This window comes from Nyctereutes procyonoides, unplaced genomic scaffold, assembly GCF_905146905.1.
Source record: "Nyctereutes procyonoides isolate TBG_1078 unplaced genomic scaffold, NYPRO_anot_genome, whole genome shotgun sequence".
Lineage (NCBI taxonomy): Eukaryota > Metazoa > Chordata > Mammalia > Carnivora > Canidae > Nyctereutes > Nyctereutes procyonoides.
The window spans coordinates 23033633-23105721 of record NW_026575139.1 but is presented as its reverse complement, the minus strand read 5'-3'; the positions used below and the strand labels follow the sequence as shown (position 1 = coordinate 23105721).

General features: G+C 44.5%; 2 pseudogenes; both read left to right on the top strand.

The window, feature by feature from the left end:
• Positions 1–12013: 12013 nt before the first annotated feature.
• Positions 12014–33198, top strand: LOC129495927 (NADH dehydrogenase [ubiquinone] 1 alpha subcomplex subunit 5-like; annotated as a pseudogene).
• A 9934-nt stretch (positions 33199–43132) lies between these two features.
• LOC129495844 (rRNA-processing protein FCF1 homolog) lies at positions 43133–43715 on the top strand (annotated as a pseudogene).
• Positions 43716–72089: the final 28374 nt, after the last annotated feature.

Genomic DNA, 72089 nt, shown 5'->3' with positions numbered 1-72089 from the left:
ACATCAGTAATGTAGGTAAAATAATGCCTTGCTGGGACTCCTGGGTGGCTCAGCAGTTGAGCCTCTACCTTCGGCTCAAGGCGTGATCCAAGGGTCCTGGGATCGAGTTCCGCATCGGGCTCCCTGCAGGGAGCCTGCTTCTCCCTCTGCCTCTTTCTCTCTCTGTCCCATAAATAAATCTAAAAATCTTTAAAAAATAATAATAATGCCTTGCTACTCAAAGTGTGGTCCGTGGACCAGCAGCAGCTCCTGGGAGCTAGACAGAGATGCAGAAATCTCAGACTCCTCAGAACTGCTGAGTGGGAAACTCATTTTAGCAAGTACATTGCCACACTCATCCCACCAAGCTTCAGAGGGTGGTGATGACGAATCCCAAATATTTAGATGTGGTTCCAATGCTTAACAGAGAATAATAACTGACTTTGTCTGTGTGCTCATTGCATGCTCACCTTAACCTGCATTATCCCACTTCATTTGTATAATGTCTTACCAGGTGATCTCTTTTTCTCAAATGAGGAAACCAAGGCACAAAAAAGTTATGTGGTTTGAACACTATCTCCCAGCAGGTAATAGGTAGAAACGGGTGCCTCCAGAATCTTCACTATCAACCACAAGACTGGGTGTTTCCAAAGCACTGTCATTAGGTCTCCTAATAATGCTGAGATTAATATAATAATCACTTCTACTAATGGAATCCCTACTATGTGTCAGAGAGCGGCTCTGTGCATTACACATGTTACCTAACTCCTAATAGTCCCATGATGAAACAATTTCTGTGCCAATCATAGAACCAAACCACTGAGACCAGAGATGTTGAGTAATATGCCCCTAGTTGCATAGCCAGAAAGTGGGTGAGTCAGGATTCCAAACAAGCAGCTCTGCTTCAAAGCCCAGGTACTACACCCACACATCCTGTTGCCTCCTTGGTTTCACCTGTCCTCCTTCTGGCTTCAAATTGTGCTTCCATCACAATCTCATAAGATCTGCCCTTACATCTAGACAACAGGGTCCCTATCCCTCCACTGTCACTTTTCTCTAACTGTGCCTCTCCCCATGACTCCTTGGAATGAAGCCTATGACCTTTTGTAGACCATCTTCTGCATTCTCAGAAGTCACTATCCACCTGGGCCTGCGTGGCTTCCTGTGTCTACATGGGGGCCTCCTTCCTAGGTCCACCCTGGGGAGGTGAGTTGGGCCACCATCATGCTCACCCTGGCCTACTAGAAGGTCAAGAGGCAGCTGTGTGGCACAGAGCATCAAACTGTACAGTGGAGGCTGGGGTGTCTTGGGGGAAAAGGTGTAGGAGAGCTGCAAGTTGAGGATGCCCTTGGTACACACGCAGGTGAGGGGTGGGCCGGGTCTCAGACTTTGCCCTCTGCTTGTACCCTGCTGATAGGTCCTAGTTCCAAACTTCAGCCTTACGTTCCCAGTTTAGGAACACTTTGACTTAAAGTCCTCCTGGCCACAGGGACCCAGGCCCTGAACAAGGTGCTCTGCCCTCTGTAAGCATATTGAGCCAACACGGAGCCAAGGGGTCTTTTGATTTAGCTCCAGCTTCAATCCTGGTAATTAACAGGGTGGGAGACAAAAGGATCCTTGATTGGCCACAGACCCCCAGTCTTGGCAGATGGGCCAATAGGCAGAGACCCACTGAGGCTGGCTCTCAGCCCTTGGGGGGGCCCTGCCTAGGTGGGAGGGGAGGAGAGGGCATAGCTTGTCAGGATGCCTGAACAATGCAGGGTGGGCACGGCGGGGGGTGAGGGGGGCGCTCAGAAAGATTATCTCACAGTTCAAACTCGTTAATGAAAGAAATAAATTAACCAAGCTCATTTTTCAGGGAATTCTTGTGTAAACTGGAAATTTTCCAGTCTGTGAGCCTTGTGCCAGGTCCTCCCATAAATCACAGCAAGTAGGCTGTCTGCCTGGCAGACAGGGAAGGGGCCGAGGGGGAGAGCAGCCAAACAGAGGGGAAGCAAGCCGCTGGCCGGGCAGCCGTGCCGGGAGGACCATGTTCTGTGGGCACCTTCTCCCTCCGCAGAGCACTGGGAAAGGAAGAAGGAAAAGAAAGAGTGGCCACCACCGCAGGGCTTGTGCCAGCATGTCTGCAAACAGCCCCCGGGCCCCCAACCTGGGAGAAGCCCCCCAAACAGGTCATTTTTTAATTGAATACGATATTAATTACCGCGTGCACCATTAACGGTTTGTGGGATTTGACTAATTAATGTAATAGTTTTTGAGTCACGCTCATTAAATATGAAAATTACGCTGGTGAAAGGTATTGGTTTCATTATCAATCTTGTATGGACAGGATGGGGGCAGGGACCTGCAGAAGGGACGGACCCCTGCCTGTCTCTCCCTGCCTGGAAACTCTGTGAGGCTGCTCCACAATTGAGGGGTGCGTGCAAGGGGCCTCTGCAGAGGAGGGAGAGAAGGCAGGCCAGAGGGAGAGCTGCAAGCAAGCTCTCATCAGGTGCAACCCCGGTGACCACCAGGTCTCTGAAAACCAGATCCCCAAGTTCCTTTCTATCCTGGACTTGGCCAGGTGGGAACTCCGTCTCAGATCCAGCACTCATTCATTCGCTCATGGATAGGGCACCTGGCACTGGTGGCTGGCTCTCCAATAGGATGCCCAGCTCCAGCCCCTCCATTCCTAGCGGCCTCCACCTCAGAGGCTGAAAAAGGGGAAATATTTAGATTCCCAACCTTTTGTGCAGCTATGGATGGTCACGCGACACCGTTGTGGCCAATAAGATTTGGGGGGGCAAGATTGAAAAGGCAGATAGATACTGGTGATGACACTGGCAGCTGTTGGTAGGACATGAGGGGGAAAGCCAAAGGATGTGTAAAGATGCTGACACTCTTGAGCCTCTGAACCACCCCTCAGACTCCTTGTTTTTTTTTGGGGGGGGGGGAAATAACCCTTTATTTCTCTAAAACACAAATTGTTCTTTCTGTTATTTGCATCTAAACCCACTTTATTTTTTAAAATTTTTTCACTTTAAGGGTTTTTTTAAATTTAAATTCAATTTGCCTACATATAAGGTAACACCCAGTGCACCTCTAAGAGTGTCCCTAATAAATACACACGATAAAGGCACGAAGCCAGGTGTTGTAAGAAATTCAAACAAACTTGCAATTTAGTCAAGAGAAAGAACAAAAAGGTGACAAATTTAAAATACCTCCCATCCAAGGCAGCCAACAAACACCAAGCGCCAGCGGAGTGGCCTCTAGGGGTTGCTCTTCAGCTGGGGCAGGGAGAGGGGCAGGGTTGCCCATAAAGCCTTATGATTACTTACAGCTGGGGAGCATCCTGACCCATGGGTGCCCGGTGCCCATGACACACAGTTCTCAAATATTTAGACCATCACCCACGGATACAGTAGCCTGAGTTGTTCAAAGAAAGATCCGTGAGGCTGTCCAGGAAGCCTTTGTGGTCACAGGGGGTTGTGGGGTGGGGTGGGGTGAGGTGGGGTGAGTGGAGTGAGGTGGGGTAGGGAGTAGCTGATTTGAGCTTTGAAGGATGGATGAGATTTCCAAAGGCAGAAATGGGAGAGGGACGGAGAGGAAGTGCCTCCCAGGGTGGGTAAGGAAGTGTCAGCAAGCAAGGACCAAGGGCAAACAAGGGAAAGTCTGTTTCCAGAGGTGAAAGGTAGCCCCATAGGTTACAGGGGAGGCTAGAGAGTGGGATCCCTGCCATGTGGCCTGCACCCCACCTCCTCATCCCTAGTCCTGTGGATAGGCTGGCTGCACTACTGTGATTAAGTTATAGAAACTGGTTGAGGAGGATGGATAAACTGTATTCTTCTGGCTTGGCACAGGATTTGACACAAAAATAGCCTGCCCTCAATAAATGTCAATGGAAGAATCAGCCAGAAATCAGGATAGTAGAAATAGTGACAGTTACCATTTACCAAAAAGCTGTTGTGTATCAGGCACCGTTTCAGGTACTTTACCAGGTGGTTTCCTTTGACTTAACCGGAGGGATCCAAATTCCAAGTCTAAGTGCGCCTTCTTAACACTGTAGTCTCAAGCAGGTTTGTTGACCTCTTTGAACATCGGTTTCCTTATTAGCAAAATGGTGAGAGCAACACCTGTCAATATATTTACTGTGGTGAACAATTTACTTGTGGTAAACACCACCACCAAGAATAGTGATATCTATCGAGGGTGTGCTGTATGTCTGATACTGCACTCGGTATTTATGGCCCCCTAGCTCATGCATTCCTTGTACTAAGTCCACGAGGTAGGTACATTTTTTTCTTATTATAGACAAATAACATGAGACTCAAAGAGGCTAAGTAACTTGTCCAAGGCCACACAGCTGGGGAGAGGAGCATGCTAGAAAAAGTTGACTCATGCAGTGGGTGCTGGAGGGAGATATAAGGAAAAGAGAAGACATGGCTCCTTTCCCTGAAATGCTTAGCATGTGGCCGGAGAAACTCAAAGGTAGCAGCCAACAAACAGGCCAATATTCTGGAGTGCTGGTTGTAGAATCCTGCAGAGAAGGAACCTGGCAAGGGAGTAATGGGTCACCCCCAGGTGGGGTAGGCTTGGAACCCAAGACAGGCAGGACGGAGCAGGCCGAGTGCTGTGTGTAGCACCTGCTCCCCAGTCTCCTTTCCTAGAGGTGAACTGAACATCCGGGGACAAGCTGGCATTCCCAAGTGAACGATAGGGGTGCTTTGGGCTGCAAGTATCTGGTGGCTGTGTTCACTCCTATGACTGCTGTGATGAGCTACCACAAGCTTAGTGGTTTGACACATATAGATCATCTTACAGTTCTGGAGGCCAGAAGTCCCAGATGGGTCTTATCAGGTGTTACAAGGCCATGTTGCTGTCTGGACGCTCAGAAGGGAACCCATTTCTTGCCTTGTATGCCTTCCAGAGGCTGCCTACTCTCCCTGGCACATTCCTTGGAAGGTCTCAAGGGCTCCCTTCCCTGTTTTTCTTTGGCCCTCTTCCCTCTAAATGGCCAGTAATGGCCAGTCATGTCCTTATCACATGGAATCACTCTGACACTCACCCTTCCACCTCTCCTCTACAGTTTAAGGAACCTGGTGATTACTGATAGCTAATATGATGTGCCAGCTTGACCAGGTTATGAGGCCCAATTCTTTGGTCAGAGACACTAGTGTAGATGTTGCTAGGAAGGTACTTTTAGATGTGATTGGCGTTTGAATCAGTAGACTGAGTAAAGCAGATTATTCCCCGTAATGAAGGTGGGCCTCATCCAATCCATTGAAGGCCTTAAGAGCAAAGACTGAGATTTCCCAAAGAAGCAGCAATTTTGCCTCAAGACGGCAACATGGAGCCCTGCCTGGGGTTACGGCCTGTCTTTTCTGCACTCAAGACTACAAGATCTGCTCTTACCTGAATTTCCAGCTGGCTGGCCTACTCTTACACATTTCAAACTTGCCAACCCTCGCAATCCCATGAGCCAATTCCTTATATATATCCTATATGGTTCTGTTTGTCTGAAGAATCCTGACTGATACAATTACATTGGGCCCACCAGATCAGATCATCCATGATAATCTCCCTATTTTACTTAAAGGTTTTATTTATTCATGAGAGACACACAGAGAGGGGCAGAGACATAGGCAGAGGGAGAAGCAGGCTCCCTGTAGGGATCCCGGGATCACAACCTGAGCCAAAGGCAGATGCTCAACTGCTGAGCCCCGCAGCGTCCCTAATCTCCCTATTTTATTTTATTTTTTTCAGGTAATTAAATTTAATTTTTTTTCTTATTTCACCTAGTCATTTAATAAATAAGCATTTGTTGAATGTTTAATCAATGCTGGGATATTTCCAAGAGGCTGAGGATACCAGCCCCAGCATTTACCAAAACTGAGTCCCATAGTAAAAGACAAAAGCCTCATAGTAAAATGAAGTTTAGTGACAGAAGACAAATAAGTAACCATATGGGCTGACAGGACCGTTTCAGAGTGTAAGTACTAGAAAGACAGTAATCCAGAGTGATACAATAGAGAGTGTTGGGGTAGCTGTGGAGCAAGGGATGATTTGAGGTTGGGTGATCAAGGAAGGCTTCTCAGAGGTGGTGAAATTGGAGCTGAGACATTCATGATGAGGTCAATGAGCAGGAAAAGGCCTTGGGAAAGAGGATTCCAGAAATAGCTGTGGTGGGTGCCCTACAGCAGGAAACAGGATGGTGTGTTCAGGAAATGAAAGGCCACAAAACCAAGGGAAGAATAATGGTGAATGAAGTTGGGGTGGGGGGGGCAGGGCCGGATCTTTCGGGCTTTGGTTATCATTATTGTCATTCTTGGCTCCTTCCCTTTATCCCCAGTACCCTCCAGCTCTCCTCCCATCTGAAAGCATCTCCCTTGGCCTAATCTCCCTATTTTAATGTCAGCTGATTAGCAGTCTTAATTCCGTCCGCTACCTTTATTCCCTACTATTATGTAACCTAACATGTTCATAGGTCCTGGGGATTAAGACATGAACATATTTGGGGTGAGGGGCATTATTCTGCCTATGGAAGCAACATACAACATAAACAAGCGGAGGTTTATTCTCCTACTGGAATAAGAAGTCTGGAGGTGAGAGTTGGGATTTGGGGGCGGTGTTTGATGACTTGGGCTCCTTATATCCTTTGATATCTTGGCTTTGGTCCCAAAGCTTGGCACCTCACGCTCACAAAATGACTGCCTCAGCTCCCAACATGATACCCTTATACCACTGTGCCAAGCAGGAAGGAATAGGCAGAAAAAGCCCTGTTTTGTAATCCACCAAGACCACAAATCTTCCTTGGAGCTTTCTACAAACTTCTCTGTGCATGCACCCATGGGACTTGAGTCACATGGCCGTCTCTGGAGAGGACCCTGGGAATGTGGGTATGTGGCTTTCCATCCTGTATAAAGACAGGGAGTCGAAACGTGGCTACCCAGAGCCATTCCAAAGCCACGCAAGTTCACATGGCTAGGCTGGGCAGAGCCGGACCCGAACACAGTCCTGCCTCAGGCTGGTGGCCACTTCTGTCCTCCCTGGTCCTGCTGAAACAGGCAGACCGTCTGCACACGGCAGGGCGGCCTCGTGACAGGAGCCTGGCTCCCGCCGCTGTTTGAACCTGGGCACCGCCTCACCCATGAAGAGGGGTTGCTCCGAGGATGAGTAAGATGAGCTGCACCAATTTGGTGGCAGGAGGAGTTACTTTTACACAGAAATCACAGCCTCAGCGTCAGAGGAGGTGCAGGGGGAGACAGGAGACCCAGGCCTGGGCGCCAGCGCCCCCATCACACAACGGGCAGCCCTCCGTTCCCCAGATGCAGGCTCCACCCCACAAGCTCTTTATGGGTTCTATCGATTATTCTTGTTAATTGATTAGTGCTTGCTGAGCGAAGGAGAGAGGCCCATTTGGCAAACACTCTTTCAAACTGCCAGCTTAGGCCCGAGCAGGGCAGAGAGAATCGTAGCGGCCACTGGAAGGCAAAGCTCCCTCGGAGGAAACTCAAAGTCCCCTTCATTTGGGCTTTCTCCTCCCGAGCACCTGAAGGGAGCTGGGGACATGGGCCTGTGAGCCACAGTGAGTGACTGCTGGCCCTGGGGAGCGGGGCTGTGCCAGCTCTGTCACGTGTATGGCTCGAGCTTGGCGGCCAGGGCCCTGGGCCTGCTCCCCAGGTGAGCTCAGGGGGTGGCTGTGTGCCAGGTGGAGGCTGGGGGGGGGGCACTGGGGCTGTGGTGGGATGAGGGGAGAGGGGAGGGAGTGGGGCAGGGCGAGTGTATAAAACCTAAATCTTGGGTGCAGGACCCTTTCTTTTATTTTAAAGAAAGGATTAAGGACAATTTGAAAGAAAGGGTGTTGTTTGAGCAAGACAGAAGGGGAGGACAGAAATGGGGGGGGAGAACAATGGAAAGAGGGACAGGGGAGGGCAGGCAGGACAGGATAGGGGACCAGCTAGTGACAAGGTTGGGCATGCGATACGGAGGGGCAAGGAGCCTCAGAGGTGGTGGAGGTCGCTCAGATCTCTAAGTGCTGCTTCAGATTTGGCCTCTCTGACCCCAAAGGCCAGGCTTTTGCATCAGGCAACAGGCTGTGGAGACAGGGTTTCTGGGGACCTGAAATAAAGCAAGGTCATACTGATCGGCTCCTACTGAGGGCAAAGAGGCCCAGGTGGAGAACAGCTGAGTGAGGAGGAGCCTGGTGCCCCGTTCTCTCTGAATTGGCGGCAGCACCTGCCATCTCTCGGGGAACTGGGCTGTCTCCCCTGCTTCCTTGAATCTAATGGTTAACCTCTTACTTAAATTCTTATGCCTCAGTTTCCCCTTTCTGGAAAATAAGAGTAATGATGGTTTTTATCTTACGGAGTTGTTATGAGTATTCAATGAAGTAATATGTAAAGTGTTTAGAACCAGTATGAAATAAGTGCCCAATAAAGGTTAGGTGTCAGATCATTCTTTACTGACAAAATCCTCATGTTGTGGAGGATGGCAAGATGTCCAGCTTAAACACTACATTTCCTAGCTTCCCTTGAGTTGGGATAGCCCATGAGATAGATGTTAGAGGAAGTCATTGTGTGGGCTTTCCAGGAAATCCCTTTAACATGGGCTGACTCCTCCTGAAAAGTTATCCTTTCCCCCACTTCTTTAAGCCAGAAAGGTGGATAGGACAACCTGAGCTGCAGCAGCCATTTTGCAGCCTTGAGGTCCCTTGAGGTTGGAAATCATGCTCTGAGGGTGGTGGAGCAGAAAGTTAAAGGTGCCAGGTCCATTGGCCACATCCAGGGGCTGGACCTACTATTTCTACTGTTTCTAGTCCTTTGTCTGAGAGAGAAACAAACCCCTAACTTGTTTAAACTATTGTCATTTGGGGTTTCTGTTAATTGCTGCTAAACCAATCCTACCTGACATAGATTGAAAGTGAAATAGAGGGACACCTGAGTGGTTCGGTGATTGAGCATCTGCCTTTGGCTCAGGGCATGATCCTGGGACCCCAGGATCAACTCCCACATTAGGCTCCCGCAGGGACTCTGCTTCTCCCTCTGCCTATGTCTCTGCCTCTCTCTCTGTGGCTCTCATGAATAAATAAATAAAATCTTTTTAAAAAATAAAAAGAAAAGTGAAATAGATTCTTGGAGAGTTAGAGAAATATATACTGATAGATCCATAATGGGTGACCTGTGGAAGGTGGGGTATGGTGGGGGCATGTTTGGGAGATGTTAAGTAACCTCAGAGGTCCACTGGACTAGATTGTGAGTCCAAGTCAGGTAGTGATTGTCTTATTACTGTTCTCATCAAAACAATGAGGACAAAGGCCTTCTAGGAACCAGTGTAGGACACAGGCTCCCGGACATCCCATTGTCAGGAAAGGAAGGAAGCCCCCAGAAGATCTATTTATTAGCATGAGGTCACATGGATAGACACTGGTGTTACCCACCTGCATGGCTCAATTCATGCTTCTGAAGATAGCACAAATGTTTCTGGCCCACACAGTAGCCCACCAGAAAGCTTCAAAAAGTCACTATTAGGTTGGGATGGGGTTGAAGGAAGGCCCTGGGACAACTCCTATCTTCAGTTCTCCTCTGAGTCCGTGTCCAGTGGGGGCTCCAGCCCTGCAATGAATCATGGTCCCTGGGCTGCAGTGTGCACCACCTTGCCAGTACGGCCCAGAGCAAGACTGGGGTTCTCCACTCCTTCTGTTCTGGTCCTTCGGTTGGATAGTGGCCACTTCTTGCAGGCGACAAGGAGGGGCTCTCTACATCCCAGGGAAGTATAAGTGGGCTGCTTCCTCATGGCTCCCCTAATCCCAGCTCTTTGAAGTGGATAAGAAGAGAAGCCAAGGGGCCAAAAGGCTGTTCTCTGCTAGGACTCCCTAGAGGCTGTGCTGAAGAGAAGCTGCCATGTCCATGTGTTTGAAGGAAGGACACTGGTTAGAAAGAGGGTAGACTGAGGTTCCTGCTGATGGGCTGGGTCCTGAGGCCAAGGATATGGAGAGGTGAGCCCTAGGTGGTGAGCAGCAGTGGAGGCCTCCAGACACCAGGTCAGGGAGGTTCTGGCTCCCTTGGGTGTACATGGAGACTTGGTGGGCTTTTGGCTTCTGTGGGCCTTTTGCAGATCTCTGGTCCATGACCACACTTTCTTGTAAGTTTCTTAGTTGATACTGATTCAAGGGTAAGCAGAAAGAGTTTCTGATTCTCTAGTAGGACCTTTGCTCAAGAGCTGGGTGGAGCCCCAGAGCTAAGGGGAGAGCAGCAACCCACCCTCACAGCACCTGGGGCCCTTGGTATAAGGGCTTCGCCTCCAATGGCAAAAGGACAATGGTATAACTCAGCAGAGAGTACCAAGGAGGGATCAAAACCAAGTAGGCTCAGGAGATAGCTCTAGGCCAGACATTGTCATAGGTATAGGATTTGGGGGGACAGGGGGTCAATACCCAGAGGGACCCCCTGTGAGGCTATTTTTACACAGGAGAGCAACCTGAGAACTATAGTACCAGGATGGCTAAGCCGCATGCAGCACGTTCAAGATTTGCCTCCTCACCAACACATGCTCCCCAAGTTTTTATTCATTCATTTGGTCCTCTCTTATTCAGTTCACAATACCTGTGCTGTGCCAGGCACATAATAAATATTTCCCCATAAGCCATATCTGTCACTTCCTCCAGCGCTCAGCTCTAGATTCACTGCCTCCCTCCTAACTGCTGGGAGATCCTGCTTCAGTTTGTTGAGGATCACTGCTCTTCTACTCAATGATCTCATGCAGGAGACCCACACCAGAGCTGGCTACCCACCTGGCTTCAAAGTCACAGATGCCACCCAGCCCTGACCACTAAGTCTTCAGTGCACCAGAAGTCCATTTCTGCCATTTTTGCACAGGGTCCCAGAGTTTCTGCTACACTAGTAGGATCTATTCAAGTGTCCAAAGTTGGTCCAGTATTGTTAAGAGCCTTTGTTCATTTAATATGTACTTTTTTTCCCAATGGACACTGGTGTCCATTGAAAGATGAATGGATAAAGAAGATGTGGTCTATGGAATATTCCTCAGCTGTTAGAAACAACAAATACCCACCATTTGCTTCGACGTGGATGGAACTGGAGGGTATTATGCTGAGTGAAGTAAGTCAATCGGAGGACAAACATTATATGGTCTCATTCATTTGGGGAATATAAAAAATAGTAAAAGGCAATAAGGGGGAAAGGAGAGAAAATGAGTGATAATAGTAGTGAGGATGACTGAACATGAGAGACTCCTAACTCTGAGAAACGAACAAGGGGTAGTGGAAAGAGAGGTAGGTGGGGGGTTGGGGTGATTGGGTAACGGGCACTGAGGGGGGGCACTTGACAGGATGAGAACTGGGTGATATGCTATACGTTGGCAAATTGAACTCCTAAATAAGTAAATAAATAAAGTACTTTTTAAGTGCTTCCCATATACCAAGGACTTCACTATGTGTAGCTTTTCTTGCTGGGACACAAGCATTAGAAAACCCACAAGAATGGTTATACTTCTGAGATATACACACATGGGCAAGGTCTTCAAAATAAAAACAATGATGGTACCAAGGTCAGCATAGGTTCAAACCTCCCCGAACCCTCCCAGGTAAATAGGCAGAGGAACAAAGAAAGAGAAACAAACAAATCCATAGGCAATATCTATGACAAAATTGGTGGAGAGAAATTCTATGAACCTCCAAATATGAGTGGGTGAGGGTAAGCCTCCAATAACAGTAAGGCCTTTGTGGTATCAGCAATTGTGCCAGAGGCAGCAGTGACAAGGTGAAGCTATTCTACTGGCCATGAGAACTAGATGCCCTCTTGGGACACCTGGGTGGCTCAGTAGTTGAACGTCTGCTTTTGGCTCAGGATATGATCCCTGAGGCCCAGGATCCAGTCTCACATCGGACTTTCTGCAAGGAGCCAGCTTCTCCCTCTGTCTGTCTCTGCCTCTCTCTCTATCTCTCATGAAAAAAAAAAAAACAACAGAAACAAAATCAAACAAACAAACAAACAAAAAACTAGATACCCTCCAAGCAACTGGCAGGTACTGGCCCGAAAGCATGACGGGCCAATGGAAAAAGAACACTCAGGCTGGAGAGGATCTTGGCAGGTCCCGGAATGCAGGTGAGAGTGTGCTGGAGCAGTCTGGACCTCATAACTGTCAAAACTAACACAGAGGAGCTCTGTTTCAGTTCAGAACCCCACACAGAGGAGGGACTACTGGTCTTCCAACTGAGGAGGCCTGGGACAATAAGGCAAAGGAGAGAGAAGATCTGAAATTCTGTGCTGTCCAATGTGGAAGCCCTTAGCCACAAATGGCTTCTGACATTTAAGCTAATTAAAATTAAATTTTAGTATTCAATTATTTTGTTGCAATCATCACATTCCAAATTCTTGATAGCCACGTGTGGCTGGTGGTTTCTATTGTATGGCTACTGTATTGGACGGTGCAGCCACAGGACATTTCCATCATTCTAGAGAGTTGTACAGGAAAGGGCTGGAGGTAAAGGTGTGGGACAGAAGCAGAGAGCTCAGAAAGAAAAAGGTCATATATATATATATATATTTTTTAATCATTTTGATAAAACAACCACTGAGCAAGGTCTTGAGCAGAAAGCTAGGAAAGCTGTCTTGCCCATATCCCCTTCCTAACAGTACAGGAACACAAATCTTAAAAGAGAGCAAGGGGAAAGGATTAGAATCATATGTCCTGCAAAAAGGCCAAGTCATTTATAAAGGAGAGAAAATCAAACCGTCATCAGACTTTTCAACAGCAATGCTTTGTGCCCCCCAAAATTTAGAAAACAGATCGGAATATTAAGGCTATTCCAGGAAAGTAAAAGCAAGTGAAGGATGTTATGTCCATACAAACTGATAGCCAAGTATAGAATGCCAAGAAATCCCCAAGAGCCCCTCCTAAGGACTTCAATAAAAATGAACAAAGACAGTTAGCATGATCGCAGCAATACTGACCAAGACTAGAGATAAGCATTAAAAATGTAAATGTTTTGGGGACGCCTGGGTGGCCCAGCGGTTTAGCAACCGCTGACTGCCTTCTGCCCAGGGCATGATCCTGGAGTCCCACATGGGGCTCCCTGCATGGGGCCTGGTTCTCCCTCTGCCTGTGTCTCTGCCTCTCTCTCTGTGTCTCTCATGAATAAAATTTTTTTAAAGATCTTTTAAAAAAAGTAAATGTATTTAATACATAAACATCTATATTTAATATATAAATGTATTTTTATGTTTATGTCAACAAATATGTGTATATGTATAGATGTATATAAATTATCCAAAAAGGGGAAGAATTTATGAAGAGTATGTGTAATCTAAAAGAAGCTTTCTGACTGCCTGGTAGGTGTTAATCAGACGTAAAAGGCTACTGCAAGGAATGAATAGTGGGTCACTCTGCCTGCCTATATGTGACCTTGGCCAGGTAACTTCTCTGACGCTCCATTATTTCAGCTGGAAGATGGGGGAATAAAACCATCAAATTGCAGTATTCTGAGATCTGGTGAGAACACTCCCTTCTAGAGCTGGGGAGCTGGGGTCTTAGCCAAAGTGTGTGAGCAGAAGGAGGTGGGGACACAGTGGAGCTACTTAAGTCTTTTGCTTTTCTCTGGAGGAGGTGAGCTGTGGCCTCCCTGGAGGCTGGGCCAGGAAGCAGGAGGTAACCAGAAATTTGGGGCCACATGTTAGGGAAGTGAGCCCTCCAGGAACCTCCAAGGAAGCACGCTGCCCTGAAAGGACAGGAAACAAGGCAATGGGGGCCAGGGAGAGGGAGAAGAGAAAGGCAATGTTGGAAGGGTGGAGACCCAGCTGGCAGGCTGTGCACTAGAGGCTGGAAAAGCTTGGCTGCAAGGGGAAAAAAATCAAATAGAGGAGCAGTCGTCTGTTGAAGGGCATGCACAGGAGCCACAAGGTCAAGTAGCCCACGCCGGGACAGATGAGCCAAATCAAGCATTGTGCTGATCTCAAACAGACACCCCCTCCTGCTCCCCTAGCAGGAAGGGACAGATGATCCTCTCACGCAGCAGCCAAGTCACATTCACCGAATGCACACCCAAGCCCTCCAGAGGCTGGAAGCTGGGTTCCCACCGTCAGGGATCTGGTGTATTCTGGGAACCTCTGAGGCTGAGCTGGTCTCTGACACTTGGTCAAATAAAGTTTGCCCGTGGTCCCGTCACTGCTGCTGTGTCCCTGACTCCCTCTCCAAGGAACCCTGCTCTCCATTTGTCAATTTTAAGTGATAATTTCTATTCAATCTGATACATATTATAAGAATATAAACAAATGCCTCTCCCCCTATCGGCGCCATAATCACTTTCTTTTATAGCTATCATTTATTACGGGACGACAGATGGCCAGTTCGCAGAATTCCAAAGAGGCTACCCGCCGGCCAGTCACCTGGGAACACGGGCGCATTTACATTTCTCCAAAACAGATGGGAAAAGGAGGGGAGAAGGAGGCAGATTCCTGTCAAAACTTTGGCGCTTTCCAAAATATGTTTCTCTCGCTTCTCCCTCCATCCCTTTGCCTTTCTCGCAGATGGCACTCATGTCCTATTGCCCCTTCCAAACCTCCTCACGCCCGTGTTCATCCTTTCCCCACCAGTGGTGACTGATACCACCCAATATGGCAGCCTGGATGGGTGGAGACTGGTGGGCCCTTGGCAGGCCACCTTCTGGAACTGTCCAAGGCCTGCAGTTCAGTTTCATTTTCAGCATCCCCTCCTGACTTGTTAGTTGGGACTAGAGCTGAGGCAGGCAGCCAGAGGATGGTGATGTGAGAGTCTGCTTCACAGAAGGCTGATGCCGGACACTGCCTTTTTCACAAAACCCCAGGGCAGGGGTTCTCAGATCTGACAGCACATGAGATCAGCTTTAAAGAAAACATTCATGCCAGGGTCCCCACCCAGAACGATTTAAGTCAGAAAGCTTAGGCGAGGGGCCTGGCAAGGTGCACAGCTATGGTTGAGAACCCAGTGCTGCAGTCAAAGAAAAAACAGGTTGCAGGAGGGCAGGAAATGAGGCATAGAGAAGAGAGGCTACTGTGTGCCCGGCACTACAAGAGCTGCCAAGTTAGAACCCAGTGATGTCAAGTCCCTGCTCACTGCCCGGCAGCGGGAAGGTAAATGAGTATCAGTGCAACAGAGAGTGGGAGAGCTGTGAAGGAGGGACAGTCAGGGTGACATAGCAGACAACCCACCAGTGAGGGCCTCAGGAATGTCTTCCCTTAAGATGGCAGCCCTAGTGAAGAAAATAAAGGAAATAGGACTATATGTCCCCCAATGTAGGACCCGATTTCTTATGACACAGGAGTGTAAACCACCATAAGGGAAATTTTTATTACATCTTGTCTACATTAAAATCAAGATTTTTCATCCACCGAAGGGTACTGTAATAAGAATGAAAAGATAAGCCACAAAGTAGAAAATATTTGTAATGCAGATAATTAACAGAGGATTAATATCTAGAATACATAAAAAGGGCATATGAATCAATGGGAAGAACACAATAAAAACTGTCAAAGGATATGAAGAAGAAATACCCGCTAAAAGAAATAGTCTATGAGCATAAGAGGGGAAAACAAACCTAAAACATTTGTAATCTGCAAAATGCAAATTATAACCATGCAAATTATAACCATTTCACATCCACTATTGGCCAAAACTTTAGTGTGACATGAAACGCTATGAGGATGCTAGTGGGTGTGAGAATTGGCACAGCCACTCGGTTATAACTATGAAGGCTGAACACATATACCCTGCGTCCTGCAGCCTTCTACTCTCGGTACGTATTGTAAGGAACTTGAACTTGTGCCCCCGAGATGCACCTAATAAGAATCTTCATACCAACACTGATCATAACAGCAAAATTTGGAAAGAATCCAAATGTCCTTTGACAGGAATAGGGATAAGTAGATGTTGGCGTAATCATGCAATGAAAACCACACAACTGTGAAATCGGACAAACAGCCACACACCGACGTGGATAAAACTCAAAAGCATAGTGTTTGTTGAACGCAGCAAATTGTGGGAGAATACACTGAGTATGGTTCTCTCTATATTTATCTGTGTGTACACAGTTTGAAACAGACACAACTAAACAACATATTGTTCAGGGACGCATACACATGTGGCAAAACTGTTAAAGAAAGGCAAGGAATGATCAACACAGACTTCTAGGAGTTGGATGCTAGGGACTGAAATTCTGTGTTGAAATTCTGACCCCCGAGTGTGATGACAGTAGGTGGCAAGGTGGTCAGGTCATGAGGGTGGAGGTCTCCTGCCTGGGATGAGGCCCTTTATAACAGGGACCCCAGAGAGTTCCCTCACCCCTTCCACCAAATCCCCCAGGGCCTTGATCTAGGACTTCCCAAATTCCAAAACTGTGGGAAAAAAAGTTTCTATTGTTTAGAAACCACCTCGTTTATTATATTTTGTTACAGCAGTCAGAATGGGCTAAGAGAGTGGGAAGGCTCAGATGGCACTGAGCATCACACGCACATACACGCGCACACACACACACACACACACACAGGGATTTCAAAGATACTAGTGATTCTATTTCTTAAGCTGAGTTGGGGGTACAGAGATGCCCAATTTATTATTATTCTTGAAACATTTTATTATTACTCTTTTATATATGAGAAAAAATTCTAATGAAAATGAAGTAGATTTCTCAATGAAAAGCTCATATTATAAAGGTTATTCCTTATCCCAAAGTTTATCCAAGAAAGTGGCCCAGTGTGGCCCATTTTTCTTCCACAGGAAATATCCATTCCTCCTTAGCTTATTGGACTAGCTTACTGGACTCATGGCAAACACTGAGTAGACAGTTTCCAGCTGAGAGGCAGGGCTCTGGGGTTTAGAAATGGCCCATGCCCTGCAGGCTCTTCAACACCATCTATGCATCAGTCAGAGAGTCAATAAGTGCCCATACTCTGAAAATCTCTGGACTAGGCCCCAACGAAGAATTGATGGCTAACCCTTGTCCCAGTGTGTATTACCATCTAACGATGAGGCTGGACAAAGGACCAGTCAAAAGAGCTATTAAAGTAAACACAAATGAGTGACAAACATATTGTACTCTGCTTGTTTTGGGGCATGCAGTGAGTGGTGGGGAGTGGAGGTGTGTGCATAGGCTGATGGTCTGGAAGTTGGAAGAAGTCCTAGAGTCCTGGGATGATGATTATGGCACTATGGACAACATTCTTATTTCCCTGGGCCTCAATTTCCTCATTTGTCAAGTAAACAGAATGCCCCTTTCAACTCTAGACTTTTTGATCCTATGTATGTTGGGGCCTAAATACTCCAGATATGTCTTAGCAAATTATTGATTTATACCTAGGCTGATAGTTTGGTTCTCAAGTTAATTACATGCTTATTTGCATGACTCTGATGCACAGAAAGTAAGGTGACAGTCCATGGGCCCCCAGCTGTTCTTGTCTGAAATGGGTATAGGCCAAGATTAGGACTCTGGCCTTGGTCAGCATCTGGGCAAAGGTGAGGTCAGGGGGTGGTCATGTCTGAGGGCATGTGGAGGGATGAAGCTTCAAAAATGATCTGTGAAGCACTGCACATGTAGGAAGTCTATAGGAAAAGTGGGATGGGGGATCCCTGGGTGGCGCAGCGGTTTGGCGCCTGCCTTTGGCCCAGGGCGCGATCCTGGAGACCCGGGATTGAATCCCACGTCAGGCTCCCGGTGCATGGAGCCTGCTTCTCCCTCTGCCTGTGTCTCTGCCTCTCTCTCTCTCTCTCTCTCTCTCTCTCTCTCTCTCTCTGTGACTATCATAAATAAATAAAAATAAAAAAAATATATTAAAAAAAAAAAGGAAAAGTGGGATGCAGGTCTCCTGGATGACAGTAGGGTACAAAGAAGGTGTAGTCAAGGCGAGGGCAGTGCAGTGTCTAGGAAACAGAAACCTCTCTGACTGCAGGTCCCTATACTGCCAAACAGGATTTCTATCCCACGGGTCCTGATCCCCGAGTGACCAGAGGAGTATTTCAAGAGAGAGGGCCAGGTCTTGAGGAAGGAGGAGATTCCTGCTGTCAAGTAGAGGACAGAGCTCGATAGAGAAGGAGAGGAGCATGGAACCCCCACAGGGCTGACAGGGGCTGGCAGGGGCAGCAGGTGGGGTGGCAGTGGAGAGGAGGTGACTGATCCGAGAGCCACCAAAAAGAGGACCTATCGGGACACAGCCTGGGTCTATTCACCACCATATTCATGGCCCAGAGCCTGGCATGTGGTCAGTGCTCAACAAATAGTGACTGAACTAAGGGAATAATGACTGTGGTGAACGTGTATGAGGAGTTTACTCTTAACACCAGGCTAAGCCCATTGCATGCTTCAACTTTCAATGGCCTAAGAGTCTGTGCTGTTCTTCTAGCCATTTCCCAGAGGAGGCGAATGAAGTATGCAGTGGGGTTAGAGGTAGAACTGGCTATGAAATGTGGTCTGACTCCAGAACCTGCTTGCTCACTCTGCTCTGTTCCTGTTGGAATCCCTGAAATGACTCTGGAGGGTCATTGTCAGATGAGAATATATTTTAATGACAATTGATAGACAAAAAAAAAAATGCTGAAGCACAAGCTGATGACAGAGGGAAGAATGACCCTCAAGATGTTTGACTCATCTTTTCCTGTCCCACCTGGTTGCTGGGGTAGGAGATATACCTAGCGAGCTTAGGCCTTTGGCTGGCATACTGGAGACACTTCACACATGGTCACTGCCCTGACAGCATCTGTAGTACTCTACAGTGAGCTCTGGGCTCTACAGTGAGCTTGGCCCTGCCCCTCTCATTTTAAACCTCCAATAGCTCCAGAATGACATAGTCTCACCTCCGTTTATAAAGGAAGAACCCAAGGCAGAGAGAGGCCTGCTGGTTGGGACATGGGCAGTGGGTCTAACTTTGGAGCTTGTATCCTTCATGGCACCAGGGCTCCTTCTTCTGCAGCTTCAGACTCAGCGTGGAAGGCGGGGCTGGTGAAGTGGTAAGCTTGCAGACCTCTTCTATATGCCTGCAATATCAGTTTGTTTTCTCTGTTTCACATGGTGCCTTTAATTATAGATGAGCATGATTTGGGGAGAGGGGAGCAGGAGGGAGGCTGAACATCTGGGTGCATGCATCCCAGTCCAGTGGTGGAGACTTGAGGAAAACTTGGCTGTGTACCTTCCTGGTCCACACCCGCAGACAGTGCCTAGAGGGTGGAAGGTAAAGGATGAGGCCATTGCTCCAGGAGCCACTCGATGTCAGGAACAGAGGCTGGGAGGTAGCATGGCTCAGTGAAACTGAGTTCTCTGAGATCTTTCCTCTGATTTTTCTATCCTGATTTCTAGGCCCACTTTCTTCCTCTGGCCTCTTCTCCCTCATCCCTTCCTGCCAACCTCAGGTCTGTCCTGCTTTCGTGGTCTCAGTCCCATTCCCGGAGACGACAAGCATTAATCTCCACATTGGTATGATGAGGGTGTCAGGCCCTGCCGGGCTCTGACACAACATGCTCTAGGGGCCCAGGAACTGTGCAGTGGAGCCAGAGAATTGGATCCAAACACCCACTTTGGCCCTGACTGGCTACATGGCCCAGGATGACTTGCACTCTCAACCTCCAGCTTTCTAGGTGTAAGATGCAAATAATAATGGCACTCTCCCCCGTGAGGGTGAGGGCCAATGACATACAGGACACCACCTGCTTGGCCAGAGCCTAAGTGCTCTCTAAATGCTGGTCAGTGTTAAGTATCAGCCTTCCCACTAAAGGATGAAGGCTAAAGAGTGACTTCTCCCAGAGCTAGTTAGTCCCAAAGACTGAATTTCTATCTCTGGGAACTGCAGGCATCAGTAAGCAAGCAGGCAAGTGAGAGAGGCAAGAAGAGCTTTTTGGGGACACAAAAAGGACACTTTTTGGGTTCACATTACTGAGCAATCCTGGCCGGGAGACTCATAGTATAAATACTAACAATGGTTAGCACTTTTGAAGCATATCCTCTATGCCCAGACAGGGCTCAGTAAACTTCAGTCCGTGGGCAAATGCGGCTCACCAACTGCTTTTGTGACTCAGGCTTTACTAGAACACAGTGGCCCTCACTGGTGTCCATATTGCCTGTGGCTGCTTTCCCATGACGCCGGCAGAGCGGAGTCACTATGACACAGGCCATCTGGGCTACAAAGCCTAAATATTTACGATATGGCCCGTCACAGAAAAAGTCTGCTGATCCCTGTTCTAAATACTTGGTGCATTAAATCTAATCCTTATCCTATTCCAAGGTATAGGTAATGTTGCTGTCCTAATGTAATAGATGAAGAAATTGATGTCAGAGAAGCAAAATTAATAGCAATTAGATTCTGAATGCAGGTGATGCAGAACCAGGATTTGGGATCATAACCCAATGATGATTTTATGATTTTGGGATCATAACCATAACTGAGGTAGGGATTCTTTCCTGGTCAGGTTGCCACACTTAACAAATAAAAATACAGGAAACCAGATAAATTTGAATTTTAGATAAACAACAAATACTTTTTAAAGTATAAATATGTCCCATGAGATATTTGGAAGATACTTATACTTTTAAAAGTTTCATTGTTTACCTAAAATTCAAAATAACTGGATGTGAGGGCACCTGGATGGCTCAGTTGGTTAAGTGTCTGCCTTTGGCTCAGGTTGTGATCTCAAGGTCCTGGGTTCAAGCCCCACATTGGGCTCCTTGCTCAGCAGGGAATCTGTTTCTCCCTCTCCCTCTGCCTCTGCCCCTGACTTGTGCCCTGTCTCTGGTGCTCACTTTCTCTCTCAATCAAATAAATAAATAAAATCTTTAAACAAAACAAAATAATTGGATGCTCTGTATTTCAATTGGTAATCCTACTGAGGACACTAGGAAGAAAGAGAGCTCAGTCAGGCAAGTGGTCACAGCAAGTCATAGAAGAAGTTAGTGTGCCTGGAGCCTGTTCCTGGGAAGATTTCTTCCCACAACCAAATCTCTTCCTGGGAGGCTCAGGATGGGTCCTCCCATATATCTATCTCAAGCCCTTCATTTCACTAAGGTGACTTTCAAGAGGTTCTCTGGGGATTTTGGGGGGGATTTCCATGTGGCATCAGACCTAAGCAGTCAGAAACAGAGAGAAAGGCTCTGGGGGAAGCATGAAGCTCCTATCTCCAGTCCAAAGCTAAGTATCCACCTCCTTACCCCCTAGCAACCTCAGCATCTTCCTCTCTTCCTTCTCTCTCCTGTTCTCCTGGGCAAAGGCCCAGCCAGGTCCTCTCTGAAGACTGCATAGGAGTTTAAGAAACAGGGGAAAATAGGGCAAGCCAGAATGACAGCAATCCAGGGCCAGAGTGGGGCAGAGGAATGGGAGCAGAGAGAGACAGAGAGACAGAGAGAGGAGAGGTGGGGGATGGGAGAGGGCCGTCTATTTTTTAATAGACTGAGACATAAATGCAACATGATTCACTTTGAACAGACCACCTGGATTAGATGGAAGTTAATTAAAACAATCCCTCATTTCTCAGCGTTTAAAACTTCTTAAGTCTCACTTGGGGAAGGGTGCGGCAGGACTTTTTATTACTCTTAGATGGTGTTCAGAAGGCCCATAAATACATCTCCTCTTCCTGTGATCCCATTAATCTTGCCGCCTCTCCTGCTCCTCTCTGCCAACAATCAGATCCCAGTAAACAACCTCAAGTGAAATTTGCAACTGTCAGATAAACATTAAAAATGCTTCTCTTGTCCTTTCCTATTGAGAGTCCCATTAATATTGTAATGGAACAAAAAGTTATGAAAATGAATGCATGCTGGTTTTGGAAATGAATGATGCCGGCCGCTGCTGGGATACAGACACACATGCATATGGATGGGCTGGGAAGATCACGGATGCTGCCCGCATCGACAGCAGGGCTGCGTGCCCATGGCCAGGCAACACACACTCCCGGAACCAAGGACAGCGGCGTGTGATGCTGGTACACGTGTGTTCATACGTGTCAGGGCGGGGAGGACTCGTAAATGGAATAAAGGATTTCCGCCTCCGAAACTATTGTAGACACACACTCAACAGAGTAAAATATTACAATGTTTTCTATTTTATCATTGTTTCCTTCCTGCCTTATCTGTTTGCAGTCAGTGGTTGGGATTCTCTCTAAAAGATACTAAGATAATCCACTTGATAAGGCCCTCTTGACATTTCTTCCTCATTTGTTTTCCATGCAGTGGCCTTTTTAATACACATGCATGCTCTGTGTGTGTGTTTATCTACCTGACGAATGAGGCCTTAAAATCTGAAGTATAATGCATGGGAACTTTCTAAGAAGAAACTTCGTAAGGAATATTTTAGGTAAAAGAACCACATCTGATGTAGGAAATGGGCTCAGGCTTCACGTACGTTTAAGTTCACCGGGAGAGGACACACAATAAAACAACAAAACAAGCAACAAAACTCCTGCACTGAAATCTTTTGTAGAGGGATAGGAAAAACCATCGCATCAAGGCCTCGTCATGGTGGACAGGGACCACTTTTGTTTTTGCTCAAGTCACCCAGCCCCTAGCATAGGACCTGGAACTTAGTAGAAGCTCAAGCAAGATGAGGGAGAAAAGAGAGAAAAGAGAAAGGAAAGAAGAGAGGAAAAATGGCCACTGTGCTCTTCCCCTGTAGGGAAGTCAAGCCAACCAGAGGCAGGAAGTGGGTTTTAGCATTTTAACATCTGAGGTCAACCCCACAGGTGGGGTTAAGGGCATTAGGACCTGACCTGTCTCTGGCATGGGAATGAGCACAGAAAAAAGGACTTACCATTTGACTGGCCTCTCTCTGTGTCTTTGGTTTTCATATTCTTTCTTCTAACCTTTCTTTTCCATGATCTTAACTGTGGTATCAATATATTTCCTAAAAACTAGAAACATGTCATTGAGCACAAAACTTCCACGATCATTTCAGTGATCCTTCACACTTTGACCTGGGGAATGTTCACCCTCCTTCAGGTCCACTCTGGGAAGTCCCCATGACCCCTCAGAGTGGGTTAAGTCACCCTTTATGACCTCCCAGACCGCCCTTCCTTACTCTTTGCCAGCAGCCAACATGGGTTTCCTCCAGGCTATGAGTTCCATGGTGGCAAAAGCCTGGCTCACATCATGAGCTCAATATTGTTGATTGACTGATTGAATAATTATTTTGAAAGAAGCTATATAAACTCTCTAACCTGTAAATGCCTGAATTATACCATTTGCAATGTGGCAGTAGAAAGACCACTAGCCCCTGAGTCCACAGACCAAACCCTGGCTATGTCCCTGATTCACAGTGAGACCCAAAGAAGTTCATTTAAGCTTTCCGTGCTTCAGTTTCTTCACCTGGGTCAGTAAAATGATCTCACATGATATAATTGCAAAGCAGACAAAACCAAGAGAGATATCCAAAATACCCAACATTCAATCTGATATTAATATAAGTGAGTTATACATATATTAAAAAGATAGGAAGGATATAATAAGAATGCAGAATTTCATTCAGTTTTTACCCAGGAAAGAAGGCATATATAAAATTTGGGAGGGAGAAAGAAAAAGGAAGATGCAATCCTCTAACACCTAATTGGAAGTTGCTGGCTTTCTGGAATGCATATAATGTGGATATATGGTTAGTGAACTTCACAACTACCCACTTTGAGTTGTGGAGGCATCAACATTATAGCAACTATAAATAAGATTTAGTGCATCCCAAAAGAGGCATGGACTAGAATCCAGGCAGCACCCTGGTAAAATCTCAATCATCAGTAACCTCAGCTAACTGGTGTCACTGCTTTCCAAGGACCATACATTGTTCAACCCCAGGAAGATTTATAATCTAGGAAATATAATTAAAGAAATCAAAGTTACATTTTAATATTTTTGCATTAGGGAATCTTTAAAAATTGGATATCCTCTATACTTGGATTTTGGCCTTTAGAGTAACAGGTTCCTATTCCAGTTTAAAATGTGTCATTATATCATTGATTTAAGACTTGAGAGTTTGCATTGTACATGCCAGAACATTTAAAGAACTTATACGTACTTTATTGGTTTAATTTTATAGATTTTTGAAAATTATTTGAGTACTTGGGAAGGCTCTGTTAAGTAAGGAAATGGAAGTACTTAAGAAGGAAATAAACTATATTTACAAATGAAGTTTTAAGTTCTCAAAAATATTTGAACTAGGTTTTAAAATGGGGCAAAATTAGAATTCAGGGGCCGCTCAAAATGATTGCTAAAGTAAGAATAACAAGATTTGTAAACCAATTTATAAATAGAATAATAAGATGCATAAGGTGATCTTAAAAACCTGCAGAGAAATCCTGCCACCTACTACAACATGCATGAACCTTGAGGAATTAAGGTAAGTGACATAAGCCATTTGCAAAAAAGACAAAAATTGTATGATTCCTCTTCTATGAGGCCCTTGGAGTAGTCAAATCCCTAGAACCAGAAAGCAGAATGGTGGTGGCCCAGGGCTGGTTTCAGATTTGCAACACAAGAAAGTCTGGAACCCCATTTTACAACAATGTGAATATACTTAACACTAATGAATTATACCCTTTAATACGGTTCAGAGGGTAAATTTTATGTTACACGAGAATTTTTTTTTAAATCACAATAAAAACAATGGGGGGAAAAGCCTATGGTGGCATTGGGGCTTTTTAATGTATAATTTTGGTTTATTGCCCATTAATGTTTAAAACCCTAAATAACTACTTCCTTCATACAAAAGCCACCCTCAAAGGCATAAAAAACCGCCCATCAACAATTATATAATGGGGATAATCATGCATGGCAAAACTGCTGTGAGGCCTAACGGAGGCACTATTCAGAACACAAGACAAGAGAGGTTCTTTTTTAGAGGTTCCTACAAACCAAACTTAACAGAAATGAGTCTCCTGGATGAACTTGAGTCACATGACTATCTATCCCCAAACCTGTCGCCATGGTCAGCAAGATGCATGATGCTGATTACCTACTATGAGTCATTCGCCTCTCCCTCCACTGGAGCTGAGGTGGGGAAGGGTGGTTCCCCAGAGGAAAATCAGGGTGCTGTCACTAGAATAGAGGAGGCCTGCAGGTGACCCTATGGCAATGCCCTTCCCTATCCCTCTTGTACTCAGCCTTTATAACACAGAATTTCTTGGACCTCCCAGAGCAACCTCCCTCATATCTTTTAGTAATTCCTGCTTTTCTTCCCCACTGGAACCCTCTCCCACTTCACACATGAAAGAGTAACTGAAAAGATGTGTTTGCCCAGGAGTGAACACCTACAAAACACCTCCAGGATTAGCAACACCCAGACCTCAGCAGGAAGGCTATAGATTTACCACCTTCACTGTCCATGTAAAAAAAAACCAGTATTTGGAGCATATGGGAGCTTCCAAATCCAAGGGAACAAATATTTCCATATCCATAGATTTTTTGTTTACAAATATATATTTATTGCCTCTTTGAACAATTGGCCAAATGAAAGATGGGAGCCCAGGGAAAGGAAATCCTTTTTATTGGAGCATGTTGGGCCATGGAGGCAATTTAGCAGGCAATTGTAGCATGAATTAGGGGATTACAACTGACTGACTGGCTAACACTTGTTATAGGCCAGTTATTATTCCAAGTGGATCACATGTAGTAATCTACTTCATCCTCACAATCATTCTCTGAGTTTTATTATCCCCATTTTACAGATGATAAAAGCCAGTCTCAGAGTGGTTAAGAGATTTGTCCAGTTACATGGCTTGTCAGTGGCAAAGCAGCCTTGCCTCGGGATTTGCACATGCTCTCACCTACTAGTCTAGACAACTATCATGACCCTCTGTTTGCCGCTGAAAGTACAGCTAAGTGAGTTGACCGGGCTACACAGCTGACACATGAAAAGGCTGAGACTTGAGCCTGGGTCCCCTCGTGCTAAGCTCTTGGCAAGAAGGCAAACCTTGTCATGTGTCAGTTTCCTCAGAGAGGACTAGCCATAAAAACGCCTTCTTTCCACTCATTCTTGAGTGACAAGACACTCTGCTCCATTCATGAGGCCACATTTTGCCACTAGGGTTCAGCCATGGCTGGTTTTCAGATCCCCACAGTGACAAAAAGAAAACCACACTACTATTTCATGCAGTGGTTCTTAGAAATGGCTACAATTAGAATCACCTGGGGTGCCTTATAAACCATTGATGCTGAGGCTCCATCTCAGACCAATAAATCAGAATATCCAGGGAGCATCAGTTTTTTCATAAAAGCCATCCAGGTGAATTTAATGTATAGTCAGTGCTGGGAACTCCTGACTTAGTCAACCCCAAACACATAGGAGACCCAGAGGATTTCTTGACTTTCTCCATCAGCTTGCCTTTCCTCCCACACAAACTCTGTCCTAGATGGGCCTGTGGGAGTCCCTTATTTCTGGCTTTTGTCTTTGCTCTCTTCTTTACCCACCTCACCTCCATCACTTCCCACCAGAGTTCCTGGCTTCTGGGTGGCTAAAATGGGTCCTCACAGAAGGAGATGAATTCACCTTTTAAAGTCTTCAGTGGTGGCACCTGGGTGCCTCAGTGGTTGAGGGTCTGCCTTTGGCTCAGGTCGTGATCCTGGGGTCCTGGGATTGAGTTCCACATCAGGCTCCTCACAGGGAGCCTGCCTCTCCCTCTGTCTATGTCTCTGCCTCTCCCTCTGTGTCTCTCATGAATAAATAAATAAAATCTTATTTTTTTAAAGAGTCTTCAGTATGAAGTTCTGGAAGTCAGAAAAGCCTTTCCCTTGCTAATCCTAGCAGTGAAGATGGGCAGAGAAGGAGAGGGTAATAGAGGCAGAGAACACCATTCTACTACAAGTACAAACTGAGAAGGGCTGTGATGGAAAAGTGGAGAACATCATGAGCAATGACAACAGAGCAAAGGTCTTCAGCTCTCCTCTTAGCTCTTATTTCTACCTATTAAACCAGACTGCAGCACCCAGTCACATATCATAACTTCATGGCATCACCAAAGTCACTGAAAATTTCATCAGTTTCTTTCCGCTGCCCCATCTGTTCACAACCTCATCACTGCATGTTGGTGCTGGCTTCTTCCCCAACTGTGGAGAATTCTCCACACTATCTGTAAAAGGTTATGATTTAGGGGAAAGGTTTTAGAAAACAGTCATCTTTAAGATAATGTAGGAAAGAAGTACACCACAAGGGAGAAATGTAGAAAATAATTACGTACATTTTCTAAGCCTTTACTTTGGGTCAGGCCTTATGATGGAAGGAAGATGCTGGATCTGTGCCTCAAAATATATCCTACAGAGCAATAATTCTCAAATACCATCTGAGGTGCAGCCAGTGATCCAGGAGGGTCTTCCAGATAGAACAGAGCCCTGACACTGCAAGGACTATGAAATGATAGTATGTACACTTCTGTTTCTGGCAAGGATGACAACACAGCACTTCATAGGAAAGAGTGCCTTGATTCCTGTCTTTCCTTTTAAGTGCCTTTAGCAGTAACTAGAAATATGAGTAGAATAGACAGATGGACCATACAATCTCTTGTCAACTAAAGTAGTGAGGGCTTTGAAGAAATTGAGATAATTTCTACATTATATCCTCAAGCTAGGGCATTCACAGGTCCTCATGAACCTACAGTGGTTTCTGCCACATTGCCAGTCTCTTACTTCCAATCCTTCAAGAGATGAAGCTGGAGAAGATGCAGTGCTGACCTTGGACAGCTTTAGGAAGTCAGGAGGTTAGGAAAGGAGCATCCATGTTGTGATTATTCATAAAGAGGGTTCTAAGATTCACAACAACTTTCTGCCAATTTACAGATGGCAAAGGCAGGTTCAGTGACCATAATGGCCATGAGAAGTAACTTATATTTATTGTCTGCTAAGAACAACTAAAAAGATTAAAAAATAGGACACCTGGGTGGCTCAGTGGTTGAGCATCTGCCTTTGATCAGGTCGTGACCCCAGAGTCCTGGGATTGAGTCCCACATCAGGTTCCCCATGGGGAACATTGGCAGAGGGCTTCTCCCTCAAAGGTGGTGTTTCTTCAAAGAGAGAGGTGTTTCTGTCTCTCTCTGTGTGTCTCTCGTGAATAAATAAATAAATAAAATCCTCTTTAAAAAAGTATGTGAAACTGTTGATTTCAGACTTTAAACAACAGGTCTCACTGAGAAAGGAAACAATTACTCCAGTTTCCTGCCTGGAGGTATTTTCTGGATCACAGTTCAAAGAAAGAGAATCCAAATGGAGAATTTCAATCTTGTCAAATTGAGAAAGATAAGACTGGAATTAGAGGAGGCTGGAGTGGCTGGAATTTGAAGGGTAGAGCACCATAGATAGAGAACTATACACAGAAAGAGCCCCCAGATACCTGCTTGAGAGTCCTCCTTGAGACTGTTAACCACAAAGGTGCAGGGAGATGTTAACTGAACACCAGGGACATTGAGTAAAGATCCCAGGAAGGTAATACTTTAATAATAAGGCTAAGATAGCCCTAGAGTAAAGTTCCATCCTAGCAAGGATTTTTAAAAAGCCTAGAAAGCATTAAATTGATCCACAAGTAACTTGATAATCTACCAAAACAAATTTCACTTCTCTTTAAGGGAAGACAACAAAATCCAGATACTCAATAACATAAAATCCAAAATTTCCAGCACCCATTCAGAAATTAGTAGGCATTCAAAGAAGCAAGAATGAGATCCATAATCAAGACAAAGAAAAAAGCCAACATAAACAGATACAGAAATGAAGAGATGATGATGGGTGCTGAGGTGATTCAGTTGGTTGAGTGTCCAACTCCTGATCTCAGGGCAATGAGTTCAAGCTCTGCATTGGGCTCCATGCGGGGTATAGAGCCTATTTAAAAAAAAAAAAAGAAATGAAGAGATGATAGATTAACAGAAACTTTTCAATTGCTATTATAAAAATGATAAGTATCCTCAAATACTTAAAAAGATAACATGTATGTAATGGAAAGAGATATGGAAGATATGAAAAAGAACCAAGTGGAACTCCTAAAACTAAACAATATAATATTTAAAAATCCACTGGGTGGTCTATTTAGCAGAGGAGACACTTGAGGAGAAAAAAATCATTAATTAAATAATTAAAGAACTAAAGATAGAGTAATAGAAGCTATTCAAATCGAAGCACAGAAAGATTAAAGTTTCCAAATATATCTCTGTATATACAAAGCCTTAGTGGCCTGTGGGAAAATATATGTTGTAGTTTAATATGTATGTAATTGAAATCATGGAAGTGTGGAAAGGAAGAAAATATATTTGAGGAAATAATGGCCCAAAATTTTTCTAAACTTGATGGAAATTATATACCCACAAATTCAAGAAACTTGGTGTCTTAGTTAGCTTGGCTGCTATCACAAAATATCATAGACTGGGTGACCTTAATGTGACCTTAATGGTCACATTAAACAATAGACACTTAATTAAACAATAGACACTTAATTCTCCTTGTTCCACAGGCTGGGAAGACCAAAATCACGGTGCCAGCAGATTCAGTTCTTGTGAGGGCTCACTTCTTGGCTTCAAGACAGCTGTCTTCTTGCTATTTGCTCACATGCCCTTTCCTTGGTGTTTGTGTGAGGATAGAAAAGCTCTGGTGTCTCTTTCTCCTCTTAAAAGGGCACTAATTCCACCATAGAGGCTCCATCCTTATGAACTCACCTAAACTTAATTGCCTCTCAAATGCCCCATTCCCTAATAGCATCACATGGGGGGTTAAGGCTTCAACATATGGATTTGGGGGAGACACAAGCATTTGGCTCATAGCACTCAGTAAACCCTAAGCAGTATAAACACAATGAATAGCCCACGAAGACACATCATAATCAAATATCTGAAAACCCGTTACAAAGTGAAAATTTTAAAGCTCAGAAAAAAAGATTAATTACACACAGGGATATAGACATAAGAATTACAATAGACTTTTTGTAAGAAACACTGAAAGTCAGAAGGCAATGGTATGACACATTTAAGTGTTGAAACAAATAAATGTGTCAATCTAGAATTTAAATTCTACATCCAGTGAAAATATCCTTCAAAAATGAAGAAGAAATACACTTGCATCCAAATAAAAGCTGACTTGCACTACAAGAACAGCCAAAGGAATTTGTACAGGCTGAGGGAAAATGATACTACATGGAAACTCAGAACTACATAGAAAAATGAAGATTGCTAGAGATGGTGAATATTTAGGTAATATAAAACTCCGTTTTATCTAGTTTTATTTATTTATTTAATAAAGATAATTCAGACCAGAAGAACTGTAGAAGAGATCAACAAAACCAGGAGTTGGTTCTTTGAAAGAATTAATAAGATAAATAAAACATTAGCCAGCCTTATTAAAAACAAAAGGGAAAAGACTCAAATTAATAAAATCACAAATGAAAAAGGAGAGATCACAACCAATACCAAGGAAATACAAACGATTTTGAAAACATTATGAGAAGCTATACACTAATAAATTAGGCAATCTAGAAGAAATGGACAAATTTCTGGAAAACCACAAACTACCAAAACTGGAACAGGAAGAAATAGAAAAACTGAACAAGTCAATAACCAGGGAGGAAATTGAAGCAGTCATCAAATACCTCCCAAGACACAAAAGTCCAGGGCCAGATGGCTTTCCAGGGGAATTCTATCAAACGTTTAAAGAAGAGACAATACCTATTCTACTAAACCTGTTCAGAAAGATAGAAAGGGATGGAATACTTCCTAACTTGTTCTATGAGGCCAGCATCACCTTAATTCCAAAACCAGACAAAGACACCACCAAAAAGGAGATTATAGACCAATATCCCTGATGAACACAGATGCAAAAATTCTCAACAAGATACTAGCCAGGATCCCTGGATGGCTCAGTGGTTTAGTGCCTGCCTTCCACCCAGGGTGTGATCCTAGAGTCCCGGGATCAAGACCCACATCAGGCTCCCTGCATTGAGCCTGCTTCTCCCTCTGCCTGTGTCTCTGCCTCTCTCTTTCTCTCTCTTTCTCTCTCTCTCTCTCTCTCTGTGTGTGTGTGTGTGTATGTGTGTGTGTCTCATGAATACATAAATAAAATCTTTGGGAAAAAAAGGTACTAGCCAATAGGATCCAAGAGTACATTAAGAAGATCATTCACCATGATCAAGTGGGATTTATCCCTGGGATGCAACGCTGGTTCAACCCTCATAAAGCAATCAACGTGATAGATCATATCAACAAGAGAAAAAACAAGAACCATATGATCCTCTCAATAGTTGCAGAGAAAGCATTTGACAAAATACAGCATCCATTCCTGATCAAAACTCTTCAGAGTGTAGGGATAGAGGGAACATTCCTCAGCATCTTAAAAGCCATCTATGAAAAGCCCACAGCCAGTATCATTCTCAATGGGAGAACACTGGGAGCCTTTCCCCTAAGATCAGGAACAAGACAAAGATGTCCACCCTTACCACTGCTATTCAACATAGTACTAGAAGTCCTAGCCTCAGCAATCAAACAACAAAAAGAAATAAAGACATTCAAATTGGCAAAGAAGAAGTCAAACTCTCCTTCTTTTCATGATACTGCACATAGAAAACCCAAAAGACTCCACCCCAAGATTGCTAGAACTCATACAGCAATTTGGCAGTGTGGCAGGATACAAAATCAGTGCCCAGGAATCAGTGGCATTTCTATACGCTAACAATGAGACTGAAGCAAGAGAAATTAAGGAGTCAATCCCATTTATAATTTCACCCAGAAGCATAAGATACGTAGGAATAAAGCTAACCAAAGGGGTATAACCAAACCATCTATACCCTAAAAACTACAGAACACTTCTGAAGGTTATTGAGGAAGACACAAAGAGATGGAAAAATATTCCATGCTCATGGATTGGAAGAATTAATATTGTGAAAATGTCAGTGCTACCCAGGGCAATTTACATGTTAAATGCTATCCCTATTGATATACCATGGACTTTCTTCAGAGAGTTAGAACAAATCATCTTAAGATTTGTGTGGAATCAGAAAAGACCTCGAATAGCCAAGGGAATATTGAAAAAGAAAACCAGAGCCAGGGGCATCACAATGCCGGATTTCAAGTTGTACTACAAAGCTGTGATCATCAAGACAGTGTGTTACTGGCACAAAAACAGACACATAGATCAACGGAACAGAATAGCGAATCCAGAAATGGGCCCTCAACTCTATGGTCAACTAATATGCGACAAAGCAGGAAAAACTATCCACTGGAAAAAGGACAGTCTCTTCAATAAATGGTGCTGGGAACATGAGAGACACCTAACTCTGGGAAATGAACAAGGAGTAGTGGAAGGGGAAGTGGGCGGGAGGTTGGGTGACTGAGTGATGGGCGCTGAGGGGGGCACTTGGCGGAATGAGCATTTGGTGTTATGCTATATGTTGGCAAATTAAACTCCAATAAAAAAATTTTTTAAATGGTGCTGGGAAAACTGGACAGCCACGTGCAAAAGAATGAAACTAGACCATTCTCTTACACCTTACACAAAGATAAATTCAAAACGGATGAAGGGTCTAAATGTGAGACAAGAATCCATCAAAATCCTAGAGGAGAACACAGGCAACACCCTTTTTGAACTTGGCCAAGGCAACTTCTTACAAGATACATGTATAAAGACAAGGGAAACAAAAGCAAAAATGAATTATTGGGACTTAATCAACATAAAAAGCTTCTGCACAGCAAAAGAAACAGTCAACAAAACTAAAAAACAACCTACAGAATGGGAGAAGATATTTGCAAATGACATATCAGATAAAGGGCTAGTTTCCAAGATCTATAAAGAACTTACTAGGGCTCTGTCACGGTGGGTTTGCTGAAGAAGACCACCGGCCTTGTGGGATTGGCTGTATGTGAGAGTCCACACGAGAGGCTAAGACTATTGTACACAAAGATTTTTGATGTTCTCGAGCAAATTCCTAAAAACGCAGCATATAGAAAGTATACAGAACAGATTACAAATAAGAAGCTGAGTATGGTTAAAGAGGAACCAGATGTTAAGAAATTAAAAGACCAACTTCAAGGTGGCCAATTAGAAGCGGTGATTCTTCAGGCTGAAAATGAACGAAGTCTGGCAAGAAAAATGGTACAGTGAAAACCATGGGAGCCTGTAGTGGAAGAGCCTCCTGCCAACCAATGGAAATGGCCAATATAATCATCATTAAATGACTAGTGTGTTGATGGGAAATGGATGTAATTAAATGTTCTGTTATATTAAAAAATATTTCCATATTATTGACATCTTACAATCAAGAAAACTAATACAGAACATATTTAGGAGACTTGTTAAAAATAATGACTATGGTAATAGAGTCCTATGAATTCAGTTTTGACATGTAAAATATTCATTCAAATTTTAAAAAAGAACTTATTAAACTCAACAGCAAAGAAACAAACAATCTAATCGTGAAATGGGCAAAAGACATGAACAGAAATTTCACCAAAGAAGACATACAGATGGCCAACAAGCACATGAAAAAATGCTCTGCATCACTGGCCATCAGGGAAATACAAATCAAAACCACAATGAGATACCACCTCACACCGGTGAAAATGGTGAAAATGAACAAGACAGGAAACAACAAATGTTGGAGAGGATGTGGAGAAAGGAACCCTCTTGCATTGTTGGTGGGAATGTGAACTGGTGCAGCCACTCTGGAAAACTGTGTGGAGGTTCCTCAAAGAGTTAAAAATAGACCTGCCCTATGACCCAGCAATTGCACTGCTGGGGATTTACCCCAAAGATACAGATGCAGTGAAAAGCCAAGACACCTGCACCCCAATGATTATTGCAGCAATGTCCACAATAGCCAAACTGTGGAAGGAGCCTCTGTGTCCGTCGAAAGATGAATGGATAAAGAAGCTGTGGTCTATGTGTACAATGGAATATTACTCAGCCATTAGAAATGACAAATACCCACCATTTGCTTCGAGGTGGATGGAACTGGAGGGTATTATGCTGAGTGAAGTAAGTCAATCGAGAAGGACAAACATTATATGGTCTCATTCTTTGGGGAATATAAAAAACAGTGAAAGGGAATAAAGGGGAAAGGAGAGAAAATGAGTGGGAAATATCAGTGAGGATGACAGAACATGAAACACTCCTAACTCTGGGAAATGAACAAGGGGTAGTGGAAGGGAGGTGGGTGGGGGATGGGGGTGACTGGGTGACGGGCACTGAGGGGGGCACTTGACGGGATGAGCACTGGGTGATATGCTATATGGTGGCAAATCGAATTCCAATAAAAAATGTACAAAAAAGATAATTTGTTATTTACAAGAAGATAACTTATTGTTTATGAGAAGATTAATCTTTGTCTTGGGAAGTAAAGAAAATAAAGATTACAAGCATCGATGATTTAATTATGTCTTTTATTCTTGTCATATTACTTTCTGCATACCATAGCCTACTAGATAGTACACTTCTTTTTTTATATAAATTTATTTTTTATTGGTGTTTAATTTGCCAACATATAGAATAACACCCAGTGCTCATCCCATCAAGTGCCCCTCTCGGTGCCTGTCACCAAGTCACCCCCCCCCCCACCTGCCCTTCCACCACCACCCCAGTTCGTTTCCCGGAGTTAGGAGTCTCTCATGTTCTGTCTCCCTTTCTGATATTTCCCACTCATTTTTCCTCCTTTCCCCTTTATTCCCTTTCACTATTTTTTATATTCCCCAAATGAATGAGACCATATAATGTTTGTCCTCTGATTGACTTATGAAGGGTATTATGCTGAGTGAAATAAGATAGTACACTTCTTTGTTCCTACCTATCCACCATGGATGTGGCTTACAGGTTATCTTCCTGAAGCCCATCCCTAAGCATAATACTCCAACCCCAAGTACTAACCAATCTTTACTATCTCCCATTATAGTGGTAAAGTCCATGGTTCTTAACCTAGCATTCAAAACCTTCTATAATCTGGACCAAACTGTCCACGCTTGCTACTGCCTCTGCCCTACACAGAGGGAAGTGTTTCTCACCTTCCATTCACCAGATAAACTGCCCAGATTCTTTTTTTTAATTTTTATTTATTTATGATAGTCAGAGAGAGAGAGAGAGAGAGAGAGAGAGAGAGAGAGAGAGGCAGAGACACAGGCAGAGGGAGAAGCAGGCTCCATGCACCGGGAGCCTGACGTGGGATTCGATCCCGGGTCTCCAGGATCGTGCCCTGGGCCAAAAGCAGGTGCTCAACCGCTGCGCCACCCAGGGATCCCTGCCCAGATTCTTATTCCTAAGCCTCTACTTACTTTATTTTCTCCCTGCATGTTCCCTGTGTGCTTCCTCCCCAACACACACACACACACACACACACACACACACACACGCACAGTTTTTTTTCTAACCTATCCCTCCTTCAAGACCAGGCATAAGGTTGACATCCCCTTTCACCTTCTCTTAGCCTGGAAGTGATCTTTCTCTTTTGCCTATAGAAAGACCACAGGCTCTGGAGTCCTGGCTCCACCACCAAATGGGTGAGGAACCTTGGGGAATGATGCAACTTCAATTTCCCCATCTGTAAAATGAGAGGTAATTGTCTTAGACTATGGAGTTGTCAGGATGAAAATGAAATAATGGATGCTAAGTGTCAAATACTGAATTCTTAATTCATACCCACCCTTCTCTTTTAAAATGTGGGACTCCTAAATGAATATGGTATTCTAGGGGCAAAGTTGCATAGGAGATCAAATGGCCCTTGTTTCCTTCCTCCTGGATGCTATTTCTATTAGTGGAAGTAAAGATCCCAGTGGCTTCATACTGAGATGACAACAACCCACAGCCCTTAAGTCCTTTGCACATATGCTGTCTAAGCCATAGTTTCTCTAGTTCTACTTGCTCTCTTGATTTTGTTGAAACTGACTAACTCGCTGCCATGTTCATTTTGTACATGGAGCTCCCTCATGTGCCTGTCCATCATACTTGAGTACAAAGAAGGCTGCCCACTGATTCAGAGGGTTCATTCCCAGGGGGTAAAAGTGCTGTCTTGTCTGGGTGTGATAGAAGTTCTTTGCCATCTCTCTGTTCTGCAATCCCTAGATGTCCCCCATCTCTCTGCCCACATAACTGCTATCTGCTTGGAGCTCTGACCCCTGGAGATATGGGTGTTAGTTGAAACACTGGGTCTTCAGTTTGCTCTTCAGATGCAGAGTTTTGAATTTATATGGAAAGAACAACAGAAGGAATATAGCTCAACCTTCTCATTTTATACATGAGGAAACTGACGTCAGTCAAGTGCATGGTCCACGTGGTAGATTTTTGAATCCAGATGAGCGATCTCACTAGGTCAAGATAACACAGAAGTTTATTCACAAGTTATAAGACTCTCTGTGTTGTCCATCAGTGTATATCCAAGCACCAAGTTTGGCACTAACAGGCAATCTGGAAACATTTTCTGAATAAATGAATAAATATTGAAGTACCAACTCTGATCACCTGGAGTGCTGGACTCTCACAGGCTTCGCAGAAAAGTATGCTGTGACCTCTTACTGATGTCTATATGATGCAGCAGGGGAGAGGGGCAAGATCCCTGCATCACACTCTGCAGCTTCTCATAGGTAACAGGAGACTCAGGGAGCCACCAACATCCTAGCAAGAATTAGTTTACAAGCCATAAAGAGTTCATTTATATTCCAAGGGTCTGAGAGAAAAGCACATAGAACAGGTACCCTGAAATTATTGGCCAAGGAAAAGACTCAGGTTTGGGGACCAGCAATAATGGTGAGAGTCCACATTACACTAAGCACCAGAAGTACCACACATCACAACTTCCTTGCAGTTATCTGCAAAGAACAGCTGATAGTCTAATGAACATTTTCTGTAACTTACCAGGTTCAAAATCCTCAGCTAAAGAAGTATCAACCAGCAAGTAAAAGCCAGTTAAACTTTTGCAGGTGAAATTATTTCCTGGGCTGTCATAACAAATTATTACAAACTGTTTAATACATCATAAATTTATTCTCTCAGATTTCTGGAGGCTAGAAGTCCAAAGTCAAGGTATCAGCAAAGCAAAGCTCACTCTGAAGGCTCTAGGGGAAGACCTTTCCTCATCCCGTCTAGCTTTCTGTAGACCAAGTATTCATTAGCCAATGGCAGCATCACCATAATGCTTTCTTCCCATTCACACACCTTTCTTCCCTCTGTATCTGGGTCCTTTCTCTTTTTGTTGTTGTTGTACGAATACAACAATCATGTGGATTAGAGCCCACCCTAATTCAGGATGACCTCAACTTAATAACATCTGCAAAGACCCCGTCTCCAAATAAGGTCATGTTCACAGGTTCTGGGGCTGGGTCTTCAATATATCTTTCTGGAAGACTCACTTCAATCCGTAATACCAGGCCTCTTGGTCCCAGGACAACTTGGAAGACAATGAGAGGGATCCTGGCAGAAGTGTCTCAAGAGAACTCAACTTGTGTGTGTTTTCTCCAGAGGAAGGTCCTTCCCAATGGGATGTAGGATATCACAGCTCTTCCCTAGAACTGAAGTCACCATGATCAGACAGGGGTAGCCCTGATCCCAAAGCTTTCTCCCCTATAACCATAGAATTATAGTGACTATAGAATTAAACTGTAAGGAAAATGGTTCATTCTCCTTATGAACCTCACTGGCACAGGAGTCACGGGTCTGGCCTGAATCCTAGATCTGCAGTTCTCAAGCTGTGAAATCTTGGACAAGTGACTGAACATCTCTGAGCCTCAGCTTCCTCATCTGAAAAGGGGGACCTCATCATGTTATTACGAGGATTAACTGGGAAGGTGCATTTCAGTTGTTCAGCAGAGTCTGGACTAAAGTACATGAGTCTATTACTCCTAATGGCATCAGGTTGAGGCCCCAGGCCCAATGGTCTACTTCTTCATCAACAAATCAAGAGAGCCCAGAAATGCAGAAGCCCTCTGAGGTGATGTGTCCAACTTCATCCCCACCATTAGAGAAAAAAAGGAAGACAAATAAAACGGCCATTTGAACTTATATCCTCTGCATTAATTTTCACAGTTAACTGCTGAACTGAATAAATTATTTTCTTTTCTTAAGGACCTTTATAAATTCCACCATTAATAAAATCAGACATTCAATTAGCAGGAAACTCTGATTGGTAACTGATCGCTTCCTCGATGCCTTTCTCTCCCCTCTCTGTGCAGATGCCTGGCTTGTCCTGGGCTTGGCTCCGCTGACATTCCCTTCCCCATTCTCCCCTCTTCTTCCCCTATGTCTGTCAGAGCCCCAACAAAAGCCAGAGAAGAACATGGGCTGATTCCATTAACCTCTGTCATTGCTTAACTCTCTCTCTTAATTAACATGAGTTAATATGATTAATCAAAATAATGAGACAAACCTATTAAATTAGGGGGGGTTAAATGACAGAACTTGGCAGGGGAAGTAAAAGAGGAAGTATCAGAAGGGCCAGGTGAGGGGGGGCGGTGGTGAGTCCAGAGGTGAGGAGGCAGGGAGCCAGGGGCCGGCCCAGTCCTGCCCAATCTAGCCTGGGGCTAGGGGGAGAGGAAGATGGAAGATGTGGGCAGTGGCTTCTGGGGACATGTTCAATGTTTGTGCCCATCTCAGCTCATTATTACCAGTGCCCATATTTTCTGGGGCCTTTCCGGGTCCTTCATGGCCATCTCCAGCATCTTGATTTCTGGTATCCCTACTGGGGTGTTAACTCCACCTGATATCTATAACCTCTCCCTGCAGAGGCCAGGATGACCTGCAGAATGACTGACATCCCAGCTCTGAGCTTCACAGGGCATGAGTTTGAGTAAAGTCCCTTTCCTTCTCTGAGGCCCAGGGAACCCATCCATCAGGATGGGAGTAATACTCCTGAGCTAGATTAACTGCTGTAAGAATGCAGAAGAAGGCTGTGTGAAAATACCTGGTGTGCCAGGTCCAGAGCAGGCCTCCAGAGAAAGTTCTTTCCTTCCTCCTTCCCCTGGTAAGTCTATGATAACACCTTGGGATTCTACAGTGCTTTGTAATTCTTAAATATCTCCATTTATATTGTTCTAAGAAAAACCTAGGAGATAAGCAAGACAGGTATGATTTTACAGATCAGTGAAGTTTTGCCAGCAAGACTGAGCACCTCCTGGTGTCAATACCTATACAAGGCCACTCAAAGCCAACAAGGTGAAGTGACTTCTCTGGGCTTCTTCTAGAGCCAGGTCACCTAACCTATAGGCCAATGGGATTGCCATTGCCCCTCATGCAAGTGACCAGGAGCACCCACATTGCCTCCAGGAGCTCCTTTTCCTCCTTGTGATCTCTGAGCTATCCTAGAGTCTCCCACAGGCCTTTGTGTCTGTGGTCACCAGCTGCTGGGTTGCTCAGCATAGAGTTTATTCAAAGAGAACAGTGGCTCTCCAAAACAGGACATCTGACATCTGACAGATGGCTTGGGCTTATTATTAGAATTTCTCATTCCAGTGAAACTGTGCCCCTGAAGCCTCTTCTGTGCTCCCTTCAGTGGCCCACATCCCTAGACCTCTGTAGACATGCCACTCAGCAAAGTCCTTATGAAAAACCCAGAGAGAGATCCTCATTTGGGGCATGAGACACCCCTAAGGTCCCTGTGGAATGTTATTTTCTCCCTTTCTCTGGAAGTATACTTTATGGGTCTCACCAAGATCTGTAGGTATCTTCCCAGAGATGGACTGAATATTTGCAACAAAGGAGAAAATACAGTGTTGAAAAATCCCCTGCTCAAAGTCCTGCTTTCTGTAGGATTCATGTTTACTACTTTTTATATTTCTTTTTTTTTTATATAAATTAATTTTTATTGGTGTTCAATTTACCAACATACAGTATAACACCCAGTGCTCATCCCGTCAAGTGTACCCCTCAGTGCCCGTCACCCATTCACCCCCACCCCCCACCCTCCTCCCCCTCCACCACCCCCAGTTCATTTCCCAGAGTTAGGAGTCTCTATGTTCTGTCTCCCTTTCTGATATTTCTCACACATTTCTTCTCCCTTCCCTTATATTCCCTTTCGCTATTATTCATATTCCCCAAATGAATGAGAACATACACTGTTTGTCCTTCTCCGGTTACTGTGGCCAAGTTAAAAAAGGGTGTTGCCTGAGTTCTTCTCTGGGATTTTGATGGAATCTTGTCTCACATTTAGATCTTTCATCTATTTTGAGTTTATCTTTGTGTATGGTGCAAGAGAGTGGTCCAGTTTCATTCTTCTGCATGTGGATGTCCAATTTTCCCAGCACCATTTATTGAAGAGACTGTCTTTCTTCTAGTGGATCGTCTTTCCTCCTTTATCGTATATTAGTTGAGCATAAAGTTCAGGGTCCACTTCTGGGTTCTCTGTTCTGTTCCATTGATCTATATGTCTGTTTTTGTGCCAGTACCACACTGTCTTGATGAACACAGCTTTGTAGTACAACCTGAAATCTGGCATTGTGATGCCCCCAGATATGGTTTTCTTTTTTTAAAATTCCCCTGGCTGTTTGGGGTCTTTTCTGATTCCACACAAATCTTAAAATAATTTGTTCTAAGTCTCTGAAGAAAGTCCATGGTATTTTGATAGGGATTGCATTATACGTGTAAATTGCCCTGGGTAACATTGACATTTTCACAATATTAATTCTGCCAATCCATGAGCATGGAATATTTTTCCAACTCTTTGTGTCTTCCTCAATTTCTTTCAGAAGTGTTCTGTAGTTTTTAGGGTATATTTTGAGAACCATTTGAATGGTAAATGGTTCTCCAACCTTTTATTTTCAGGTTGTAGGTGTCCTTCTGTCTAAAATGAGTCTCTTGTAGACAGCAAATAGATGGGTCCTGTTTTTTTATCCAGTCTGAAACTCTGCGCCTTTTGATGGGGTCATTAAGCCCATTCATGTTCAGAGTTACTTGAACTTCTTCTTAAAGGGGAGTTTTAAGAGTCCCCCTTAAAATTTCTTGCAGAGCTGGTTTGGAGGTCACATATTCTTTCAGTTCCTGCCTGTCTTGGAAGCTCTTTATCTCTCCTTCCATTTTGAATGAGAGCCTTGCTGGATAAAGTATTCTTGGTTGCATGTTCTTCTCATTTAGGACCCTGAATATATCCTGCCAGCCCTTTCTGGCCTGCCAGGTCTCTGTGGAGAGGTCTGCTGTTACCCTAATATTCCTCCCCATGAAAGTCAGGGACTTCTTGTCTCTTGCTGCTTTAAGGATCTTCTCTTTATCTTTGGAATTTGCAAGCTTCACTATTAGATGTCGAGGTGTTGAACGGTTTTTATTGATTTTAGGGGGGGATCTCTCTATTTCCTGGATCTGAATGCCTGTTTCCCTTCCCAGATTGGGAAAGTTTTCAGCTAGGATTTGTTCAAATACATATTCTGGCCCTCTGTCCCTTTCGGCGCCCTCGGGAACCCCAATTAAACGTAGGTTTTTCTTCCTTAGAGTGTCATTTATTTGCCTTAATCTGTCTTCATGGTTCTTTAATTGTTTATCTCTTTTTTCCTCAGTTTCCCTCTTTGCCATTAACTTGTCTTCTATGTCACTCACTCGTTCTTCCACCTCGTTAACCCTCGTCGTTAGGACTTCTAGTTTGGATTGCATCTCATTCAATTGATTTTTAATTTCTGCCTGATTGGATCTAAATTCTGCAGTCATGAAGTCTCGTGAGGCCTTAATGCTTTTTATATTTCTATAAAAGAATAGATAAAGAACTGCCCCTCCACATCCCAAATGAGGTAAGAGCCATGGTCAGATGTTCCTATAAGCTCCCAACTCTGCCTTGAAAACATACACTCTCTCTCTCTCTCTCTCTCTCTCTCTCTCTCTCTCTCACACACACACACACACACACACACACACACAGACACACACACACACAAAGATCAGAACAACCATGCCTCCCCACCTCCCAGGCCTGACACATTTTAGCCTCTATTCTTGAAGGACGCAGTGGCTGTGCCTCATCTAACTCAGCACTCAGTAAGCCAGCCTAGTTCTGGGTCCAGGAGGGTTCAGACATGTGAATGACCCACCTTCAGATTCAGAGCTACAAATAGTAATTCTGAAGCAGCAGCAGTTGGCATTGCACTTCCTGGGGAATAAAAGGCAAGTAGCTATTATAGATGCAAGTGTCCCTCCAAATTTTGTAAGTTGAAACCCTAACCTTCAACGTTACTGTGATTATTTAGGGAGAACCTGTAGAGAGGGATTTCAGGTTAAGTGAAGTCATAAGGGTGAGGCCCTGATGCCATGGGATTGGTGCCCTTATAAGCAGAGGAAGAGATACCAGAGTGTTCTCTCTCACTGGCCATGCACAGAAGAAAGGCCATGTGAGGACACAGTAAGAAGGGGCCCATCTACAAGCCAGCAAGAGAAGTCTCACCAGAAACCAAACCTGATGGCACCATGGGGCACCTGGATGGCTCAGTCGGTTAAGCAACCAACTCTTGATTTTGGCTCAGATCATGATCTAAGGGTTGTAAGATCAAGCCCCATGTCAGGCTCTGCACTAAGCGTGAAGATTGCTTAAGATTCTCTCTCTCAAAAAAAAAGATTCTCTCTCTCCCTCTCCTGTGCCCCCCCACCTTACATATGTGTGTGTTTGCTCAGGCACTCTCTCTCTCTAAAAAAACAAAAAACAAAAAACAAAACAAAAAAAAAACAAGTTGCAAAAGGCACATGAGAAAATGCTCCGCATCACTGGCCATCAGGAAAATACAAATAAAAACCACAATGAGATACCACCTCACACAAGTGAGAATGGTGAAAATGAACAAGACAGGAAACAACAAACGTTGGAGAGGATGTGGAGAAGAGGGAACCCTCTTGCACTGTTGGTGGGAATGTGAACTGGTGCAGCCACTCTGGAAAACTGTGTGGAGATTCCTCAAAGAGTTAAAAATAGACCTGCCCTACGACCCAGCAATTGCACTGCTGGGGATTTACCCCAAAGATACAGATGCTGTGAAATGCCGGGACACCTGCACCCCGATGTTTCTAGCAGCCATGTCCACAATAGCCAAACTGTGGAAGGAGCCTCGGTGCCCATCGAAAGATGAATGGATAAAGAAGCTGTGGTCTATGTATACAATGGAATATTCCTCAGCCATTAGAAATGACAAATACCCACCATTTGCTTCAACGTGGATGGAACTGGAGGGTATTTTGCTGAGTGAAATAAGTCAATCGAGAAGGACAAACATTAAATGATCTCGTTCATTCGGGGAATATAAAAAATATAGTGAAAGGGATTCCGGAAGAAACAAGAGTGCGGCGTGAACATGGGAAAGCAAAAGAAAGCAAGAAAGTATGCGACCATGAAGCGAATGCTTAGTCTCCAAGATCAGAGGCTTAAAGAGAAGGATAGATTAAAACCTAAAAAGAAAGAAAAGAAAGATCCCAGTGCACTCAAGGAAAGAGAAGTTCCCCAACATCCTTCCTGCTTATTCTTCCAATATAACACACAGCTGGGCCACCTTACCACATCCTGGTTGATACCAACTTTATCAACATTTCCATTAAAGCCAAACTTGACTTAGTACAGTCAATGATGGACTGTCTGTATGCCAAGTGTATGCCTTGTATAACTGACTGTGTAATGGCTGAAATTGAGAAACTGGGGCAAAATCGAGTGGCTCTAAGGATTGCCAAGGATCCAAGATTTGAACGATTGCCACGCACACACAAAGGAACCTATGCAGATGACTGCTTAGTACAGAGAGTAACTCAGCACAAGTGTTACATTGTGGATCCGGAAGATCCCTGGAGTTCCCATCATGTACATTTCTAACCATAGGTACAACATTGAGCAATGCCAGATGATTATGGAGCCCCTTGGTTCTAATTCTTAAAAGATAGAGTTTTTCTACCGTCTTATACCAACTTTTTCTGTTGCCAGTTCATATTAGCAATATGCTATAGTATGACTTATTCTTCTTACCCATTTGCTCTGTTACGAGCTGAGTATGGTTAAATATACTAATTTTTTGATGTTTTGAAAACAGTATTTTGTATCATTTTAAGTATTGTTGCATCTTTCTATAATCAGATGATTACTTGTAAAAAATAGTGAAAGGGAATAAAGGGGAAAGGAGAGAAATGATGGGAAATATCAGTGAGAAATGAGTGGGAAATATCAAACAGAGCATGAGAGACTCCTAACTCTGGGAAACGAACAAGGGGTGGTGGAAAGGGAGGTGGGTGGGGGGTTGGGGTGACTGGTGATGGGCACTGAGGGGGGCACTTGACGGGATGAGCACTGGGTGATATGCTCTATGTTGGCAAATTGAACTCCAGCAAAAAAACAAACAAACAAACAAACAAACTAGCCTGATAGTACCTGGACTTCTATCCCCAGAACTGTGAGAAAAACATTTCTGTTGTCTAAGCTACCTGGTCAGTGGTATTTTGTCCTGGCAGCCTTAGCAAACTAATATAGTGGGTGAGACACTGGAACTGGGTTCTGTCTCCTGGTATTCCATGATAACATTTCACTATGGGTAAGAATAATAGCAATAACACATTTAAAATAATAATAACAAATACACGATCTCATGCAGGGACCATTGACAAGCCTTAAGATAATCACCAAGTTTCTATACTCTGATATGTGTTTCAGCCCTCCTCAGCCCTCCACCCACAGAGTCCACCACCTCCCCTTCACAGAGTCAAAGGAGAGCCTCTCTGTAATATACTTTCCCACCATATCTCAAGTGCCCAGTGCCACACCTGGCACAAAGGATGGACTTAATATATATTAGTTCAGTACGTGAAGATGCTGGGTGCTGCCTCCCAAATGGGCTCAGTCCTCATGGTTCGAAGACAGGAAATTACACAAAAGACACAAAAATCCTCCATGAAGAATCTAGACACTTCTAAAACCCTAGTGCAACACAGTGATGTGTTAGTAAACCCCTAGCTAAGTCCTGTGGTGTGTGTGTGTGTGTGTGTGTGTGTGTGTGCCCTCTCTGGTCTTCCTTTGCCCCAGAGCATTTACTATGTGTTCTATGATAGTAAATGCTTTCCAAACACTAGTGCCTGGAACTATGGATAGTTTCCTCAGTCAGATTCCCAAGCTTGGATCTCTGGATGCTAAGGATTCCATAGACATACCCATAGAGCTTCTACAAATTTCATTGAGATTGCCTTCATTGTCATGAAGAAGTCATTTCCATGCTTCTACTATAATCCCCTTGCTGCCTTCCATGATACAGTCTGGAAAGCCAGGCATACATTCCCCAGTCTCTCTAGTAGTTAGAGGTGGTGATGTGATCAAGTTTTGGCTACGGAAATGATGACCTGCTAGAAAAATCTTAGAAAAACTAGCTTTCTTAAGCAGAGATAGGTGGGTATGGAGCCGCCTCCTCCCACTCATTTTTGATGTGAATGACCACACAATGTGTGGAGCCACCGTAGCAGTTTTATGACCTTGAGGTAATATATTTCAGGCTAAAAAGCTAACACTCCTGGATGGATGATAAAGATAGAAGAACCTGGATCCTCTATGTTATTTTGACATTGCAGAACCATCTGTCTACCACTGGTCTTCTTAGTAAGTAAGCAGTAAATGCCTGACATTTAAGCCACTCCTGCCTAGGTGTTCAATTACCTGCAGCTGAAGCATTTCTAACAGACACAAATCCTTGAATTTGTATTTAAACTTCAGTGATTATCCAAAAGTTTATGTAAGCATAGCCTGAATCGTCTGGAAGCCCACCTTACATAAATGAATACTATCTTGATATTTCAGTACTCATGTTGACATTAATCAACAATCGTTTTCATGCCAAAGAGTACTGCAGGTCTCCTTTGCTAACTAAATATTTGCTATTTGAACTCAGGAATTGAATAAAATCCACATTAAAAAAAAATAGGGCTGATGCCCCTTGCTATCTGAACTCTTGGCATTTGTTACCCAAAACTAGGGAACCAAATAGTTTGGGATACTCTGGCACCCCTTACCATTTAACATCTTACTGTATGAAATTTGAAACTGAATAATAAATTTTGGATAGTACAGAATACTTGCATTTCATTTTAGGTTAACAAAAAAAAGAATAATGACTACTTTAACATGTACAGGATACAATAATCAAAGGAAAGATCAATTATGTTACCTCACAGTATCCAAACAAACACAGATATTATAGGAACTGGAATGGAAAGGCGGGGGGGGGGGGACAATTGAGTTAGTTCAGCATACACAGAAAAATAGGCACAGTGAGTTCAAAAGAATCTAGAAAGCAATAGTGTGCTGGAACTGGCTTGTTCTGGCTCACAAGACCTGTTTCATTTTCAGATGTTTTGAGAGCCAGTCGTGAAGCACAGCAATTATGATAGGAGCCAGGGTAAGAAATCAGTAAACACTATGAAACCGGTTTTCTTTTTTCTGGAGAGACAATTTATCAGGACATCACTCTCAGTAACAGTCAATGCCATGTTTGCCTTGTGAGTAGCAATTTCATTTCAGCAAACATCATCATTTAGTCCACTAAATTAATGTAGGATTTTATTAGTTTTATCCCATGTTGTGTTTAATTTGTAAATTAGGCTTGGTTTTATGATTCATATAAGAGATATAAGCATAAGGCATGTACATCTAGTTTTATATCCATATATATTTAGGTATTTTTATATAACAATTTCAAGTCAAAACTGGTGCTAACAAGACATTGGTTGCCCACTTAAGTTTGAGAAACACTGATCAAAGCCCATCGCAGTGAATGACCCCAGCCTAAGGACCCCTAAAGGACCCCAGGCACATCAGGTCCTTCAGGATCTGATTCCATTGTGACTTTCCCACCTTGAACTTCCTGCCGCAGCCAACCTGATCTCCCCCTGTGGTTTTGATAAGTTCCTCAGGGATGTGGCATTTAAATGAGATAAGAGAAATGGAAGCACAGCATGCCAACCTCCATGCCAAGTCTGTACATCCTTGGAGGCCTGACTCAGAACCTCGTCCTCTATGGAGATGACTCTTGGGCAAGGCAGTCCTTCTCTTCTCTGCACATACAACCTGAGGTGTCCGATTTTGTCAATTGATGCCACTCACTTCCTTGACTAGAAGGGATGCCACTCACTTCCTTGACCTTTGCAGGTAGTAAAGTTTGAAGAGTCCTCACAGATCCCTCTGTCAACTTTCCTCCACCTCCAAATTTACCCATAATTTCCTACCACTTTCTCTTCTACACTGTGAGGAAGGACTTTGCCTGTTCCTTTCCAAGCCAGCTCCACCACCAGTGGTCTTGCACACAATTACTGCCATCAACTCTCTCCCATCAGCTCTTTTCTCTGTTGTGTGTTTTTAATTTCTTTCTCTTCTCTGAACTTTCTCCCTTGACCCTGGGTATCCTCTGTTTTAGATAAAATAAAATCCATGGATATTCATTAGTGATGCCTTCAGCTGCATATAACAAAACACCCAACTAACATGGTTTAAACAATCATAAAATGTATTATTACACATTAACGAGAAACCTGGATGTAGGGCAGCCTCCAGGCACCATTCAGATCAGGGTCTAGCTCTTCAGTCCTCAGACTGGCTTCTCTCCTGGTGGTTATCTGGTTGCCAATAGCAGCCATGGTCACATTTGATTAGTCTGATTGGACCACAAGGTCAAGTGCCCATCCCTGGATAATAAATAACAGTTGCCAGGGGAATGCCCTGCACTGATAGACTTAAGCTCATGTTCTTGAGTCAATCAATGGCAAAGAAGAATGGGATTACCATGATTGACTTAGATTGATCAGTATCCATCTGTATGACTCTGAGTTAAAAGGGTTTCATTGAGGTAGGATGGAAGCCTTAACAAAATTGGGATTCTGTTAGAAAAGAGGGGACAGAGCTTGGAAGATAACCAATAAGTTCACTATTCCACTTTCCCCTCTCCCAGCTACTGCTCTCTCTCCTTTTCTCAGCCTCTAATCTCCTCTAAGTGTCCACTACATTTGCTGTCTTCACTACTTGATGTGCTGCAATCTGGTTTCCCACCCTGCTACTCTGTGAAAATCATCTTGGTAAAGTCCCTGAAGTCCTTATTTGGCTTTTCTTCAGGCTTTGACACGTCTACCAACTCTCTTCTTTACCCTCTTCCACCCATCACCCAATTCATAACCTTCAAATCAGCAATCCATCCTCTCCCACAACATGCTCATCACTCAGCAATGTTTATTCCACAAACATTTTTTGAGCACCTACCATATGCCAATTCCGTATATCCAGCACATAACACTTTGCAAATTACCCCTGAATGCATGGTTTAGTCTCATCATTTTTCACCTCCACAACTGCAATAACTTCCCAACTGGTCCTTCTGCCTCCAATCTCTCCCCATCAGCAATCTGTCTTTCTTGCTCACAAATGTAATCTTACCAAATGCAAGTCTGATCATCACATTCCCCCACTTTGGTTTCTCGTGCAAGAGAAAGCCCCAAAGCCCCAACACTGCATTCAGGGCCATGGCAACCAGGTCCTGCCAACCTCTCCTTATCTGGAGCCCATGTTTTTTCCTTTTATATTTTAAGCTCAGGGCATAATGAACTACTATTTCCCAAACACAACATGAGCTTTCTTATTTTGGAGTTTTGCTCATAGTTAACTAAAATGCCCTCTCCTGCTTTTTCTGCTAGGAAAAACCCTCCATTCTTCAAGACCTAGGATCTGTGTCACCTCCTCAGTGGAGACTTCTCCAAGGCCAAATCAAGCACATCCTCTGTGGTCCCAGAACACTTTGTCCATAGTAGCAATAAGCCATTCTCTGGGTGTATTACAGATAGGTTTATGCTTACAAATTCTTGCAGGGGGAAGATTAGATCTAAATCATCATTCTGTAGTAAGCACAAACACTGGGCGATACATGCTCAATATATGTTTGAAGAATTAAATGAAACAGTTATTTAATTTTACAGATGGGGAAACTGAGGGCTAGAAAGAAAATGACTTGCAATGATAAGTCTATGTATTTCATCAGAATTCTTTTGCAGCAAGTAGAAAAAAAAAGAATTGGGGGGGATGGGAAGCTCACCAAATTGAAATTTTTCTCTTCAAGCACAAGTTTTTGTCAAGGATTCAAAAAGTCTTAACAAGAGCTGATTTTTTTCAGCTCTGCTTCCCTCTCTGTTGGCTTCATTCTCTGGCTCTATGTCAGAACAAAGTGGCAACCAACAGCCACATGTTGCTATATGTTGCTGCAACAAGCCAAGGAATGCCTGGAGCCACCAGAAGCTGGAAGAGGCAAGGAAAGAGTCTCTCCTAGAGCCTACAGAGAACAGAGTCCTTTTGACACTTTGATTTCAGACTTCTAGCCTCCAAAACTAGGAGACTAAATTCTGTTGTTTTAAGTCACAGGGTTCACAATTTGTTCAAGCAGTCACCAGGGACTACTGCAGCAAGGGAACCAGATATATCTGACTATCAAGGTCAATACCATGGTTGTGATATTGTACTGTTGTTTTGCAAGAGGTTACTCTTGGAGGAAACTGCGTGAAGGGCACATGCAATCTCTCTATATTATTTCCTACGATTTTATATGAAACTTATCTCAAAATAAAGTTTAATCATAAAAATTTTTCTCTGAAAGATGTGTAGTAAACAGATGGGAGCATAGCTAGAAAGAAGGCTGAGAGACTTGTTGGGTGTTGCTGAAGCAGTTCATCAGAGGTGATGGCACCTGGACCAGATGGTAGCCAGGGAGATGGAGAGGAGGGGATGGGGGGGGGGGACTGGACGGTAAATGTAACAGCTGTTGGGGATTTATTGTGGATGGGAGTTGAGGAGTAGTGGTGTCCATGATGACTCTGGCTTGTTTGACCTAGAGAATGGCCAAGGTTTTACCAGGAGCCTCTTGGAAAAACAGCACATTTAGAGAAAAAAGAATGGGAAGTGAAGCATGCTCAGGACAGAACAGCTTAAAGGATCAGGTTGCCAACTTCTCAGAATTGGCAATACAGGGGCACCTGGGTGGCTCAGTCAATTAGTTAAGTGTTTACCTTTGGTTCAGGTCATGATCTTGGGGTCTTGAGTTCAAGCCCCACATTGGGCTCCCTGCTCAGTGGGGAGTCTGCTTCTCCCTCTCCCTCTGCCCTTCCTCCCTACTCATGCTTGCTCACTCTCTCTCTCCCCCCTCTCTCTCCAATAAATAAATAAATAAATAAATAAATAAATAAATAATATAAAAAAAAAAAGAAGAAGAAGAACTGGCAATCTATTGCTCCCTAACCCCACCTCTGTCTGCGTTTCACACCCTTACTCTTCAAGGGAAATTCTGATTGGGTCAGTTTGTCACAATCCAACACAGAGCATCCTTACTGAACAGTCAAGTGCCAAGCTACTCATTGGCCTTCTATGTAATCACTGTATACTGACCATCTTCTCCTTGGGTACTGATACCTGCTCATGAGGCACAATATAGCCACTTTCTCCAGACAGATTGGGACTGTGGTACAGCAAGAACTTAGGATTTTAGGTGTCTCTAGAATAGCCACTGGAGCTAAGCAGAGATGGCTGAGGATGGAAGAAGATTGCTTTCAGATATTCTTTCCAGTCATTGACCAGGCAAACAAGGAGAACCAGAACTTTCCATACCTACTCCAGCTTTGTTTCCTTATGAGAAAGAAGGAAAGTCTTTCAGAAGACAAAGGTGAAGAACTATATCTGATTTCAAGACTCACCATAAAGCTAAAGTAATCAAGACATATGATATTGGCATCAATATAGACAAATAGATCAATAAAACTGAATACAGAATCCATAAATAGGTCCACACACATGAACACCTGATTTTTGAAAAAGGTATAAATAAAATTCAGAGAACAGTTTTTTTCAACAAATGAGACTGGAACAATTGAATATGGCATATGGAAAACAATCGAACCTCAATCCATACCTCACACCATATAAAAATATTAATTCAAAATACATCATAGACTTAAACATAAAACCTAAATCTATGAAACTCCCAAAGGAAAACGTAGGGGAAAAACCTTTGGGATCTTGAGTTTGCAAAGACTTTTTAGATAAAATGCCAAAGCATAATCAATGGTAAGTTGGACTTTGTCAAAATTTACAAGTGCTAGTCTTTGAAAGATGCTGTTAAGAAAAAGAAAAAGCAAGCAACAGACTGGGAGGAAATATTTATAATCATAAATATGATAAAGGACATGTATACAGAATAAAGACCTTTAGAAACAATGAGAAAATGAGCAAAGATTTGACCAGAGACTAGTGACAAAGATGTACAAATGGCAAGCTGTTCAATTATTTTTTGTTGGAAAATAAACTATCAGTATTCATTAATGGTAATTAATGAAGCCTAAGCTCTCATCGGTCATTAGGAAAATGAAAGTTAAAAACCACACACCTATTAGAATATCTAAGTTTAAAGGAATGACTGTATCAAATGTTGGCAAAAATGTGGAACAAATGGAATTTTCAACTAGTTTGGAAAACAGCTTGGCAGTTTCCAAAAAACAAACAAACAAATAAAAAGCCATATACCTAACATATGATCCAGCCATTCTACTCCTAGATCTTTATACAAGACAAATGAAAACATATCTTCATAGGAAGGCTTGTACATGAACGTTCCTAGAAGCTGTATTTATAATACCCCCAAACTGGAAACAAACCAAATGTCACCAACTAGTGAAGGAATTAAAAAAAAATGTATATCCATACGATGGAATGCTACTTGGCAATGAAAAGGAAGGGACTTTTCATGCATACTACAGTAAACTACAAAATAATTATGCCAAGTGAAATAGTAAGACAAAAAGAATATGTACTGTATGTTACCATTTATGTAGGTTTCTAGAAAATGCAAACTAATCTATAGTGACAAAAGGGATCAGTGGTTGCCTGGATACAAGGGGAGGCAGCGAGATGCGGAAGGGGGTAATTATAAAAAGGCATAAGAAGACTCAGGTGGAGAGGACAATTGATATGTTAATTATCTTGATTGTGGTGATGGTTTTGTTGGTATATAAATATGTCAGAATATCAAATTGTATACTTTAAATATGCACCATTTTTGTATGTCGATTATACCTGAATAAAATTGTCTTTAAAAAATTGTCTTAGAAAGAAGAATCTAGGAAAGAAAACAAAACAGAACCTTTCTCCCATGTGCTCTCTGTCACTGCCCTGATCCATCACAGAACTTACATGCTACTGAAAAATGGGGCCATGTTTTCTGTCCCCACAAGCCAGTCACTTATAATTAAAGAGCAGTCTTGTCAGGGGATAAACCTGGGTGTGGAAGAAAGGAGACAGGTAAAAGATTCTTTATCAAAGTCAAGGCAGTTCCTTAGCAAAGTGCCTGGAACCAAAAAGACCTAAGTATAAATTATGGCTTTACGATTTAGCAGTTTTTAAATTCCTAACCTCTTTAAACCTCTGTTTCTCCATCTACAGAGGTGGGATCATGATACCACACAAAGGATGTTGGGAAGATTAAGTGGCATTCAATTTACAAAGATACCTACATCAGGCCTGGCATGGACTAAATGCTCCTCCATCCAGAGAGGCAGCATCTTCGAAAGGGACAGGTCTGGAGTTCAAAATGGAAAAATTTGGGTTCTAGTTCTAACTCTGCTGCCAACCCCTTATGTGACCTTGCTGCTGGTCTGAGAAGCCTTCCATAGTGGACAGAACCTACCAGCTCTCCACCCCAGTAAGTTCTCAGAGTCCCTGTTGAGGGTTTAGTTAGATCAGCAGTCAGCAAAGGATAACTCTCAGGCCAAATCCATCCCATAACTGTTTTTGTAAGGCTACAAGCTAAAGATGTTTTGAATATTCTAAATGGTTGGAAAAAAGTTTTAAGAATAATAATAATGTGAAAATTATACAAAATTCAAATTCCATTGTCCATGAATAAAGTTGATTGAAATATCCCCACTCCCATTTGTTTACATGTCTGTGGCTGCATCAGGATACAAAGTCAGAATAGAGGAGTTGCAGCTGCGACCATATGGTCCACAGATCCTAAGTCTTTACTGCCTGTCCCTGTAACAGAAAAAAATTGCAAACTCCTGAGTTAGGTCTTCAGAAACAGCACGCTTGTCTTGCTACTTTTCACCTCCCCACAGAAAAGCATTCAGTGTGTTGAGATTTAATGTTATGCCCTTAACTTTTATAGAGTTCATAAGAAACATCCATTTGAATGGAACTTCTGTGTCTTTTGCAATAAATATTTCCTTGAATTTTATGCCAAGAAAGAAGTTTGTCTGCAATTGACCTTATATATGTCATTTTATTACCCCAGCATAGCTGGTGCATTTTAAATGGCAGACAGAATAACTTCAGGTTATTTTAAATTATATTAACAGACAATTCCTTACCTAAATTATTATGCATTTATGTATGTGTTTATCCCCTATTTGTGGCTAGTGATGGTGGTTTTGCAGCTATAAAAATGTCAAGGTTTCTTTTTAATTTAACTAAATGAAATAATTGTATTTTTTTTTAGCAAGTAAGCTAAAATTTAGGTAGATCCACAGGAAAGGCAAAACAAATAAAATGTCTGTTTAAGAATGATGGAACTTTGGAAATACCATACTGGACAATAGGAACATGTTTTCCTTTTTTGCCATGGTTGCCAGGAAGCTCAGGATTCAAGGTAGTGCCAACTTGCAGAAATATCCAGGGTCCTGTATTCTATCTCATTATACTTCTTTCCATCTGACTTTATGAGAAAATTGACCACAACATATAGTTTCTGTTGGTTCAAAATGTCTGCCTTCCAAGCAAAATGGGAGCCTGGTATCCCATCACGACTGTGTACTCAATTCTGGAACATGTTAGATAGACAGAGGTGTGAGATTAACAAAGGAACAAAGGGCGCATGAATGAGTAGTGTTTACTTCCCTCTTCTTTTCATCAACTAACCAGAAGGGATTCCAAACAGTAAGTTCCAGAAAGGGTGAGATACTCAGCCAACCCTGGGCAGAAGAGTTTTGTGAAGTTCTGGTTGCTTGTCTTCCTCTGAATTCTCAGGAGTGGGTCCTCCAACTGTCTGAGAGAGGTGGGGAGGTGGGGGCAGCAAGGTGCTAATGAGTATATCCCAGACATTGTGCCTGCCTGCAGTATCTCAATCTACACAACAATCCTGTACAAGTACACACTGTTACTACCCCCTATTTGGGCTTAAAACTCAGACCTAGAAACTTGGATTTCATGAATCAATAAGATACCCAAAATCTCAGGCAGGCACCCCTATGGATATTGCAAACATCCATTTTCTTAGGTAAGGCCAGTAGAAGGAACTACTTACTGTCTACCGTTACCCTTGTTTCATAAACGAATGGACATCTTAACAATTAAATGGGAGCACCTGAGTGGCTCAGTTGGTTAAGCATCTGATGTTTGGTTTTGGCTCAGGTCATGATCTCAGGGTTGTAAGATCGAGGCCTATGTGGGGCTCCATGCTGGGTGTGGAACCTGCTTGGGATTCTCTCTGTCTTTCAAAAAACAGTAACAACAATTAAATGAAGGGAGAGAGAAATGGCCTCAAATAAAGAACAATTCTTTATATTTAAAAAAAGTTAGCATTAAAAGAAATTATGACATTGCCCTTAATGTCCTCATTTCCCCAGTGATCAAAGACAATGTAGGTGTAAGATGGGGTAGGATGCCATACTATGGAAAGAGCCCAACTATCCATTGACAGATGAATGGATAAAGAAGATGTGGAGTATATATACAATGGAATACTACTTACTACTTAGCCATCAAAAAATGAAATCTTGCCATTTGCAATGACATGAATGGAACTAGAGAATATTATGCTAGGCGAAATAACTCAATCAGAAAAAGATAATTATCATATGATCTCATTCACATGCGGAATTTAAGAAACAAAACAGAGGATCATAGGGGAAGAGAGGAAAAAATAAAACAAGACAAAATCAGAGAGGGAGACAAACCACCCAGGTGTTATATAGACTAATGAATCACTGACCTCTACCTCTGAAATCATTAACACATTATATGTTAATAAAAATTTTAAAATGCAAAAAAAAAAAAAGAAAGAAAGAAAAGAGAAAAAAGAGTACGATGAGTTTAGGGAGCCCCCGTGGCAGACAACAGGAGGATGAACTCAGGAATGAAGGGTAAAGCCTCAGGGAGGGGCAGAGGCAAGTGTGCCCAGTGTGGGGGGTGCCCCCAGTATACACCTGGGATGGCACTCAAGACAGAGCCTGGGGACACCCCCAAACAAGACGTTGGAGATGGCAGGTGTTTGTATCTACACAAGGCATTTGCCCCAGCGTTCCAGAGAAATAGAGTTCAACCCTGGGATGCACCTGTGAGGTCAATCCATCCAACTCCTGTACATTGCAGAGAGGAAGATTCAGTCTCAGAGAGGTTTAACAGTCTCACAGAACCACAAAGCTGCTGGGCACAGAGCCAGGATTCCAACTCCAGTCTCTGTCTCCCAAACCAGTAGATTTTCCATCACTCCACTAGTACCAAGCAGAGCACAGAAACTCTGCAGAAAAGATGCTAACTACGAAGTCAGCCACTCCTAAGGGTGGGATATGGTCGTTTGCTGCCTCCAAGATACCAGAAGGATGCACTTCCTAGGAAAGGACAATCCTCCCCCTTCCACACTATGCATCAACAATTACTGGATCTTAAAAGTGCTGAGGACCCACGTGGGGAGAAGAACACCACTCCTCCTACCACCACCAAGAAGCCACTAGGTGAGATGTCCCAGCACCGTGCAGTAGCCCATGGGTTTGGGGCCTTGGGCTGGGGAGACTGTACATTCCCCAAGCTCTCCCTCTGAGAAGAGCACTCACTGGGCTTGCCGGCCAGAGCATGGGGATACAGCGGGTTGACCTGTTCCATTTTTTGTTCTCCTGTTCCTCTGGAATCCACTGATGTCTGACTCCCACTTCTTTCCTAAAGTCCCACAGAGGTCATTAATGACCTTCAAATGGACAAATGCAAAGACATCCCTTTCAGCACTCAGTCCATGCGACCTGGGCTTGGCGTGAGACCACATGTACACGTTATTACATATCATAAGCTAATGACATCCCCTCCACCCAATAGCACAAGCCAACGGTTCAGTTATCCTTGATTCCTTGCTCTGCCTTACCTTTCCTGTCCAAGCTCTGGTCCCGTCTGTCCTTTACTCCAACCAAGCACCTCTTAACATTCTGGGCCCCTCTGGAAACTCTGTAGCCCTAACTCACACTCTCCTCACTCCATGGACACAGTATTGGCTTTGCTCCCCTCACTTCTGTCCCCTCCAGTCCTTGTCGACTTGGCTGGTGGGTAACAGTGTAAACCAGAAGCCAACAGACAATGCTCAGACTAAGGTAGGCCAAGTCCATCCATCACTGGAATCTGCATTCTAACACTCACTGCCCACCCAGGTTCTGCATTCTATCACTCACTGTACCACTCATGCAGGTTCTTTTTCTTTTTTCCTAAAGATTTTATTTATTTATTCATGAGAGACACAGGGAGAGAGGTAGAGACACAGGCAGAGGGAGAAGCAGGCTCCTCATGGGGAGCCTGATGCGGGACTCAATCCCAGGACCCCGGGATCATGACCTGAGCCAAAGGCAGATGCTCAACCACCCAGGTGCCCCCTCATGTAGGTTCTAATTGTAGGTCCATGTCCACACTTTATGAAATTCTACTCCACCCATAGGGACAACCAGAAGGTGCTGAAACACTCTAGGTCATCTTCATACCTTTGCTCTCACAGACATGCCTGTCCAGGAATGCCTTGGCAAGCGTCTTTCTCTTTCAAGGCCACAACTTTCCAGACCCCCACCCCTGTCTCCTACAGTCAGTGTCACCCCCTCCTCCACCTTGCTCCATAAACCACCTACCCTCTGTAACCCAGAGGATGTGCTTATGTGTTTGTCGCAGTTGCCATGTGCAGCTCTTCATGTGAGACATGACTTCCCTGTGCCCTGGCCCTCGAAGGGGAGGCATTCGATCAATATTCAATGAATCGATGAGTGGCAGATGACTTGTTCCAAATTGCCACATGATATGGGGCAAAGTAAGGACTAGAGTCTGAACACTGTCCCCCAAGCCCACCCCACCCCCAGCTCCAGTGACCTCTGTGCCCTTCCACGGACTCCTGGAGCAGACCGGTTCAGAGCAAGGGCCGGCCTGGGTGTGAATCCGGCTCCGTGCCTCGCTAGCTCTGTGACCTTGAGCAACTCATGCCAGCTCACCGAGCCTCATTACCTCATCTCTAAAATGAGAAAGATGATACTAATAGCACTGACCTCATAGAGTTGCTCTGAGGCTTCGGTGAATAATCCACGGAAAGCTCTTTGGCTCGTGGGAAGCATTCTGCGCAGGCTCACTGTGGCTCTTCTTCCATCATCTTCCTTTGTCCACACCAGGCACTGGCCCAAGGGAAGCCCGACAGGAAGCCTCAGCTTTCTCTAGGGAGGAAACAGCAGGGGCTGTTCAGAGTCAGGTCTCAGGGTCAGTTGACCCCATTGCTCTTGTCACTGAAATCCCATAGGAAATCATCATTCAGGGGAAGCGCTGACAAAGTGACCCAGAACCCTGGGAGTGTACAGAACTTGGAGCAACTAAAGCCTGGGACCCCAGCCCCCAGGCCATTTGCCCAGGGCAGTGGTCTGCGATATCACATGTTTGTTGAGCTCCATCAGTAAGTACACACCAGGGCGGAGGCTGCCAACCCCAGGGAGAAGGTTTGATGGAGGTGCTTCAGAAGCCCCAGTTGCCCACAGTGTGGACCTGCCACGCACATCCATGCAACGTGGGCCATCCTTGAGTGGCCAATCCAGGAGAGGGGCTTCCCATGCAGGGTGATCTCTGGGATGCAGAGACCAGATTACAGCCCCACCTGCAGCAGCTGACGCTGCCATGGAGCCCACAGGGCCACAGAATCAGAAAGACCTGAGCCATGTTTGCTCAAGTATGCTCTTTGGCAACCATTCTTCAGTGGCACAAACCAGAAATCTGGGAGCTGACCTTGATGCTTCTCTCTATATAACCCCCAACCTCCATCATAGCACATTGTCATTTTTACCTCCTAAAGACCTCTGCCCTCAACTATCCCCCATTCCCAATCTCACTTAGACCAATTTATTTTTCTTTTTTCCTTTGTGTATAATGTTTCCCAACATCCCAGTTTCCTTACTTACTATGTTTACTGTTGGTCTCCCCCTTCGCTAAAATGTCAGCTCTGTGAGGACAGGGTTCTTTGTCCATTTGGTACAGAGCAGGTGTTCAGAGATATTCATGGGATGATTGCCCATGACTACCATGTCCTCTCTGAACCACCACACTAACCTCCTGTGTGGCCCATGGTCGCCCACTATGGTCCATTTCCAGTCCACTCCACAGTGTGGTGTCTTCTCTAAATGCAAAGTGAGCTCATGTCTGCTCTATGTTGCTCACACCTGCACTCAAAGACTCAGATATATCTATGGTTTCCCCCAACTCTCAGGATAAAGTCCAGGTCCCCTGACATGGTCCCCTGGGTGTCCTGTTTCTGGCCTCTGTGCTCCCCAGCATCTTTGCTGTCCCTGTTCTAGCCCCTCCTCCCTTTGGCTCTACCTGTTTACCATTAGGGTCTCATACATCAACAGGGACTTCCCCTCCACTTGTCATGGTCACATTTTAATACCTCTCCATGAATTGTTTGATAACATCTCTCTTCTTGTCTATACTGTAAGCTCCAGGAGGGCAAGACTGCTTTCACTGCTCACTATTCTACCCCAGTGCCCAGTGGTGTGCCAGGCACCTAGCAGGCACTCAATAAACATTTGCCAAATGAATGAATGAAGTGAGGAATCCAAGACCCAAAGAACAGACAGACGTGATTTGCTCACACTGAAACAGCTTGGAGATGACTGTATCCAGCTGGGATCACAGATGACAATACTCTGCCCAGAAGTCATTGCACTTCTCTTCCAAGGGCAGTGACAAGGGCCCCCACAGCCAACAGGGAAGGTAACTGGCTGGCACAACTGGACAAGAGGGTGGAACTCAGGCCTGCCTTAAACCCTTTCTGGAACATCTCCAGGCAGTCAAGACAGAAGGCCAATGTTTTGGAAAATATTCCACAGTAAATTTTCCTCATGGAGATTATAATTCACATCTGCAAATGGAAAGCTCTAACAAAAATCTACAGGTCAAAAAGAAATGGTTTACAATTAGCAGAGGATTTTCTTTGTACAAAGGAAAACATTTCTGCACACAACCAGCCAACAGGTCCTGGAAGCAGGTCCTCCAAGAAGGTCAGCTCCAAACACAAGCAAGTGGATGCTCATTGTTTCTAAGAAGATTTATGAAAGCCCTACTCAGTTTTGGGCTCCGGGGCCACAGCAGAGGGAAAACAAGCAAGGTTCCCAACCTCCAGAAGCTTACATTCTAAGAGGGAAAATGTCAAACACAAAACCAATGAGATGATGGAAAAAACCAACTGGCCATGGATAGAAATCACAGGAAGCAATGAAGAAGGATGACAGGCCAAAGCTGAGTGTTGGGTGGAGCTCTGAGCAGGTGACCACACAGCTGACAGCCTGAGGTACTGGGCCATTTTGATGGGAAGGCCAGGCCCAGACACTCCACACTCCTAGAAATCCTATCCTTTTACTGTGAATCAGCTACAGACAAAGTCTGGTCCCTTCGGATGTTTTTCTACATGTCTGCCTGCCACCACCTGAGTGAGAAACCGCAGGTCTCTCCGGTTTATGACTTAGGGGCAGTGACGTGGGGACTCTGTGTTGTCACATTTCAGACACATCATTCCTGAATGAGAAACCACATACAGAAAGGAATGTGCCTCTTCCTAGGCATCATCTTGAAAACCAAGCAAGCCTGAGGTATAATATCCTACGGAATGTGCTAAAATGTTTCTGGCTAGCAAAGGAATTGCTTAAATGGAAAATAATTGTTGAGGAGCCATTACGACTAATTCAAGATGTGTCGAATGACATTGAGGTGTTCTATTTAATGTGCTGTCATTACTACCACCTTTTAGAGAATATAAAAATAAGCGTTCATTTGATGACCTGAATGCCCATACCTATTTTCCTAATAATATCTTATGACCATCCACCTGGAATTCTCCAACCTTGGGAGTCGTCAAGAACACAGCCCTCACTGCTAAGAAGGGGAATGCCGGCAGCATCCTGGTCCTAGATCGGCCTGAGGCTACTGGAATGTTAGGGAACTTTCCTGGGGGTTTGGCAGAGCCAGCTGTACAAACGGACGGACGTGAGGCCCATCACATGCTCGCCTAGCATGCAAGCCTTCTGTTTCGCGGGAGGTACTAGGGAGGGAAATTGGCTGCTGAGCCTGGGATCCCAGCCCCGTAGCCTGCCCTGGTTGACCCTCACAGTGGAGTGCAAATGTTCTCCGGCATTGAAAGGGCTCCTGGGTGCTGCAGGGAACTAGCAGCGGAAAACTAAGGCTAGCCTGACCCCTTGTGGTGCGTGCCTCAAAAAGTCCACTCTCGGCTGTCCAGAGAGGGCAGGCAAGACTGGGTTCTGTGTGAATGTGGGCATAGCGGGCCCCAGAAAGATGTGTTCTCCCAACGTGATCCTATGTCGATAAACGATCTTTGCAGGTGAATTATTTTTTTTATTTATGATAGTCACACACACACAGAGAGAGAGAGAGAGAGAGAGAGAGAGAGAGAGAGAGAGAGAGAGAGGCAGAGACACAGGCAGAGGGAGAAGCAGGTTCCATGCACCGGGAGCCCGACGTGGGATTGATCCCGGGTCTCCAGGATCGCGCCCTGGGCCAAAGGCAGGCGCTAAACCGCTGCGCCACCCAGGGATCCCTTTGCAGGTGAATTAAATTACGGATTTCAAAAATGAAATCAGAGCGCCTGGGTGGCTCAGTTGGTTAAGCGTCTGAGTCTTGATCTCAGCTCAGGTCTTGATCTCAGGGTGGTGAGTTTGCGCACCGGTTGGGCTCCACCCTGGGCATGAAGCCTACTTAAAAAAAAAAAAAAAGAAAGAAGAAAAGAAAAGAAAAAAGAAGAGAAAAGAAGAAAAGAAATCATCTTGGTTGCCTCGAGTGCCCTTGTAACAGAACATACAGACACACAGAGAAGGCCAGGTAAAGATGGGGGAAGGGACACCTGGGTGGCCCAGTAGTTGTGTCTGCCTTTGGCTCAGGTCATGATCCCGGGGTCCTGGGATCGAGTCCCACATCGGGCTCCCTGCAGGGACCTTGCTTCTCCCTCTGCCTATGTCTCTGCCTCTACCTCTGTGTCTCTCATGAATAAATAAATAAAATCTTAAAAAAAAAAGATGGAGGAAGAAGCTGGAATCATACAGTTGTAAGCCAGCAAATGTCAAGGATTGCCAGCAGCCACCAGAAGCTAGAAAAGAGGTATGAAAGGATTGTTCCCTGAGCCTCCAGAAAGGCTGACAAATGTTGATTTTGGACTTTTGGCTTCCAGAACTGTGAGACATTGAATTTCTGTTGTTTGGAGGATCCTGGTTTGGGGTGGTTTTTTAACAAATGTGTTCCTGGGAAATATATACAGTGCCTTGTAAATTCAAGACAGGGTTAAAGGACAGGAAAATTCATTTTTTTAAAAAAGATTTTATTTATTTATTGATGAGAGACACACACACAGACAGAGAGAGAGAGAGAGGCAGAGACACAGGCAGAGGGAGAAGCAGGCTCCACGCAGGGAGCCCGATGCGGGACTCGACCCTGGGACCCCAGGATCATGCCCTGGGCCAAAGGCAGGCACTAAACCACTGAGCCACCCAGGCGTCCCAAGGACAGGAAAATTCAAAGCCAGTGTTCTCCAAATGCTGACCTGTAGAGGGGGTGCATCAGGACCCCTTAAGGCACTTATTAAAACAGATTCCTGATTCTGGATTAGATCTCAGGAGGAAAGGCTCTGAAATCTGTACATTTAACAAGCTGTCCTTTATCAGTGCTCCTACACAACTAGTTCTGGGAGCTGTGGCTCCGAACAACTCAGGAATAAGCTTTGTGGTCACTATTAGTGCTGGTCACTGAATATTTATAGATCCTTACCTTGCAAGTACAGAATAGGGTTGCACTTCCTGCCCCTGTGCCCCATGGTCAGGTGGTATCAGGTGACGAGTTTGGACCAAATGATTTGTGAGTCAAAGTGGTACATCACTCCCAGAGCAAGGCCCTCCAGAGCGCTTTCCCTGCAATATTTGGGATGGAGCAACCCCATACAGCCTGGGTTCCTGAGTGATGGAGCAGAGCCCCTCACCCACCTGCAATGGCCATGTACTTTGGAGTTTTAAAGCCATTGAAATGTCATGTTGCTTACTACTGCAGCATAACTCAGCCTATCCTAACTGGTTTAAATATGAAATGTTTTATTTCAACTTCAAGTCGAGCTCCCTAAGGCAAAACTTGGATACAGATACATCTTTTTTTTTAAGATTTTATTTATTTATTCATGAGAGACACACACAGAGAGAGAGTGAGAGGCAGAGACATAGGCAGAGGGAGAAGCAGGCTCCTCACAGGGAGCCCAATGCGGGACTCGATCCCAGGACCCCGGGATCACGACCTCAACCAAAGGCAGACGCTCAACCATTGAGCCATCCAGGCACCCCTACAGATACATCTTTTTTGAGCTTTGCAAACAATTTGCTTAACATGCCTCAGGCTCATCAGAGGGGACACTTCTATTCTGGGGATCACCAAACTGAACTGAACTCAGTATGAACTTCCAAACAAATTCTACAACTTGTTTTTCTTGCTGTTTTCTTAATTCATTAAACTATTCATTTTCTAGCTAGGGGCAAACCTGACTGGGCATGTGAATCACCCCAGGATCTTGTTAAAATACACACTACTTAAGTTCTGTGGTCTATGACGAGCTACATTCTGTATTTCTAACAAACTCTCAAGTGATGCCAGTTCTGTTCATCCGTGGACCACACTCCAAGTAGCAAGGTTTCAGGGAATGCTTTTTGTACAAAATCAATTACTGAACTAACAGTTAAATTAATTTCATAACATCCATAATTATAATAGTGCATCTCTGTAAAGCTATCTATAGTTTCACGCATGTCCAGTTTCAGTCTCATCATGGTCTTTTTCTATGAGGGAGACCAAGCAGATATTCTCACATGGAGGGAGATGAAGAAAGAGACTTTCTCAGGGTCATATATAGCTGGGAAATGCCAAAGGTCAGACTAGAGCGCAAACCATGTTTATTCTCTGGCAATGCTGAAGTAGCAGTCCTTAAGATTTCACCCGTGTTTGGAATATCCAGCAAGATTCTAAACATAGCATGCGTGTGCACATCTGTGGCTGGAAACCACTTCAAATTCAGATTCTTTGGTCACTTCCAAGGAGCCTCTGGGTTACACTGTGCAGCAGCCTTGGGGTGTCCTCTTTCACGGGGAAAGCACTGCCCTCTGGTGGACTTCCAGAACATTAACGTTAGGACATTAACGGGTTCCATCCTTGCAACTTGGGCTACATGGCTCCAGTTCTTTGAAGCAGCACAAGCGCTAGACTCTGTGTAAGAGATCCAGACACGGCATAAGCCATGGTCCTTACCTTGTTGGGGCTCTTGAGGCAGGAGCAGCGATGGAACATTTTACATGAAACAATTTGCTTATCGTGCAAATTTTGTGATCAGAATATATGTGGACACTGTAACCTTTATTAGTTGGGTGGCTTTGAGCCAGGCACTTGACCTCTCCAATCCTCAGTCTCCTCATCTATGAACAGAGAACACAAATAGGATTGCCTAGCCAGGTCATTGGGGTGAAGATGAGAGATTTGTCTTAGAAACCAGCAGAACCTGGGACGCCTGGGTGGATCAGCGGGTAAGCTCAGGGGGCTCAGGTGGTGATCCCAAGGTCCTGGGATCAAGTCCCAAGTTGGGCTCCCTGCTCAGCATGGAGTCTGTTTTTCCCTCTCCTTCTGCCCCTTCTCCCTGCTTGTGCTTTCTCTCTCTCTTTCTCTCTAATAAATAAATAAAACCTTCCTTTAAAAACCCAGCAGGACTTGAGAATGAAGATGTATGGAATGCAGGAGAAAGTCATAACTGCACAGCTCCACCAACACATTAGAATGGCCCAGTTCACAGGGGTATTGGGGCCTTTTTGGGTGTGGAGGGGAGATGACATTTACCTGTGCATCTGAAAAGACACTGGAATTCTGTGTGGCGATATCCAAGACAGTGGGAAGGCGATGTGGGGTGAGGATGCAGATTTGAAAAGGCAGGAGAATGCAGGGGCAGGTGGGCAGGCCTGGAGCCCTGGTGCCTGGCCTTAACCCTCAACTCCATGGCTTCCTAACCACGACCTGAGCAAGTGATCTAACCTCTCAATGCCTCAGATCGCACCTGGGAAAGTGAAAATAACCCTGCTTAGTGTGAAATAGTGAAAATAAAATGAGTTAGAGCAGGCACATGGGTTATAACATCTACCAAGTGTTTTCTGTTGGCCAGAATATTACCTCCATCAGGGCAGGAGGATTTTGATTGTTTCTCTTTCTCCTGGTGCATGGGGGGCATTCAAGAAATAGTCATTGAACAAACGAGTGAATGAGTGAATGAATGAATGAATGAATGAATGGAGGACTTGTCACAGGACTGATGGATGGAGAGGCTTTCTGGGGGAAAGCCTACAGGGAGAGCTAGAAGACTAAGCCTCTGATGTTACCAGATTTAGGGCCCGAGGGCCATCCTCTAACCATGCTCTTTCTAGAAGCATGAAATGGAGGTTTTCCCCTGGAAAGAGCTGGGGTAGTGTCGATGGGACAGTGTCTGGAGGGAGACATTTTTGGGCTTTACAGTGGGTGGAAAGAGTGCTACTGGCATCTAGTGGGGAGAAGCCAGGGATGCCGCTCGTCATCCTACAATGCACAGGACAGGCCTCACAATGAAGAATCATCTATCCTCAAACGTCAACAGACCAAGGCTGAGAAACCCCAGACTAGACATAGGTATCCAAAGGATCCTAATCCCCGTTGTGTTTTTCACTAGCTCTGTGGCCTCAGCAGTCAAATCCTTGCTCCGAATTTCCTTCTCTATCTGTAAAATGGGAACATTAATACAGTGAGTGTTGTGGGGAGGCAGGGAATAGTGGGTTCCCAGTATCTTCCGTGTGGCAGGCTCCTGTTAAATCCTGTTAGGACTCTCGTGAAGGAGGGCATTACACAGATGAAGCCTCATCTCCTGGGCAAATTACTGAGGCTGAATCCTGCTCACAGAGCTTGATACATGTCACTCTGAAGAGGTCAAACTCATTCACTCTTAGCCGCCACCATCCCACACACAGCTGCAATCATGCTAATATTGGTCTGGCCCTCCTTTCAGCTTGATTGAGGAGGTGGAAGGTGGTACAGAGCTGGGAATGACTCTGGCCTGGCCACCAGAGCAAACACGGGCAGAGGCTCCTCTGCTTATAGTCAGCTCATGATAGCTCATAACCCCAATGCAAGCAAATATTAGCTGGCCTGAGTCCCCCACTTCAATGGCCTGGCCACCGGAGCATGCCTTGAATATTACAGATGCCACTAAAAGCTCCTTTTAAAAAAGCTGCCTCCACAGCAAAGAAGAAAAGGCATCTGGGTAAATTTTGGCTAAGGTAAAGTTTACTTCCACGTTAGTGTTAATGAGTGTGCAGATGCACGGCCTGGTGCGCATGTGACACACACTGAGTGCCCTACTTGCTGAACACACCCACCCAACCCTCCCTAGCACCTTGGGGCCAGACCTTGGCTGGCCCTTCTCTGGCCTGCTCCAGCTGCGGCTTACAGATGACTCTGACCTGTCCAATCGCCTTTATTTCATGAGGATGGAGACTCGAACACCAGTTCTTCCCTCTGCCCTGAATGTCTCCTGGAGAATGGACAGGGAAAGGGGCAGTTGGGCAGGAAACAGAAAAAGAGAAGTTGGGGGGGAGAAATAAGGAAGAGATGAGACATAAGATTCCTGAGCCCCTCAACTGGTAACATAGCTAAGTTCTCTGAGCACTTACTTGATATCAGATACTGTGCTACCTTCGTGTTCGATATTCAGTCCTTCAACACAACTTCGAGTTTAAGGATGTCCATTTTACAGAAGTTAAGTGTGCTCCAAGAATTATGTTCCCTCAGCTCAGATCCTTCTCAGCCTGATCGATAACTATGACTCTGTAGGAGAATGTGAAGTGGCCTTACAGGAGATCCTCCCCTCCCAGCACTTGTGTGAGTGCGGAGGGGGAAGGCGGACTTTCTTTTCCCGTTCAGGTCACCAATTAGTCACAACAGCTAGGGAAGAGGGGAAGCACCACTGGTATTTAGCTGGGGAAGGCAAAGATGCTAAAATTCCTCTGTTGTAAAGAATAACACTCTGGTCGACAAACACTGCAGCCTCTGGCCCCCAGCTCCCCCCAGCCGGTACTGTTGACCATCTCACCTGCATCACCAGGTTATAATGAGGGTCGAATGACATACCACCTGGAAGGCACCAGCTCCCCCAGTGCAGCAGACAGTGTCAGAGCCCCAGCTGTGGCCTCGAGGTCTGTACCATCTCTGAGCAGTCTGGCCTCATCTCTACCTAAAGACATCTGCATCTCTTTTTTCCAAGAGCTTCCATGGCTGCGAAGCCTTGCTGTGCCCTCCCATGACAAGGCAAGCTTGAGGCATGTCACGCCCTCACCCAAGATTGGTGGGAGCTGGTGTTTACGAGGCTCATGTGCCACGCTGTTTCCAGAGCTCTCCAGGAGGACTAACCTCCAGTGTCCTATGATGGTAACCAGCTCCCTTTTCTTCTCTATGTCTCTGCCCCTCTTCTCCTCATGTTCCCTGGGTTCACCTCCCAATTAAGCTATTTGCTCCCATACTCAGTCTCTGGGTTGCTTCTGGGGAAACCCAATTTAAGACACACACTAAACAGGTTAAATGTTCATCTCCTTCCCACGTGCCCTTGTTGGTTTCTTTTTTTTCCACCTAAAGCTCCTATCATGAAAAGGTGTGTGTCTTCTTGCATGGGTCCTGCTAATTTTCATGACTGTGTGTGGGTGAATTATGTTAGCTCCTTTCTCTGGCTCATTAGCAACATTATAAAAAATGGGGGGGGGTGTCCATTAAACCCCACACACTGAGAAGAATTCCTTTTTGGACAATGTGCGTACCACCATTTCCACTATAGGACTGGGAGCCCCACCGCCACCACCAAGTCAAGGAGACAAGGCCCTTGTGGGGCAACAGTGAGAGATCCGTGCAGGTCCTGGGCAGCTGAGGGGCTGTGTTGGGGAGGAATCCGCTGCCCTCAATAAGCTGCAGAGTTGCACTGACCAAACAGGGTCCCACGAGCCAGACAGCAGTGCTAGTGGAAGGTGAGCAGCCCTGCCCTTGAGAAAGGAGCCAGAGCTCTGGCTAAAGGGCCAACCAAACAACGATGCCGTCCAGAGCCCAGCAGTCTTCCATGAGCTCCAAGCAGGCGGCATGAACTGCATTAAGGAAGGGTGGGTTTTGAAGCTACCCCTGGGGACCTCTCAGCCTTCCTGGCCTGTGATGTATGATGGGCCACCGAGGGAGGTGGCTGAGGGACAAACCTGGCCATCTCACATTGATGTGTTTTGCTATGTACCCATCAGGCACTCTGGTCTGGCCCTGCACTCACCCTCTGTGCCTCCAGGAGGAAGAACTTCAAATATTCATCTCCCACTCCGAACGGCAGAGGAGGCGTGTAATCATAACAGGCGCTCCAGAGCTCTGCAGACTACATGGGATAGGGCCCGTCAAGAGCCGCGGAGTTCCCGAGGGGTAGCGTCCAACCCGTAAACCTCAGCTAGGAGTACGAAACCGTGTTCGCAGCCTCGGGACTGGCGGAGTGGTGGCAGGAATGCTTTCCCGTGTCCTCCCCAGCAGCTGGCACAAAACGTGGCACAGTTGCATGCCTGATAAATACTGACATGAAAGAACGGGTAAACCAAACCGGCCTGAAGATATCGCTGAAAGCGGCAATTTACTGCGCACTTCCCAGGTCCTGGCTCCCGAGCTGAGCATGTCGTACAGAGCCTCTGATTTTATCTATTTAGATTGTTCCCTACTTCTGAGGTTTCTCCCACATGGAGCACCTGCTGAAACACCCCAGCTCTCTTTCTTCCTCACTCCTTTAGGGACCGATTCATCTGATTGGTGAGTTGGGTGGAGACACTGAGCAGGTGCAGCAGAGCTTCTGCCCACACCTGCCTCCTTTTGGGAGTTCGCCCCTGTGCTTCCTGCCCCATGAGGGTTCTTAGGGTTGGGCAGGTCCAGGGCTGCAGGTAGCCAGGTAAGTGTGTTGTTCTAGGGCTCAGTATCAGGAAATCCTGTCAATACCAGCCATACATTATGATCTGGCCTTTATCAATAGCAAAAATGATCTGCATCAGGTATGGGTTCAGCCCTGGTGGGGAAGGGCAGTACTGTTTTTTTTACCCCCTATTTGATATTAACATAAACTCTGCACGGATCCCTTGATGTAGATATCACTCACATTATCCTTTTTTTTTTTCTTTTTTAAATGTAGAGATGCTAGGGGATTTGCCCAAGGTCACACAGGTGAGCTAGGATTCAGACTTGAGTGTTTTCAACTCCAAAGAATGGCTCTGCCCTATGCTGTATGCATCACTGGAAAGCTTCTGTCTCCACCATGCCTATAATGCATTTTAAATCTTAGGAGAAGAGAGCAAAGAAAACCCTCAGGAGTACCTGCCCAGGGGACCCTGGCCTGGGCCCGACCCTGTGCCTCCCAAGGATGGTCCTGGCAGTCATCACTTCAGGGTCCCTGTTCACCAGCCTTCGTTTCTTGCAGGAGCTCCTCCATCTCCATGTTTTCTTCTCTCCACTCTTCTTATCACTTGGCAAAAGTATCCCAATCCCTGCAGGAAATGAAACTCCAACATATCCCTCCTTGAGCTTGTTCTAGTTTCTTCTTACTGGCTCTCTTATTATTTCCGTTACACATTCTTGGATGCTCTCACGACAACTTGAATTTCAGACCCCCTTCATTTTTCAAATGATGTGTTGATGCTGCCAGTGTTGGTGGATGTTGGTGCCACACATGGTCAGGAACAGAGCATGCCGTCACTTTCCTAAGCAATCTCTCCTTCAAGGTATTGGCAACACTCCTCACATGTTCCCATCCTGCTAGGTGTCTACAGAGGCAAGGAATTTAGAGTCTGGTAGGGATTCTGCCTTCTTCTCATTTTCCTCTCCTTCTTCTTCCTCCTTCACTTCTTTCTCGAATAACAACCTCGCTTTCTGCATCTGAAATATAGTGTCTGGTTGTAAACTCCAAGGATTTGGAACTGAAGAGGACCCTACTTTTCTAATATGATTGTTGAAGAATGAAGAAAAGGAGAGGTTAAGGGACTTGCCTTGCCTAAGGTCCCACAGCAAATGAGATGCTGAGCCAGACTAACGTATAATCTTTTGACTTTCAGTCCAGTGCTCATCCCAGAATGCTGTATGGTTAAACTGGGTTTTTAGTCCTGACTTAAGGACCCCATAATTAAGTGAAGCAAACACATCCCATTCTCTACCCTGTAGAAAGCCACATTCTCCTGGATCTGCTCCATCTGGGTCAGACCCCATCTCCTCCCTCCGTGCCCCTTGCTCGCTTTTCTCACCATTGTGCAAAGTCAGGTCCTGACCCAGGGCCTTAACACTGGCACTCTCCTCAGACTGAATACCCTTTGCAGGTCTTTGCATAGCTCCCTGATTGTTTAGGTCTCTACCAGATGTCCCCATCTTCCCTACACTGTTTCTTCTGTCCTTCTTCACCTTCTATGTCTCCCACCCTGCTTTATGTTTATGAGCACTGATTATTCTCTATTACATCATTTCTGCTTATTCTCTTATTTTTTTGTCTGCCTCCTGCATAGACATGAACTCTGTGAAGGCAGGGACTTTGCCTTGCCCGCCACTGTGCCTTGCTGTCCCCAGGGTCTGGGACTCAGTACATGGTCACTAAATGATGAATTTGTCTACTATGAATATATTATTGATTGGCAGTTGTTAAGACTGAGGTAGTTTCTAGCACTGGGCATAGGGCGGCAGGCTCTCTGGATGGCTGCCTGGTGGCCCAGAAAGATTAAAGACCCTGGATCCAGCCATGGCAGGCTATCCTGCATGTCCTGGATTCACTCTTTAGAACATAGTACATCTGACTCCTGAAGGACAAGGAGCCTCCACAGAACAGTGGGGCCACATGTCCTCCAACACCAGGTTGATGGATGAAAATGCAGGAAACTGGACATACCAGTCCAGGCAGGATCAAGATGCTCACTCCAGCATCCTGTTCTTACCAGATAACAGATTCTCCCCATGATGGGATACCTCCTGCCTGGGGCTCCATCCCTCACTCAGGCCCCACACTCCATCTGACCACCTTAGGAATGCATATTGTTGGTAGGGGTCACTCCAGCTTCCATCTGCAAAGATAAAGAGGTAGTTGTTAAGATAAGAATGCATCCTGGTTAACCCAGAAGTCAGTAAAGAATGATCTGCCTTCTGATCATGGAATTTGGGGTATCAGTGATGCAATGGGGTGAGGGGGTATATTTTTAGGCCCAGTGGTCCCCTTTCTGTGACCTCCACTGTCATAAACCACTGGGAGCCCCATAAGTCCTTCTCCTACCTCATGAGCCCCTCATTTAAGTGAGGAGGGAGTCACCCCACCAAGACAGCCTCACATTTATCTTTCCTACACTCGCACTGAGATGCTCAGGTGGCAGCCCAGGCCCTCTCAGCCCAAGGCAGGAACAGCACTGTGAAGAGAGGAGCAGCCAGCCATGTACTAGGGTTGCACTGCCTTTATTCTATAGGGGAACCTGAGAACCCTAAAATCCCCTTGAGGCTGCCCAGTGCTGCCCATCCTTAAAGATGGCTTCAGTGTGCATGCTTTGTTATACATTACTTATTATTATTATTACTATTATTATTATTATCAGTGGCTAGCATTAATAATATTATGTGCTAAGCACTATTTGAAATATATTCCTTGTATAAATTAATTCTCACAATAGGACCCTATGAGGTAAGTACTGCAGTCGCATCCATTTTCAGATGTGGGAACTGAGACAAAATGTGATAAATTTACACAAGATTATGAAGCTAGTAGATGGTAGAAAAAGGATTTTTAACTAGGCCATTTGGTTACAGAGCCCTGTACTATAAGTTGTTGAAAATATGAATTTTCCTCTTAATGTAGCTTTAGTTATAGCCTTGAGTTTGCCATTTGTACATTTTTTACTGTCTAAATATTCTAAAGCTTCCATTTGTACTTCACTGCTGAAGTGAGCCTTGTATAGAAAAGAGTGTTGAAATTTTCAAGTGGTTTGAGGTTTGTTCTTTTTGTCTGTTTGCTGGTTTGCTTTTATGAGTTAGAACTGATTATAAGTAAAATAACTCCCAGTTGACTTAAGTAAAATATAATTGGTTATAAGTATATAAGAGCTTTGTGTACTTTAAGGGCAAGAGTGAAGGTGAAAATGATGCCAACATAGTGACTCGAAGAGGCACATGCACCCCAATGTTTATAGCAGCAATGTCCACAATAGCCAAAATATGGGAAGAACCCAGATGCCCATCAACATATGAATGGATAAAGCAGATGCATATATATATATATATATCCACTATTCCACTATATATATATAATAGATTATTACTCAGCAATCAAAAAGAATGAAATCTTGCTATTTGCAATGACATGGATGGAATTAGTGAGTATTATGCTAAGCAAAATAAGTCAGAGAAAGACAAATGCCATATGATTTCACTCATATGTGGAATTTAAGAAACAAAACAGATGAACATAAGGAAGGGGAAGGAAAAATAAAGTAAGATGAAAATAGAGAGGGAAACAAACGATAAGAGATGCTGAACTATAGGAAACAAACTGAGTGTTGCTGGAGGGGAAGTGGGGGGGATGGGATAATTGAGTGATAGGCATAAGAAGGGCATTTGATGTAATGAGCATTATGTAATGAACATGCAACTGATGAGTCACTAAATTCTACTCCTGTAATAATACAATATATGTTAACTAAATTGAATTTAAACAAAGAATTTTTAAAATAAACATAAAAATCGGAGGACAATCATTATATGGTTTCACTCATACAGGGAATATAAGAAATAGTGAAAGGGACTATAGGGGAAAGGAGGAAAAATGAGTGGGAAAAATTAAAGAGGGTGAAAAAACATGAGAGACTCCTAACTCTGGGAAGTGAACAAGGAGTAGTGGAAGGGGAGGCAAGTGCG